General features: G+C 38.3%; 1 protein-coding gene across 1 annotated transcript; it reads right to left on the bottom strand.

Moving 5' to 3' along the window:
* Positions 1-1054: 1054 nt before the first annotated feature.
* AGPS (alkylglycerone phosphate synthase) lies at positions 1055-60383 on the bottom strand. The gene is made up of 20 exons (XM_075710028.1): positions 60149-60383; positions 46362-46451; positions 42273-42363; positions 37607-37727; positions 37455-37529; positions 35678-35749; positions 33760-33839; positions 32239-32319; positions 28779-28904; positions 26545-26653; positions 25991-26118; positions 23117-23168; positions 20691-20767; positions 16873-16985; positions 15210-15279; positions 14190-14251; positions 11926-12015; positions 11376-11475; positions 9517-9574; positions 1055-1352 (listed from the first exon to the last, which is right to left on the bottom strand). The coding sequence occupies exons 1-20, from the start codon at positions 60343-60345 to the stop codon at positions 1231-1233; spliced, it is 1914 nt and encodes a 637-aa protein (XP_075566143.1). The 5' UTR covers positions 60346-60383; the 3' UTR covers positions 1055-1230.
* Between the last annotated feature and the right edge of the window lie 565 nt (positions 60384-60948).

Below are 60948 nucleotides of genomic sequence, written 5' to 3'. Positions count from 1 at the left end.
GTATTTTCTCTATCCTATGCAATCATATACATTAATTATCAAAAAGTTGGATAATTTAAGAAAAGAACCCACCTTAAAAATGGATCATGAGTATTGACAAATACTTTTAGTTTTCATGATTAAGATTCAAGTTTCGATGTAAAAATGCTTACTCTCATCCGATAGTGATCAAGAAAATATTTAATTTTCTTAAAGTTAAATGGATAATTAAAATTGTGGCTACTAGTGAAGTAAATAAATGATTCATAAAGGCCATAGGAAACTGTACAAAACTAAATGGGAAATCTCACTTTCAGGATGTCCACTTAAGTGTTTTATTAAACTGTTGAGACTGTTTCAAAAGACAGTGCTGGGCAGTTTCATTTGAATAGCCAAAACATTTTTTTTTTTTACTGAAAAAGGTATTTCGCATCTTTGCAAAATAAACAAAACAGGAGCAAAACCCATACACACTAGGACTGAAGTACAGATGAAGGCAAAGTTTTGTTACAAACTTGTTTTCAACATACAGTGAGAAATGTCCATTGTACAAAACTTATAGTGACTGACCTATGATTAATTTAAGATTATCCCAGCAATGCAAATACAACTCAGAACAGCCCAATTGTGTAAGATTTTTCCAATAGTACCGTGGTGGGAGAATACTGAGTTTTTAGAAGTAGCTTGACATACATTGTCTCTTTTGGTCAAAGCCTGCATTTGTACTTAAAGTATTCGCTGGTTACAAGTGTGTTACATACTTAATCCATCAGCACAGTGAAGTACTCCTTGGTGTTCTCTCATCTGTCTCCTAGCAGCTTTCCTTTAGCAAGGGGCTGGGTTGAGCAGCCGCTTCTGTAGGAAACACTGTTGTCAGTCTTTGTTTTCCTTGCAGGGGATGCCTTAGTAAGAAACATCTGGCAGTATCCAGCATTGAAAATACTATCAGCTGTGTTGCCTAACCAAACTTGGAAAACCAAATCTGCATTTCCTGGTTGGTAATAAACAACCCACTGGGCACAAAGTGTAAGAGTTTAAAAGCATTGTAAGTAAAAATCCATAAACATTAAAAGTTATGTTTACACTTTATTGGGGGGGAGGTGGAAGGGGGTGGCAAAAACCAATGTAAGTTACTAGTTTTTAAAGTTTAGTCTATGTTATATTTGATTACTGGGATATCAATACAATGAAAGTGGAGGAATTTCAACAGTAATTTTGAAGAAGTTTTAGTACATCATGTTGTGCAGGGCTTTATAAAAGATTTTTGTTTCCAAAGATGTTATTGGGGTCCACATATTCTTTAACAGATCTCAGCATTCCCAGGCCAACATCAGAGATGCTCTCCTTCATCCAGTGCTTCCGCAATTTGCCTACTGGAAAAACAAAAACAAAGTGTTTCAATATAAGGCAGGATTCTAGGAGCCAATCAATCTTGTGACCATGAATGAATAAACACTGTGTGATAAATGCTTTTATTCAAAAATGAGAAGTGTTTTGCTTTATTTGATTTATTGAGCCCACCAGACTATCAAGCTCATTAAGCTCAGCATACTCCCAGAGGAAGACTGTGTTCCACACTGTCTAGTTTCTTTAGAAACTATGAAATTTAGATGAAGCTTAGGCTGAAATCACATGTTCTATTAAAATAGGGAATCGGTAGTAAGTTTTAAAAAGCCACCAAACTCATTTTAAGTAGGAAACTGAAAGAGATTACTAAAAAGCAGAACCCTACACCCATTGATTGCTTTAAAGTGAAAACATAATTCAATCAAACTTAAAATAGCATTGGTTTAAATAGCTAAAAATTATTTTCTAAGAAGAAGGCTTAAAGCCTAGTTTTAAATCAACAAAATACTTTCTTTCATTCAAGAACTTTTACATGGGCTGGTAATTGCTCATTCCATTACACAAGAGCTTAGTTTCCCATGTAAAAATGGATATTCACAACATATACCAAATACAAAGCAGAGCTAAGACACCACCCATTTAAGAACTCATTCCACTAGTCTCACAATAGTCCTGTTAAATGGCCGAGTGTTCACATACTAATTAACCAAGTCATCGACTCTGATTTAACACATCATTCAAAATAAAGAACATTTTTTCATTAAATACACTATAGCATTTAACTTGTCAGCCTGAAACAGAATCCATTTGTCAGTATGATACGATATAGTAAAGGTTTGAGAGACAGATGCTTTAAGAGTATCTGAAGCTAAAATCAAGCCATCTTTTGTGCCCTGTTCTCAAGGTAACCATCAAACTGTCATCAGAATAATAAATTACAGGGACACCTCTGGAGAACAGAGTTATTTGTTTATACCTTAAGGAATATGAGCTTGTCACAATGCCAACTGAAAAAGCAAATGTGAGAAAGAATGAAATTTGCAGTTTGCTAGAAAACAACTATTAGCAGCATGCATGTCAAGAGCAAAGATTGTAACTGAAGGACAAAAGAATTTGTCATGTGGTAGGAACTGTGGTGGTATTTTGCAGTCCAGCTCAAGAAAAAAAATCCCCATCTGTAAATATACCACCACTACAATTTGACTGTCTGAGCAAGTTGATGTAGTTGAATTTTATCTGGGGATACTTTAATACTACTACTACAAAAAAAAGAATCATGGATGTGGCTTGACCATCACCTCAAGTCACTCACACTGGCTCTTACACAAGCAGCTGAAGAACAGTCATTACCATTCTCAACTGTTATCTGTAATATAGTTTCAGTGAATGTGTCCTGTGGTTATGGATGTAATTGTCCTGAAAAGACTGCAAACAACTGCTCCAACAAGATGGAGCACATTAGAATCACAGCAGGATGCCCAACAGCTAGCATGCCTGCCTCTTTTACACCTCCAGTAATAATGCAATTCCACAAGGAACTGAACTACTGTCTGAGCAGCACCAAACAGTCGTTGCATATTTAATGAAGTCGCTCACCAAGTGCTGGAAAACAGAAGGTGCTTGGAGTGCATCATTAGTTCTGTCAAAGTGATAATTTACACATCTATCTTGTCAAATTTTCTATGGTTTATACTTCTGCAATAATAAATCTAACATACATTTGATTAGTGAACTGGAAAGAAAAAAGCTGCACTACAGTTACCAGCAGTCCTTCACAAACATGTTCAATGAAAAGATTTTAACCCCTTGATAACAGTAGGTTGAGCCCCTACTCCTACTGTTCATGTCAATAAGATATACATGGATTTTTCAGCTACTCAAGTTTTCATATTAGAGTTAAAAAGCATTGAAGCAATCTCGCTCTTGGAATTCTAAGCTGGTCCATCTGATTAAATGGAAAACAGACCAAGTGAAGGAAAGGCTCTGTGTAGATGAGAGCACCACTTAGAAAGCAATGTTGTATTTGTTTCACTTCAGGTTAGCACTGCCCTGTTAAGTATTCTGTTCCTCCTCCATAGGATGATCCAATTAGCTTCAAGGATGAGAAGGGAAAAGGAGGAAGAAAATGCCATAATAGTAAAAGATGTTACCACAAACGTAAAAATAATTCCAAGTGGCAAAGTTGTTAAACTCCACTCTAAGCCTAGCCTTTGGGCTCAAGGAAGCCTTAACTTCCCCAACTGTAAGAGGTCTCAGTTAAGCCTGATCTTACTACGGACTAGAGAAAACCACCTTTCTGTTTCTAGCCTAGAGAAAGTAGACCTTTTAGATTTAGGCCTAGATGATGCCATTTACATAGAACAATCAATTTGTAGCAGCTTAACAAGTCACCACTAGTCAGCTTAGCTATACACACCATTACAAACACAATCCTTATTGCCCCAACTGGAAACAAATGCAGCTCTTCCTTCTTGCATCTTCTTCCTCTGAAGACACCTAATCTTGTATCTTAGTTATCCAAGATGAAGCACAACCAAATTAGTTTGAGTTTTACAAGTGGCAAATGCCCTGTTCCTGAGGTGTGCTGAGCAGTCTAATACCTTAAAACATCCACTGCTAGGAAGCCAGAAGTCTTCCATCTGAAGCCCAGCCTATTACATAGAGTACAAACACCCTAGCATGACAGAGAGTCTACTTCACACAAAGTACTTCAAACCAGAAAGTCAAGAATCTTGTTCAGTAACAACTCTCAAAGACAGTCCAACACCAATTTTATTTCTGCAGTATTTTAAAGTTTTATCATCATTATAGTCCATGTATGAAAGAAAAACATGTGAGGTGGATAAGTAACTTCTTCCCAGTTCTGATACATGCTGGTCCAGACCTTAGCTGGTTTCATCAGAAAATTTATTCATGCTTCCAGTGTCCTTTTAAGCTATTGGGGAATAAAATACACTTTGGTGAAGTGCAACCATATGCTGCTCCTGTAGAACCCACCTTTTGAAAAAAACCAAGCAACCATGCACTGACATTACATTCGCTGCCAAAAGTGACAACAGTTTCCCATGTGCATGGTTTTTCAAAGAGAAGTGCATTAGATGGATAGCACATACCTGCTGGCCACAGAGAAGATAAAATGGGAGTACAGCTCTCCTGGGTCATAAAAGCTACAATTGCTCATCTTTGAAAATGCATCCGGATGGCTGCAAAAGATCTGGCTGCTAAGGCAGCAATTGGTTTTCTCGCTTTTGGAATATGAAGTACTTGGGCAAAGATGAACAAACAGTCTTGTATTGAAAATTTTAGTGTAGCTGATTGATCCCAGGAATAACTCTACACCCACACAGAACAGATTTATAGCAGTGTGTGGTCCCGGTGGAAATAGGCTCTAGTGGCACTGCACATGGCCCTAGCCTTCCCCTGCTCTAGGCCTTTCAACTTAGAGAGGCAGTTATTGCAGAACAATAGCTCTATAAAAGGAGAAGCAGTAACAGGTCATAAGAAGGATGGGGCTCTTCTAGCTGTTGCATGCTGTTCCTGAAGCTGGTTGTCTCTCCTGAAAGCATCTCTGCTCTTAGAAATCGCTTAACAGGTTATTACTCTTCCAGAGAGAACTCTGGAATATGGAGAAAGGTCAGTGCATTAATCTAATACTGCAGTAGTGCTGGAGTGTATTGGACCAGTGTACCTGAAGTCTACTACATAATTAACAGTTACAATCACCATAACATCTTTCACATTTTCACTTGCTATCTAAACAACTTAAGTACTTTCAAGTTCTGTGTTGAGGAATCAGAAAGTCCTTTGTATTTATTTGGTATTTTATATATATATATTGGGAAAAGGCACTGAAGATGACTACTCTATTACGACTTTCAACAGACCAAAGAGGAAAATACAACTGCGTTGTTATATTATTTGACATAAGGTTACTCCATGTCTGACAAATGTCACAGTTTAAACTCATTCTAATCAGTAAAGCAAGCCGTAGTTTTAAGATGAAAGTATGATCAATCGCCAGTGCTTAAGGATAACACTTTTCCTGTGTCGAAAAGAGTGTGTTCAACTCCCCTGATAAGGGAATTTTATAATTCCAGATTTTATAGTTTGTGTGGGTTAATTACTGCAGTGTATAGCTTAAGCCACAGCCTCTTAATGATGCCAAAGAATTGCAATGAATTACATGTCAAACATACAGCTGAATGCAAATAAGGTGTGGGGTTTTTTGGGGGTTTGGTTTTGGTTTTTTGGGGTGGGTTTTTTTTTTTAGGGTTAGTTTTTGGTAATTTGGGGGGAGGGGTTGGTTTGGGGGTTTTTTGGTGTGTGTGGGGTTTTTGGTTGTTGTTTGGTTTGTGGGGTTTTGGGGTTTGTTTTGTTTTTTGTTTTTTTTTTTTTTTAGTTTTCCTACATAAACTGCCAGGAAATTGATACTCTGCCTAAACCTGTGGAGTCTGGGCTACATTAACCTTTATTCTAATCAATCTGTCGAGAAAGTAGAAGAAAATTAGTTTAGTTCAGTGGCTAAATGGGGGTATTTTCCTCAAACCCACAAGCTGATAATTGTTTCCGTAAGTAACCAGGTTTAGTTAGAACATTCCCTGCAAGGGAAAAAAAATCTATCATTAATTTTTACACTGTTCCTTAGTTTTACATGGGTACCTAGCTTGGTTAAGACAGAAGGCATCAGGCCGAAATCCAGCCAGCTCCCTTCTGATGCTGTACCCCAAAAGGGTTCGTTATAGTTGTATTTATAGACCAGTCATACCTACCTCAGCACATGTTATTTCATGTATACAAAAAAAAAGCATGTCATATGGGTGGTTTTAGGGCTTGCCCTAAATGATTAGAAGAATCATTTACCTAAACTTAAACTTGTATCTACATGAAATTGTCATTTCTGATGCTGCTTTTTAATTTCTAAGTTTCTAGAAGCTAACTGTGGCTCTAGCAACCCTCACCTACATGACTCAAATCTCAAGATACTCCCTGGCCAGAAAAGCAGAAGGATCAAAGCTATGTTTGAAAATGTGCACTATCCCTTTCTAAGTGTAGGCCATAGTCAAGGCAAGGTGAGAACTATAAGCAAGACTCTAAAATCTCATGTAGGAAATGAAAACAATGAATGCTACAACTAAGATAGCTAATTCCTGAATACCTTTCAAAAACTTTTACTGTCACAAATTATGTCATAGCATTAGTTAAAAGAGACAAAGAAGGCATAAGAAACCACTTCAAAGTCACACATTAAAAACTACTTTAAAACCACTACGAAGTTTTTCAGCAGTTTGTTCACAACAAATTTAGCAAGAAACAGACCTACGACATTTAGACCAGACTGTCAGGATCATAAAAAAATCTGATAACCTCCTCTATAAGGATCAACTTCTGATGCACTAGAGAATGGCTGAATTCCCCCTGTGTAAGTGCCTATCTGATCAGCTATGTATTTTGAGTGTAGTTTTATAGCAACACATATGCCTCAGATCCTTCCTAAATGTAAATTCTGTTCATTACATAATCCAGAAACATTACCAAGTATTAAATACTAACAGTAAAGTAAAAAAACCATTCCCGACACTTAACAATTAGATTTAAATATTTGAAAGTCAAGAGTGAGAAAGACTTCAAAAATAAAAGACCATTTGATTAAAAGGACCAAGTCATTTAAGTTGCAGTACCATAGAAGTAATATCCAGATTTATAAAAACAAGAAATCCAGATATTCTACCCCAAAATACATGTTACATTGAAAGGATAAAGTCATTATACAGATGTATATGTCTGGCTTTGCTACAGCTTCTTATGTCCACAAGATGCTTGCTGTACCAGGCTGGTATTGATACACTTCTGTAATTTCTTTGCTGGAATGTTGTTGTTCTTGCATATTGCAAGGTGTGATCTTTAGTGTAATCCATTGACAAATAAAAGGTATGCTTCTTACAATTTTAGTCTCAAAAGTCATCAGGGGGGATCTTCTCACAGCATTGCTACCTTTAGTGAGTCTTGCCTAAAAGTTACAATATTTTTTGTTAGCCTGGATGGAGGGGAGAAGAGATATCGAGATTAAAAGAGAATCCAAACTAAAGACTTTCTGAAGTTAGTCTTCATAAAATTAAAAGGATCGTGACTTCAGTTCTCACTGTAGATTGTAGTTATGTGTCTACCTGTAGTTAGTACTTCCCCAGATGTAATTTAGAGCTTTACACATCTCAAACTGTCATATATGACCACATCTTCACTTGAGTATATGAAGATTGACTTAAGCAGGCTGTGTATTTCCTATAGCCTCAAGTCCCAGACTACATCTGTTTTCTTTGATACACAAAACCAGAGTTAAAATAGCTCCATTTATCACAGTGTGATTGTAGGCAGACAAACCAGCCTGTCTGTTTCCAGATAGTGAAAACAACTGTTATTAATCACAATTACAAGACAAATAATAAAGTAAGTTGCACCAGTATTTTCTTTTACCCCACACAATAGACCAGTCTTAGCAGTGCTAAGAGCAACAAGGCCTGAAGGTCAGTAAATAGAACTGATACTGTTAGGCTAATTCTCAGCAGCACAGCTACTAAGCACTGGAAAAAGTGGATCTTGAATATCACACACAATGAACTGCCAGACAAAAACACTCAAAGCAGAAAGTATTTATCAGTATAAGGGACAGTCATGCATACAACAGGAGTATACGAAGTCTAACAGAAACCAAGTTTTCCATATCTGTGGAGTCAGAAGGTTCAAGTGTGTAAGGGTTTGAAAATGCTACATAACATTTTTTTTTTCCTTGTTCAACATATGCTGTGAGCAAGGTTTCATATGGTGAGGGCAAATACATCCAAACATGTGACAAGCTCCAGCTGCATGCAAGTTAATGGATGAAATGCTAGTCACAGTAAAATACAGCTGCCACAGCAGGGGAGAGCACAATAGGACATCGAGGGGGTAATTCCACATCCCATGTGTGAGAATTGACCAGTCCGCTATACCACCATATTAAAGATTTAATCAGAGGACAATAACAGCATATTTAACAAAAAAATACTGAAACTGTTTTCAGTCATGTTATCATCACCTACACATCTTTCAATATCCTGATATTGCTAAAGCAGAGTCCATTTCAGTTTCTATCACAAAGGTAGATGCCTGAAAACAGCCCTAGCTAAAAGTTTCAAGTCCAGGAAGTTACCAACACGTTTTAAAGCACAGTTTCTGCCCTTCAGCTTTTCCCCACACAGAGCTTTTTTGAATTACAAAATTTTTATCTAGTTTCAAACCACCGGACTTCCTCCTCTTTGCTCTTACTTCTGTGGCCAGACAAGGACCCAAGAGAACAGAGAGAAGAAATGCATTAACCAGTTTAAAGAAGCTGGCTACACAAATCAAACTGACTTCACAACAAGTCTTCCTGACATCCAAGTTTACAGCATTATATAGGACACATGCAATCAAATTAGGCTACCTGAATATGTGGGAAAAGCGTATATAAAGCACCAGGTATATGAAGTATCGCATATTATCACACTGGTTCTTAAACTTAATATTAAAGCACAAAATAGCTTGCGAAGAGGCTAGGCTAGAGGAAAAGTAATTCCCAAATTCCAAGAGAGGAAACTGAATAATCAGAAGTTAGCAGACAGCAAGCCAGTAATATCAATACTTACATAACATCAATTACACAACAAATGGTAGATTGCAACATAGCCCAGTTTAAAGTCACTAGCTCTTTTATGCAGATACTTTCACTAAGTGGTCTGGAATTAGGGCTAACAGCATTCACCTAGCCACAAGGAACACTAAACTGTCTTAGAACTGTGAAACTCATCTGAGGTCTTTGTAACCAAATATACCTCTGCACAAGGTTCAGTAAAAGTTGCTTAAGACAAACTGATCAATTACATTTTCAGGTTCGCAGACAGCCTGGAGACTTCCTGTCAAAGGTTTGAAGCTGGTGCTCATACATACACCACATTGTGTGACTTGACATCAAGCAAACTAGGTCTAGAGACACTTCCCCTGAAAGTCTGGAAAACAGGTGAGAAGATTCTAGAAAGAATGCCAGGAGATTCCCACCCCCCAATAATTTCAGTTAATGCCTGTGAAATATTTTTCAAAGTTCTACTACAAACTATTTTATGTACTCATGAATATCTAGCAGCAGCAAAGAGACTAATATTAGACTGCAAACATTACCTCCATGGTGATGTGACAGACTTCCTCCATTGGCAAGTATTTCTTCTCTAGCAGCCCTCTAAACAGGAAAGATAAGTATTTATTCAACAGCAAATGCACAAGATGTTTGTTTTTACTGAGATGCTTGCCATCATACTCATTTACACAGGTGTATGAAAAGTTTCAGAAGTAATTAGGGTACACAATACAGGTGGACATCTTCCTTCAAGTCTGCAGATAAATATAAGTGGGGATTTTCCAAATAAACATTATTGAAGTCAAGACATTTAAAATTGCATCTGTTACAACAGATCTATTATTCCAGAATGGAATATTCTGGATCACTTCCCCCTTGCTGAAACTAAAATAGTCTTGTGGCTGGGATGCTCATCTGGAAGATGGTTAAATGCCTACTGAAAAGGAAATCGCAATAAAGAAGTTTGAAAACAGGCTCCCCAGAGTGACTCAAGATCCTTATTCAGACCAGAGTTTAGACCCAGATCTCCAAGATTCTGGTCAAGGAAGTGAGGTAGTTTACAACTAACAACTCTTTCACAGGTGAAGTTTGTGGCAGAAAACAAAATTTAGATTTTTATGTTAAGAAATATTTGAACACTTTCAAGCTCTAGAATCTTCTTTCCCATACAGCTCTGATTATGAGTAGTTCAACAGTTTAGAAGGTTGTAACAAAGAAAGTTTTCCTAAGCACAAGCACTAAATGTTTTTTCAAAGTGTGCTTTTTGTGGGAATAATGTATATAACCATGCCTATGCAGTCACAGATTTTTTCAGTCTGCCACAGAGTGCACATACTTGGTTGGCAAACTCACTTTTTTAGGTTAAATTTAGTCACAATGGAACCCATGCATCCAGGTGCATCCATTGCTAACTAACACCAATAAATGGTAATATCCAAGTATTAATAAAGTTTCATTAAATAAGCACTCAAGTATTACATTCTCCAGTGCCCTATATTCAATAGCACAGAAGCCTCAGAACTTGTAGACAAAACTTTACATGTGCTTGCCAAGTTCAAGAGAAATTTCTAAAAGATAAGCATGAAAAGAATGATATCCTAGTTATATAGACAATTTTTCCACAGTCCTATTAGCAATTCTCTGGTGCTGAAGCTTTAGTATATGAACCAAAAAGTAGGATGAAAAGCAGTTTGGCCATAGTCCTGTGTCTAAGTATTACATCTTCAAGGTAACAAGTATGTTAGTTTCCCCTAACTAGGTAAGTATAGTGTTTCAAAGCAGAGAGTTATTCCAGAGCTTTTTGGTAAATGTTGAAACAGCTTACAACTGGTCTAACACAGCAGACTTAGACCAGCACTTATCTAGGTCTAAACAGAAATAACCACAGCAGTTAATTCTCTGAAATAGCATGAGAAAGGCTGTCACATTCATTATTCTCTACATGCAGCAGTATTAAAAAAGTATGGTCTTGACACTTTTACCATTTATTTTAAAGACTAATTGAGTATTAAGTGAAAGAAATAGCTCTGTAAATAATGGAACTAAGGAAGTCTTGTTTCCCATGGATTTGGGTTTTGTGGTTGATAGTTTCTGCCATCCAAGGACAAACTCCAGCTCAACTGCACTCTTGTACTTCAGTCATATGCGTTCATTTGCTGATGTCTAAAATAGTCACCTTGCAGTCTTTCCTCTATTTGGCACACTATATTAGTGTGCACCTCCTTGGTGCACTATTAATTAGTGTGCACCTCCTTCCCTAGCTGCTAATAATCAAAGCTTTATGAACAGACTTCCAGATCTTTCCTGCAAAATTCAGTCAGCTTCGCCAATGGGTTCACTATGTATTATTATAGAACATCAGCTTCTCCCCCTTCCCCTTAACTATTGTTCTTATATACATTACCTCAATTTGTTCATAAACGTGAATAGGATCACTAATTCCTCTGTAGTTAAAGGCAAAGTAGAAGTAGACACATGCACCTGCATCATAAGTCTGTGTCACCCTGTTGAAGAGAACTGCATTACAAACAAAGCTTTATGGTATTAAGCCAGCCACTATGTGACATCACACAATTCATAAGGTTACTTATCTTAAAGGGTAGCATCTTTTTTTTTTTTTTAAATAGTTTTGTATCCATTTTGCTCATACTTCATGAGTGACTTAATACTATGCCTGAGAGTTGAAGCTCTTAAATAAGTCATTACACTTGACTCTTGTCAATATAAGGCAAGAGTGTCAAGACTAATCAAGTGTTAATAATCCCTTCAATTACTCAGTCTTATATGTAATCCACTTCCAGGCTAAAGAGGAAGGTCAAGAGTACTAGTGTTTGTAATATCATTACTAGATGCACTTTACCTACTAGCTAGCAAGTTTGATGACCTCATCCTTAGTTCTCTTAATAATCAAAGATTAAAAGAAACATGATTATTTAAGTTGTTGCATGGCTTACCTGCAGGTAGAAAGAGGAGCAAACTGAACACCCTTTTCTTTGCATTCTCTTACTATCCTTTCCTTTACATTCCTACAAAGGTCCAAAACCCTGTAACAGAAAACACATTAAAATATAAAATCTTAGTATATGTTTTTATACAACTTCATAAAAAACAGAACTTCAGCTTTGGTAACCTTTTTTAAAAAGTATGATCTCATAAACCAGAAGATTTTCTTCTAGAACCAGTTTTAAGTAGCTTAGATTTTGTTCTAAGAATCAAATAGTCCTCATCAAGACTAGCATTGCTTTTTCCGTACTTCTCCTGAATAGCAAGTTTACTCTGAAGCAGAGTATGTAATGAAGGCTCTTCCCATAAGGACTAGGAGTCAAAAGTCTTCAACAGAAAATGGAGGTTACCCACTTATATATGTCTTTACTTACTTTCTCAGCAAAACAGCCCAGAGAGGTGGTGGAGTCACCATCCCTGGAGGTGTTCAAAAAACGGGTAGACGTGGCACTCTGGGACATGGTTTAGTGGGCATGGTGCTGTTGGGTTGATGATTTGACTCATGATCTTAGAGGTCCTTTCCAATCTTAATGACTCCTAGTTTTTACTTTCATTATAAATAATCCAGCCACCAAGCCAGGAAACATGAAATTGCTACTATACCCTTAACTGGTTTAGTGGTGGACTTGGTAATGTTAGGTTAATGGTTGGACTGGATGATCTTAAAGGTCTTTTCCAACCTAAATGATTCTATGATTCTATATAATTTTTGGCAAAGTAGTTGACAAATACAGCTCACAGTAGAAAGCCTCCGAGTTCTCCAGCCTTATATGCTCTGCTAATACCATACATTTGGTATGCTGCAAGGCCAAAACAGGAGATACTCCAGCTGTGCACTAGTTTGCCAGCTTGAAATGTTTAGTTCTAATACGGCAATGAGCTATTAAACTTTGTCATAAGCCATACTTGTTTTGCTTTTATTATTGTTTCTTTCCTTGCAGGGAAGACCTAGGTGCATCCCAAAGTGCTAGAACAATTGAAATAAATCAGTTTTTCAAATGACCATTTCTTTAGTTATATGTTCGCCCACAAAGGTCTGCACTGCTATACTATACAATTCAGATTTTTAGGACATTTTACACAGATTTAAAACTACTTTGCAGATTGACACAATTAATACACAAAAGAAATTTATCCATTTAGTGAATAAGCAAATAAAGCTAAATTTTATCCAACTACCTTGTTCCTGAATGGTTGAAGATAACTGATTGATTTATGGAAAATTACATAGTTCTTGTGAGTCAAAGTAGAAAAAGTTTTTGAAAGCATTTGCTTTGGTGAAGACAATTTCAAATATTTTCTTAAGTTCTTAGATAAAAAGTCATTCTCTCCTGAAGTGAAGGAGAGGCAAAACAAACTGGTGACTAAGCAGTTAGCATACTTCAAGATCTATAAAGCTAAAGTAAAATGAAGAGCAATTTTGTTTTAAAATTGTCCTCAAATTTCTGCCACCCATTTAAGATACTATGCCAGTCTTCAAAGCAGAGGCTGAAACTTACCACTGCCACTAAATTCAATAGCAAGAATACAGGCTTGCCAGCTTAAGTCATCACACTTTGTACGCTTTCCACTTTGCATTAAATACTATAAAGCTTTAATTCAAATCACTTTAGAACCTATGTAATAGGTTTCTGGCTTACCAAATGGACAGAAGCATCCAAATGATTTCATATATTAAACTCTGTTGTGGTCAAGTGTTTCTCAACCATAGCTAACACAAAATAAGCTTAGGAAAAAGATTTATCTTGGGCAAATGTTATCTTTTCAGTTCTTTCATTTCTCTGCATTACTAGGGAAAGAAAAAACTTATTTAAATATATTTAATGTTTTTTGATCTTCACTACAAACTTTTCCATTTGAAATACACTGCTGATCCTACACATGTGGATGCTCATCAACACAATACAGTTATTGTCACCATTGTCCAGCTTCTAAACTGGACAATTTCAAGTCCTGAATTTGTTACAGTAAGCTAACCTAAGTAGAAATATTACTGAAGGCTTGTCTACATTGCTTTTACAAAATCTGATATGTAATTTACTAGCAACTTTAGCAAGAACACACAGGTGCAAGACTTGAGGCACATGAGGGAGCCTCCAATACACACAAGGCCTAAATTAAATTAAGTTTCCCCATAAGCAAGCATGACTTAGGAATAATTTGAATGAAATCAAGTACAAGTTTTAAGCAATTCTAGAGAATAAGCACATTTTACCTATCCCAAGGAACAGATGTCTCAAATGATTCTCCTATTACATAGTAATCCAGGCCCAGGTCCTAATAAATAGAGAAAGGAAATTATCACTAACGTTCAACATCAACATCTGGGATTCCAGTGTATGCTACACGGCTAACTGTTGAGCAACTTTAGTTACTTTGTATGAGAAAAACAGAAAAGTCTATTTAGCAAAAACACCCATCTGTCCCAGTGACATTAGTTTATAATTATGGAAATAGGATAGCTCTTCGAAGACACAGATGACAAACATTTTGATGTCATGGCTATAGTGAGACAACTTGTCACGACTGTCAGTATGTCTACACTAATCAAATATTTGTATCACTATAGCATCAAGCCAAAAGCTCCACTGTATTTAATTCCTATCTAGGTAGAATAAAGACAAATATTTTACTCATTTTGCATACAGCCTGCTGAAATAAAGGGAAATTGAGTGGTTTGCCCCTGACTATAAAAGCCAAATAAAATCCAGCACTCAGGATGTACCTATTATTCTGAAAAAAAAAAAAAATCTCTCTTAAACAGCAAGACTAAAATTCATAAGAACAGCTGCAGCAGTTCAGACTAAAGGTGCATTTGTCCTGGAATTCTGATTCAAGCCACAGCCATAAGCAGATGTCCAAACAAGAGTAAGAGCCGAGTGAGCACATGAGTATTTCAAGTACTCTCCCAGCCTCCAATTACATTCAATGTGTAGATTTAAGTCTAGTCTGGTTTATTTAGCAACTGCTAGTGGATTCTTCAATTTTTTCTACCCTTTATTAGAAACTATTTTCTTAACAAGCACATAAATTAATGTTTTTATGGTGTTTTTCAGATGAAGTTCCATGAGCAAACACTAGACAGAAATGGAAGAGATACAACCTCTAAGAGAAGTTTGAGATACCATCCAAGGCAACCTGCATTTACATTTCAAGAAAGCATCTTCAAAAAGACATCTCTGTTTTGTTATATTAATTAACAGAAGTTTCAGCAGGCAGACAAAAGGTGACCTACCCGAATGTAAGCAATGACAAATGTCAGCATATACCCTCTCTGTCCATTATCTTCTCCTGCTGCCAAGCCACTGCAATTAACAAGAATTCAATTAACTTTCCAGCAAAGTAGTCAGTGGTTTCCAAAAAGAATTAAAAAAAAAATACTTTGATTATCAAACATTATGTGCAAGTTTAGCTGTCTAAGCTGTGTTACAATAGTTGCAAATAATAGGGTCTTTTCTTCACTAGAAATGAGAAGTTACTTCAGACCAGACCTTTAATTCTTTGCATTTCTCTTTTCATTGCATAATCTGAAGAGATATGAACAGTAACAAAACATTTGATGTGATCTTAAAATAACAGTCTTCAAACATCACAAAAGAGCAGGGGAACAGAACTAGACATAGTATATCCTTGATGTTCATTTACAGGAATATGTGTAACTACATTTCTAAGCACGTTGGATTTTTGCACTTGTATGCTCACAGGTTATGAGAGCAAGACTACTGACTTAAGATCCTAAAAGTGTAAGTGATACAAATGGATAAAAAAAAGACACAGCACTAAAGAAAAAAGGAAGCCTTGCCTTCACTAATCTATCAAGTTAGGAGCATTATGAAAGTCTTTCTTGTTCTCAGAAACCCATAGTTAAAAACTAAGTGCTATATATCTGTAATCAGTCTTCCTAGAAGCTCCTATAAATCCAAGAAAGGGGTGTGTGGGGGGGAGATCAGACATCCCGAAGAAGGACAGAATTAAAGCATTTTTAGATTATTAAACGGTTTAGCATTTTAGACCAGGTTAAACTACTAAACACTTAACTAATAGCCTTAACTGAGCAGCACACACAGCACCTTCTAACAGACAAGTTGCCCCCCCTTGTCAATACACCATCTTGAAATACCAAAATACAAAAGGATTCACAGTTGAAGCCTTTTCTTGCATACAACATTAAAATAACTAAAATGCTCTTTAAGATCAAGAGCTATGTTACTCTTACCACTGAATATTAGCAAGCTGCTCAGGTGAAATCCCACTTTTATAAACTATTTTAAGTGGTAGAATGAAAGCACAATGAAAACACAAATTTCAGAAAGGATAGCCTTGAAATGGATAAAACAATACTTAGGAATATTTGAATAGTTGAGACTAATACTAGCAATAACTTTCTCAAAAAGAAAAAAGTATATTCTTGACAAATCATGCTTTTAATGGTTGTTTTCATTAATCATTCTTAATCAAAGCACAAGGACAGAAGCTACCTGATCATTACTCAGCCTGCCACTCCAATAAATGTTTTCTGTTGCTTTGTAACAATAAAACACAGTCTGTGGGACAGTTAAAATATAGTCTAGTATCGCAAAACAAGCAGCTTCCATGCCTATAAGCAATTACAAGGGCTAGTTTCCATTTTAATAACATCAATTCTGTATTTAGTCAAATACTTATTTTTCTGCAATACACAGATAGCTGAAGTTTTTCAGTAAAGTTACCTATTAAGACTTAGCACAAGCCATATTTATCAAAGGGAACATTCACTATCTAATTGATTATTGCCACTTCGAACTAGTAAACTGAGAACATATCTATACAGTAATCACTATAAAAATATGATAATCCTATTTTTTCCCCTGGACAGTTAACTCACAGCTTCATATGAAGAAGTTCTTTGAAAAGCATACCCAAACTTGGTGGCAATATCGTAGACTTGCTTTTCATGCTGAAGAACCTTCTCTCTGTCACCCTCAAAGAGCAAGGTAGCTACACACAGTACGTTGGGATCAAATCCCTTAAACTGCAAAGAGAGAAAACTTTGCATTATGTCATAGCCTATGTGGTAGAATACAAGCAACAAGTTTTTACTTTTCAAATACACAGCATATGTGCTGGTTAATAAGTGTTGTTGCAACTAAGAGGAAAGATTAGGAAAAAGACCCATCTTTTAAAAGTTTATTCCCAAAACAATCAAGTTTCTCCTTGACAGGACAAACATTCACAAGCCCACTGAAATAACAGATTACCTGTCACCTTTTTCCTCCTGTTAAAAAGCAGGATAAACATAACAGCTGTCTACCTATGCTGCTGAAGTAAGAACAGGTCTTAAATGCTTTGAGCAACAGGGAGACATTTATATTCTATCCACTATTTCTGTATTAAAGCAGGAAGATGACTATGATGACCAAAAATGTCACTGCTCTCAAAATAGCTGGATCAGCAGTGCACCACAGAAAATCTCTGTGCTGGGAAAAGCACTATGGAAAGAAAATAACTTTAGCAGGGAGTATATCCCAGTGGAAATGAGGAGAAAACTAAATGTCATGGTTTAACTCCAGCTGGCAACCAAGCACCACACAGCCGCTTGCTCACCCTCCCCTCCCCAGAGGAAGGGCGAATCTGAAGAGCAAAAGTAAGAAGACTCATAGGTTGAGATAAGAACAGTTTCATAATTGAAATAAAGGAATAATTATTATAATAAAGATAAAGAAATTGTAATGAAAAGGAAAACAAGAAAAAGAGGAACAAAAGCCTGGGGGGGGGCGGAGAGGGCAGGAACAAACAAGTGGTGCAACTGCTCACCACCTGCCAACCACACCCAGCCAGCCCCTGAGCAGCAATCACTGCCCCCCAGCCAACCCCCCCAGTTTATATACTGAGCATGATGCCATATGGTATGGAATAGCCCTTTGGCCAGTTTGGGTCAGCTGTCCTGGCTGTGCACCCTCCCAGCCTCTTGTGCACCTGGCACAGCATGGGAAGCTGAAAAGTCCTTGACTAGCATAAGCAGTACTCAGCAACAACTAAACCATCAGTGTGTTATCAACATTCTTCTCCTACTAAATCCAAAACACAGCACTATGCCAGCTACTAGGAAGAAAATTAACTCTATCCCAGCTGAAACCAGGACAACTATTGAAGGTTTAATAGTAATGCAGTGAGGCTGTCTGTATGGCTTTGTTTCAGGAGTAACAGTCCAGAGCCGTATTTTTGCAACTGGTTCAAAAACTTAAAACCTTACTTATTTTCTACATACTTTTATTATTATTAATTAGCTCCAGTAAACTGTCACTACCAAGCAGGTTTCAGAAGTAATGGAGATGAATATAAAGTTGCAAGAAAGTTTAACAACTTTTTCCACAGTTGAAAAGGGTAAAAATTTATTATTTAGAACAATGTATTCTTAATGTGTATACTGACCAGCAATTATTTTTTTTAAAGCCTCTCCCTTTCCAGTGGCATTCATCTCTTCCATTCTCTACTCTGCTTGTGGTAACTTGTTACTTAAGCACCAAGCAAGGTTATATGAAGTTACATTAATAGTCAAGAGATTCAAATTCATCCTTTATACGCAACAGCTATGCTGAGAAATATCCCAGTTAGTTGCTGTTCCTTTTATTATTCCCTTAACTGAATACATTAGCTGTATGGAAGCTAAGTGAAGGTACCATGAGGGTCCAAAAAACCAGCAAGAAGGCAAAAATGTCTTGGGGTGGCTAAGTCCACCAGCCAATGAGCTCAAATCTCTCTGGTGAGCCCCGGTCAGAGACATCCAAGTTAGTATTTCTGAAAAGGATATTGCATCCTACTGCCCCAACAAACCACCACCATGAAAACCACTGCAAAACAGAATAAAGCTCCCTGGGGAAAAGGATCTATCTTATCCACAAGTCCTACAAAAAGAGCATAGCTAACAAACGGAAAGAAATATTGTTACTACAATGATAAACTCAAAGGATGGAAACAAAGGTCTATTAAGATGTTATTTATGGCCCCTTCTTGTTCTAGAACCACTTGTATTTCATCTAGTATGAACCTTTTCATCCATTCTGCTGTATTTTAGCTGTAATGTTCAGGTAACACTTACAGTTATCTTTAAGAGGCATTGGAGGAGCTAGCTACAGTGTGAACTGGTAGACAAACAATACCTAGAGCATTCATGTATCAGTGAACAGTCCCAAACTACATGGAGGAGTAAACCAGAAAGACTTTGTTCCTATTGTCTTAAGTGGTATCAATTAAGCACCTACTCCATTCAATAAAAGAACAAAGTGTTAGTCTGATGTATTCTGATGGTTTGGGTTTGGTTTTTTTTTTGGTTGGTTGTGGGTTTTTTTCTTCCTGTTGTTTTGGTGGGGTTTTTTTTGGTTTTTTTGTTTTGTTTTTGGTTTGTTTTTTTTTTTTTTTACAGGGAGCAATTCACAGATGAAGTAAGCATAAGATGGATTTGAGTATCTTGGTCCCAGCAACACCTACAGTATCAGTCTCAGGGTCATTAAACTTGCTCCTTTCCCTACTCCTACCTCCCATCCCAGCTGGGAGTTTCTCTGAAGTAGCAGTTGCTACACCAGGGGACTGAGCCCTGACATAAGAGCTCCAGATGGGTCACCAACATGGAATCTCTGCATCAGTATTACATAGCATTTGTCTCATTTATCCACACGTTCTTTTTGTCCTGCAGAGCTGGAAGAATTGGAATTGGCATACAACATCCCTTGATGATACAACATCCCAGGAAGCTGTGATGCTTGTTGCTGACTACAGAAGCAGTAGATATTACCAACTAGGATTGTTTCAAATGGACAGCAATCTTGTTGCCAAAGCCTTTACTACTTTAGATATTCCTGCACTACAGCAGATCAGGGAGGAAAGCCCAAAAATTATTCTGCCTATCTCTAAAACTAATAGGTATTCCCTAGCAAAAGAAGTCCCAAGACACATGGCATTTTCTACTTCAGTAGAACAAGAAAAAGCAGTAGAATCAACACTAGCCACTCACTCTGAAGTAAGCCCACTCCTTGAAGACACTCAATATTATCAGATCAAAATGGAATGTTTACCTCCTCCTATTTAACCGTTATCTAAATCCAGGATGATGCAATTTTCCACATTTAAATACCCATATTTGCAGGAACCCTCCAATTTGCTAATCTGGAGGAAAAATATCAGTAACAAGACCAATCATTTAATACAAAAGCTTAGGTGAAATTATTTTAGCATCAGCTAATTCTGGATTTAAAAGGGTATTCATTGGGATGAATTCCAGAAGGACAAAAAAAATCAATTTACATGGGCAATTCAAGACAAGTATCTTGAGGTTCTCCCGAAATTCTAATTCACTGTAATAAAAAGTTAGATCACGCCTTGACAAAATCTGGGGAGAGGAAAAGATAGTAGTGTTAGCCCCGCTCCATCAGTATTACTTGATGATCAGTGGTAAGCTAGATAAATTGGTTCCAGTCTTGCTCTGTCACCGACTCACTGTTGGGCAAGGCATATCAATCTCATCTACAGATATGACTAGGGAGAACAGCTCTCATGGAATAGCTCCTCAAACATAAAATCTCATTTTGGATTAAACCACCTTGAGAATCCCAAGTTAACTGATACTACAGTGTAGGCTCTGTTACACTCAAACTCAGCTGCATTAGAGACAGTATACCAAACAATCTTGAATTTCATGAATAGCATGCAACTTCTGAACAGTAGTAAACCCCAAAGTTACCTTTGTGATGTAGAACTTTTTCAGTCCATCCAAAAATGATGTAAAAATGGAAGCAACTTGTGGTTTAAGAGCATGACCTTCGGCAAAAAGTGGAAAAAGGTGTGTTAAGGCAAACAGTGCTCTTAAAATTTCTACTTCAACGGGCAAATAAAAAACAGCTTGGTAGTCAAAGTTGTACGAATCACTTTGAGCACTTTGATTATCATAATTAAAGAGACTTCTCTAATCATTTAGAAGATTATTTAAGAAAAGGTTCTTTTAATTTTTTTAAGAGGCATACATACAACTGTGCACAAATATTTCATTTGACACTTTAATTAAGGCTGTCCTAGTTTATATCTTCACAAGAATATGGCACATGAAAAATTTTAAGAGAGCACTTCATTAGTTTCTATACTACAAAACTAAGCAAAATCAGTGACCTTTTTTAAAGTTATGCCAAAACCACTGAAACCAATAACCAAAAATGGTGCAAGTTGGGAGTTAAGCAATTTTTTTCCTTAACGGTTATGTCATTTGTGCAAAATTTTCTACATAAAGCTAGTAATTGCTTCCTTAATCACGTACAGGGAACTAAAATTACCAGGATGTATAAATGGTGTCTTGGAGTCTTTTAAATTAACATCTCTGCCTCAGGACTGGGTTTAATTGAGATCAAAGTCTTTTACTGTTTGTTCCATTGTTTTCAGTCACAAGCAACTCCTGAACTCCCATTACTGCTTCACTTTAACAGTCTTGCATCTGGCCTACATGCTGTGAGCCCAATTCATAAAAAAAGTTATGCACCATTTACATGATACTTCCTTCTAAAATACTTCCAAGTATTTCCTCCTGAATAAAGCATGAACTTCAGTAATTGATTAGTCTCCTTCCCTCTTCAGTAAAGAGGGACTCTCCCTGAAGATACAAACAAGCCTCAAGGAGTACACCTCCAACCACACTTAAGTAAGCACACAAAAAAGCACAAGAGGACATCAATTTATTAAACCACAATCTGTAAAAACTATTGATTTAAGCCTACTTAATAATGACTACAAGAAAAATCTATATTGACACACCTGAAACTATGTTTTGCAGGTGACCGTACAAGCTGCAACCTCAGATCAAAGCTAAAAAGTAGAAGAACGATTTATTTAGTGTTGGGTTTAAAGCTCGTAATTGGTCAAACTTCTTCCCAATTAAAAAGAAAGCAAAACGCATCTGCCTTCTGTTGTACATGTCGGAGAAATAGTATAACACAAAAGAGTGACCAAAGCAAGCAGCAAGGCTTGCTGGGCTCTCAGGTCTTACAGATCCCTACTTCCTTGGTTTGAAAAACAAAGTTAAACTTTCTCAACACCATCATACTAATGCCATTTGAAGTACAGATTCATCACTGAGGCTTCTGTCCAAAAGAAATTTCAGAAATTGACTTGTTCAAGTGGTATTAAAACAGAGATTTTCAGGGTCAGTCACACTTCACGTTTCCATCTTCTGAGTACAATCAAAATAGCATGGTCTCAGCAAGACTTCAAGCTCTGTAAGCCATTAGCTTTTGAGTAGTGGAACTTCAGGTTCTCCTCAAGAATATCTTAAGCCACAACACATTTTTTTGCCAAGTTCCTTACAGTTTAAAATGACAGCTTTCCCTAAGAAGTGCTCAAAAATGATTGTTCCGCATGTCTGATGCTGTCCTATTTTGGTGAACTAGATGAAGTTGCACAAAACCTTTGTGTTCAGTAATCTTCTAGTAGCTTCACTGACTTTCTGTACTTGAAGCCTACAGCTTAGTTCTATTTGCATACAGTTATGGTATTTACTACATCTGAACTTCTTTTAAAAATAGACAGCTCACTTTGGACAAGTATGTCATTGCCCCTCTCCCACCCAAACAATCATTGCCACATCAGAATATTTTCAAAAAACCCTGCTACTTCGAAGGAATCTGTACACCACTTGTGATGCTTTTATGAAAATTAAAGGAATCAACCGGCTTACCTTCAAAGTAAGGTGCCTGCATCCTGATTATTTTTTTCATACCCGACTTCTCATTACTACTCTTAGCAAGAAAACGTTTCAAGTACTATATTACAAAGCTATCATCTTTGCTCCTTTACAGCAAAATAGAGGAAGTGCCTCCAGATTTCAAACTCTCCAGTAGGCTATATGCCAAGAATGGAAAGGTAGCAAGAAAATCCTTATGTATTCATATGCAGAGCATGGCTCTCTACTGACTGTTGTAGTTGATACTGTTCTCCCAGAGACAAAGACAGCTTTCTGTTTCTGAAAGTACACACCATGGCACTATCTGGAGTTTGAACTTCAGGTTCATTGCTGTCTTTGTCTAGTTTTGAGCAAAAGAATTACTGCCTAAAACAGACTTAAGCTACGAAAAAAATCAAAACCCTTGGAAACAGATATTTGTCTAAGAAGATCTATATACTTACCAAATTGAAACTGTGCATTGTCAACAAGACGAATTGATGCAGGAGCACATCTCTTGGGGGCAAAGTTAGGGGAATGAGAGAGGAATAATAAAAAGATTAGGTACACAGTTTTGCTGAAATTCACAACAATCAAATTTTCCTTTAAAAATAGCATACAGGAAAGCACACTGATAGCAGAGACCATCGTCATCATCAAAAAGGGGTAACTATAAAGCTTGTTTTCACTTGAATAGCAACATCTATTAGGTATGTCTAGATATAACACATTGAGAATTTTCAGTTTAACCTCAAGCCAACACAGGAACAGTCCAAAGATCTTTGGCCTTCAAGTATTGAATGTTTTTCTAAATTGCCATATACACTAAAAGATACCATACTTGATTAGAATACCGAGCTTATGTTGTTATGTAATCTAAGATACACATACACTACAAATCCACTGAAAAGTCTAATTGCTGCGGGTTAACCCTGGCAGGCAGCTAAGCACTACACAGCTGCTCACTCACTCCCCCACAGTGAGACACAAGAGAAAATCAGAAGGGCAAAAGCAGGAAAACTCATGGGTTGAGATGAAGACAACTTGATAAGCAAAATGGGAAAAAAAACCAACAAGAAGTGATGCAAAAGCAATCAGCTACCACCAGCTGACCACTATCCAGCCAGTCCTCAAACAATGGCAACACCTGGAAAACTCCCCCCTCCAGTTCTATTTCTGACCATGATGTTATATGGTAATGAAATATCCCTTTGGTCAATTTAGGTCAGCTGTCCCAACTGCACTCCCTCCCAGCATCTTGTCCACTGACAACCTACTTGCTGGTGGAAGGACAGCGAGAAACAGAGCAAGCCTTGAAACTGTGTAGACACTCTTCAGTAATACCTAAAACATTGTTTTGGTCACAAGTACAAAACACAGCTCCACATGGGCTGCTATGAAGAAAATTAACTCCATCCCAGCCATACCCAGTACACTAATGCTCTACCATCAGACTGCAATTAAAATCTGTATCTGGGTCCAATCTAGATTCTGCACTGTACAGAAATCTGAAAACTAGTAAGAATAGCAGCCTGCAATTAGGCAAGCTTCTGGTCATACATATGCCTACACAGTGTAACCTGTGATGGCATGTCCAGTCATACTGAAATGTATGGCCAGAGGAATACGGCAAAGCTCGAATTTTAGGCTAGTCTTCATCTAATCACATGGATATGGAAGTAGTCCTCTATCACTTGATTTGACATGTTCACCCTCCATTATATCATTAATACATATTTGGTCACACAATAGGAAGAAAGAACATAAAGAACTAAAATAGCTCACCAAGCAGGTTGACAGAAGAAGGCTGAATGAGTGGTTTTAAATGAGACCAACCCACCCATAACCTGCAGGTTGGTTATTGTTACATTCAAGTAGACTAATACAGACAAGTAACAGCTTTTCAGATAGTGATCATTGTAATTGCTACCAAGATTGATGCAAGGGGCAACACAAGGACAGGCTGAGAGTGTTGGGGTTGTTCAACCTGGAGAAGAGAAGGCTGCAGGGAGACCTTACTGCAGCCTTTCAGTACTTAAAGGGGGCCTATGGGAGAGATGGGTATAATGTTTTTAGCAAAGCCTGTTGTGAAAGGACAAGGAGTAATGGTTTTAAACTAAAGGAGGGCAGATTTAGACTGGATATGAGGAAGAAATTTTTTACAATGAGGGTGGTGAGGCACTGGAATGGGTTGCCCAGAGAGGTAGTGGAGGCCCCATCCTTAGAAACATTCAAGAAGAGAAGAATAAGTAGTTCAGGCTCAAGTAAGCAGTGAAACAGCAGCAGCAGCAGCAGCTTAGAAATGGAGCAACACTAAGCAGCTAATAGTGCCTTTTTTTCCTCTTCCCTAGTTAAGGGCTTAGTTAGAAAAGACACTGGTTCCTTAATTGCCTTAAAACATTGATCAGTCATATGATTAAGCATTCCCAAACAGCCTGCTTAGGTACCTTTAACAAGAACAAGAAGCACTAGCAGTAGGAGCACAACAGAAGAACTGGCAAGTGCTGCTGACTAGCATGTATGTGTCATTCACATAACCAGTCTGAACATATGGCTTGGAACATTAAGTCATTAATTCAGACCAAACACTGGAAAAAGTGTAAAGCTATGTTTAGTTTGGCATTAATTAAAACATTTGTGAAACTAATTCCTCAATTCAGGGTATATTCCACCATTCATAGAAATTATTTGGTATGTTTTGCACAGAGCAAAGAAGAGTTAGTCTAAGATCGTGAAGAAAGAGGCTAGCCAGCATAAGATTTGCTTGGAAGCATAGACATGAGGAAAAGCATTACACAATTTGGACACCCATGTCTGAGTTTTGCTACCTGAAACCATCTGACTATGCTATTCAGAAGGCTCTATTTAAATACTACAGTGTAAGCACAATTCCACCTCACATGAACATGTCACTGTGCTTCAGGAAGTGTCTTCTAAACACAGGGCATATCCTTCCACTGCATAACTTTTACTTGTATGCTGCAACTTAATTCCTTTAAATAATGGTTCCTTTTACATAGTCCTAAAATAATCCAAGGATAAAGCTCTCTGTTGAAGGAGATGCAAAGCCAAATTTTCTGTGCTGAGATATGCAAATAACTCCCACTGAAAAAAAGCCATCAAAAGGCACATCCACAATTTGGCTCAGAATATTGAGCAAGTTCAGAACATGCTCATTCCTTAATTGCATGATTTCCAAAAGCCTCATGGACTATATACACTTACAAGGTTCTTATCTCAAATACCTGATTATCAATTGCCAGAAATACTAGAGCATCAGCACACCCCTAGTGCTAGAATCTGTTCTTGAGTGAAGTCAACATCCAGCTTTTCTTTACCTGCTTTGCCACTTCCCTTAAGCAGGCCACCCCTCGTTCAAAGTTGGGGAAGACCACAGAGCCATACTTCTGGTATTCAGGGACTGGGCGAATCTTTATCGTAACTTCAGTAATCACTCCAAGAGTTCCTTCAGGAAAAAAGAAAAACTGAGTAAAGTGTCACAAGATGTACTTCTTGCAAGTTACTCAGCGTAACAACTGTTTACCAGGATGTTGTAGGTTAAATCAGAAATCTCAAAAACTCAGTACTGCAGTAATAGGTGATTTATTCCTGACTATTTACATGATGCGTTCTTAAAAGATATCATCTAAATCATTGTGTTTGTTACTAGGCTTGTAGGCTAACTCCACAGATCTGTTTCAAGCACAGTTCAGAGTTGCTTAACTTCAGGCCTAATTAAGGTCTCAATGTATTATCCTAACACAAGAAATTCATGCCTGCATAATGCCACCCATAGACACACTAGAAGCCACAGCATTAAAGACGCTCAAATCATCAAGCCATTACAGAAGCTGAATTAAGATGCAGTTATGTGAAATTACTGTGTTTATACCTTCAGATCCCATAATGAAGTGATGGATATCAGGTCCTGTTGACATGCGAGGTACTTGACAGTTTTTTTCTACTATTCCTCTAGGAGTTACCATTTTTATATGAATCACCTGTTTAAACAATATGCAATGACTATAAATACTAGCATTAAGCACAGGGTTTTTTTGTATGATATTTACTTTCTACAAAACGTATATTAAGCTTGATACAGTTCAGCTTTGTAGACTTTGGACATTCTGTAGGCAGCCCCAAGAACCTTTGGGATAACCTGAAGACTGTTACCAACAATTACTTCTAACACAGCATGATTTGCCCACACAACAGATTGTTTCCAGTTCTATGCCAAACCAAATCAGCTGTTGGCTACATGCAGATAGTACCAGTTAAAACTGTTTTGTTTCTCAGCGTAGACAGTACTTTGAGTACTAGGATTTTAATCCAGAATATACATAGTACTTCAGAGGGAAAAAGTCAGTGTTTAAATTTTGCTTAAATTTTTGCTTTGGAACTGTTGCTTGACAAAGTTCATGTAATTCAGTCATTAGTTGCTACAGAAATATTTCTATTAGGAAGACAGACAGAAATAAGCTTTATGAAATAGATTATCAATATTAAACCTGCCATAAAACTGATACATACATAAGGCTAGAATGTCATTTTTTAAAAATATTTTTCAATATTATTGCTTCCAACTTTATTAATGCACATGCAATGCAGGGCCCAGATTTTTTTTTAGTTCTTTATTCAGTTATTTTATACCAAGGAAAGGTGGGGTTTGGTTTTTTTTGGGGGGGTGGGGGGTGGTTTGGGTTTTTTTTTTTGTGAAGGCCTTAAATGAAGCAGAATTACTGAATTTCAATTAATGGCTTTAAAACTTTCAAGCACAGGTAGCTATGTAATTTTTATCCTGCTTTGAGTGGTTCAAGAATTTCATTATATGATTTTATGAACTGTTGATTCTGCAATAAGTAGATTTTAGGCAGCTTATGTAACACACCATTTCTAGGTATAAAGTTTCCTCAGATGGTAAACACTTCCCTGAAACTTTCTCAATGTGGCATTTTGAAAGTCATGAACTGTTCTGAACAAATTTTCAATCCTATTTCCTCCTAATGAAAATTTCAGAAGCTGTTTTGGCTGAAGTTATCCTTCCATGACAGAAAAGCCTTCTGCTTCACACCTCCCAGTACAAGCAAAACTATACCTTTCAGGAACACTTCAGGCAGTAGGGGATAGATGACACTTTGTAAGTGCTAGTAGTGTTAGTTCAGTCAGGCCTACCAAATGAAAACTGTAGTTCCTGCCAAGCTCAGTCATTGATAGCATCACATCTGTGCACAGAACATGCCTGAACTATGAGCTGATGAAAAAGCCTGAGGTAATGGGGATACATTACCTAGAGTGTGCTGCAGGAAAGAAGGAAAAAGCCTGCATGTGTGGAAGGGCTATTGTACAAACTACAAGAGAAAGTTGGAAGTTTGAAGCAAAAAGGCAGGCAAAGTCTGAGCAGTGATGATTTAACATCAATATATTCAATATATTTGTTATAACAGAAAAGGTAGATTTTTTAAATCAAAAAGTATGCTTTAAAAAACAAAATTACCTGGGTTTATATAAAGATGAACGATTTTAATGCTTAAAACAGATTCAAGAGTAGAATACTGCCATTCCCAGTCCATTGCTTCCTTCCTCAGGGTTCCTACAGGCATTAGATTTCACCATTGTGCATCCACATGGGCAATTATATCAGCCTACTGATTTGAAAAAAGCTACTAGACTAGGGGGAGGTAGGAAAGTGGAAAGAGCTAGCTTGCTGTCAGAGTTAGATGATCCAACTAGACAACTTCAGGAACATACAACAGGTAGGACAGAATATGGGCCTTTTGGAATCACCCTAAAAGTTTGACAGGATTATTACACTGGATTAATAGAGAGCACAAAATGGTGAAAGAAGGCACCAGAATTAGGACAGGCACCAGAGTTAGGACAGGGCAACAATTCCTTAAGGTAGCCAGTGCGTACCAAAATAAAATTGACTTTTAGATCAGTGATAAGGACTATTAGTACTAACACCAAAAGCAAGCGAACAAGCATTTCAGTCAAGATTTGACACCAAAACTGTATCACCTAAGAGAACCGCAATTTACTACCCCTTTTCCCTCTCATTGTGAGTCATTATAAAAGCTAAACGTCCAAACAGAATAATTAATTAGAAAAAGCATTAGAACTATTTACCAGATCTTCAATGTTTCCATAGATGTTTTTTTTCATGCCTGATGCTCGTGTTGCTACCCATCCTCCTAGTGAGCTGAACTCCATGGAGTCTGGTTCATGGCCTGTACAGAAGCCACTTTCAGCAAGCTAAAGAAAGGAAAACACACACTCTCCAGAGCCTGCATTTACTTAGTACTCCAAATCTCAATGTTCTAGGTTTTGGGTTGGGGTTTTGGGTTGGTTTGGTTTTTTTTCCCCTAAAGTATCCTGACCACACAGCCATTTTTTCAGGCGTAAGTTCTGTCTTTGATACATGAATGAAATGCAAATTGATTCTGCTTCTACTGTGCATATGCTGTGCTACATATCAACCAATAATACTCCTCCCCCATATTTTAAAACTAAGACCTCTATTGTTCATAAGAAGGTATGAATTCAAATGCATATGGAAAAAAGTTGTAACTAAGTAACTGCCAACTTTGCACAAATGCTGCCAATAAGGCACTTAATCTCTTGTTCTTTCTATCCTAATATGATATGCAGCAGGTCTGCAGAAAATGTGAGCAAATTGCCTGTACTTAATTCTCTCAAGGAGTGATGTGTTTTAATACACAGCCATCTGGTTGGGCTTCCTGTATGCAATGCTGTCAACTATTTGTGATGCAGATCATGCATTCCTGTACATTAAGTAGTCACTTGTTTCTCATTTTTCTGTATTAGCTTGGCTTTGCCATCTGCACAGCACCTGAGGTTGATTGGATGCCCTCAGAGTCACAACACCAAAGCTGTCAGACAGGAAGAATTAAAGACCCAACAGCCCCGCATTAAGTGATAACTGTGTTAGTGCATTTGAGATGATCAATTTGCACTGACCAACTGATAGCAATCCAGTTGGACATAGGTATTTAAGTATACCACATCATGTGGATCATTAACTATGTTCTGTTGTAAAAAGTGGTTCTAGCCTAAATGATTGAAAGTCACTTCTATGTAATGTCTATGGCGATTCATCTAGTTCATGGACCTCTGTCATACCAGAGGAGCATGTGGCTTTATATGCTTACTGGTCATGTATTAAGGAAGGGTTGGAGCCTGCACCCTCCTGATTCCCCAAGATGACAAGAAATTTGCTTCAGTCGCAACTTACCAATTTCTAAAAGTTGTATAAACACAAGCACAGCAGAAGACCATGCTTTTGAAAACTTGTAACTGACTGCGCACATACAAAGCACTTGGTCTAAACTCCTTGAATCCTGTTGTATGAACAGGATGTGCTAAGAGCACTTACAGGACAGGACAGAGTATGCTACGTGCTTTGCAGATGCCAAGAGACAGCCTCATCCAGAAAATATGAGCATGTACTAGCTTTTCCGATAGAATCACAATCTGATTGATAATGCTTATTACAAAAAAATCAATACAAATTATTGTTCTATCTTCATTATCCTTTTGTCACCTTTAGTCCTCATCTATCAGCTATTATTCCATATTCTGTTTTGACAAAAAAAAAGTAACTTGAGGCTTCTCTATAGAGCCCACTAATATCTGGCGTTCTCATCCCACAGAAAATAGTGTCTTAGCGAGTGACTCTAGTGTGACTAAGATAGACAAATGTGTGAAGTGTACATTGATTTTGAATGCTCCATTATAACACAGCCTAACTTTTGTCAAATATCAGGTTTTCCAAATCTGTTGTTTAGAAATCAGCTCTTGATTTTAGTTACTGTTATAAGGATCATGATATCTGTAAATGAGATACCCTAAGTAACTTCAGCACCCAAAAAATGAGGAACACAGTAAGAGGTACCAACCTCTTCACTGCAACATAATTCCTAGATAATGCTGGTGAAGTCTCTTAAGGCAACAAAAGTTGGATTAGCCTCCAATCCAAAGTCTACGTAATACTAGCAAGCTGCAAACCAAACCAAAAAAACCTTTCAAACAGCTTCCTCTTTGCACAGTCCAAATGTGTATCTGCACTCTACCTGTACTTCAGTTGAAGTCTGCATTGGCATTAACTATAGTATTAAGTCACAGTTATGCTCAGATTGTACTACACAAAACAAGCACAGCTTGGAGTCCTAACTTTAAATCACATCCCATTTGCTAGTAATATTGGAATTCCAGTATAAGCAACAAGAGTTTTTAAAATATATATACACACACACTGTAAGTAGATTATCTGATTTTGTATTCTTTGCACATTGAAGGAATTGCACAGAAGTTCTCACATGCTCAGAGTCACTCCATATATTAAAACCTTTGTACAAATACTAGTTTATATTCAATATTGAACAAATTGACAAGTACTCTTTTCATAGTCAAAAACCTGACTGAAAAAGGGGTTTCTGTTCAAAAATATCCAAAAAGAATAACTGCAATGGTAGTATTTCAGCTCATAAGAGCTATAAGCAGCAAGGGAATACTGTCCCTTACTTTAAGTGGAAGGGAAAGTAGTGGCATTTTAAGGAGAGATAGTAGTGAAATATCAAACTACTACCTTAGAAAAATGTCATTTAAATGCAGAGAATATTCTCTTTGCATTTTAATTCCAAGCTTGAAAGAAAGGTTCAAATATTACCTCAAATGACAAAAGGGAAATTAAAAACAGAGGCAGGAAAGGCTATCTTTCTCATCATAAATAGCTCTGTTAATCAAGTATGACAAGTTTTCTTCTAAAAAGTGGTATGGAAAAAAACATTCAAAAACCCCTTCAAATTTCTGCATATTTGTAAAGTGCATTTAGGCACTAAGAAGAGTTTAGTCAACATTTAGCTATCAAACAAGTCAAGTCCTAGAATATTTTTTTTTAAATAAGCAGAACTGCACATCCTGAAGAATAGTAACAAACATCCACAACTTGCTTGATTATAGAGGAGCACTGAGAAAGACCCTGAGAAGGGTGCTGTGGCTCATCTGATAACCTTCATTTCTATTTGACATCTAGTGGCTTTTAACTGCAGTTTATCTAATCTTCCACTGGACTCTTGTTTTGGGCAACTCTGGAGAAAGAGTCTCCTTTCTGCTATTCTCCTGTGGCTGGCCTTAAGAAGCAGCAACAACAGTAAATCTGTTATATGCTCTAACCTTTCTGAGGAAACTACCTCTGGCCAAAATGACTAAAACATGCATCACAAAATGACAGTTTGAACTTTTTCTGGTAATTGATACCAAGTGTCATGCCTTGCAACCACAAGGGTGTATCTAAGGTCTGAAACAGAAAGCATAGCATTACATCCTATGAATTGTCAACTTATTACTGTAATCACATTTTGTACCTAAAGCTAAAAGGGGAAAATTTTAAAGCGTTCAAATACAGCATTCAATGTGATATGGTTCGTAGCCATGCATATAATGCTTACCATACCAGTCTGCATGAAAACACACAAGAATTAAGCTAGAATTCAATGATTTAGAAAAGGCATGAGGAACATCTAAGCAAAATATGGAGAAATACTAGATGCTTGACAAGCTAAAATACCTGTTTTTCCAGATCTTGTCCAACAATGCCAGCTTCCACACAAGCTGTTAAGTTTTTCTCATCTATCCAGAGAATCCGATTCTGTTGAAAAGCCAATCAAAACTAAGAATCAGTGTTAAAGACTTTTGTTTATTGCCTTCCCTAATGCTATAAGGTCAACATGCTTGGTCATACAGTTTACTATTAACACAGCTGCAGTTATTACAGCAGTGGAAGTTGAGCCCACTCACTCAAACAGCTACACGACAGGTTACAATTTATGAAGTCACCACTATAAGAGAGTAACATACTTACTAGTTTACAGAAACAATGCAGAAAAGCCAGGAAGAATCAAGTTAAAACTCTTACAGAAGTTAAGCAATACAGTGATTTTCACAGTTAACATGACTGAAGGTGCCTGAATCTGACTACCTGGATACTAAGTATACACCAAGTATTTTTTAAACATACTCCACAGGTTAAAAAGACTGCATTCAGTTATTCCAGTTCAGTTCTTGGATTTTGACACAGTAAGCTAGAAGCAAGATATACTACAAGATGTCAGAGTATGTACGTACTTCAGGAATTTAAGATACTTGGAAGCATTATACAATTTTATCTGATGAGACACTCATTGTCCCATCAGTATATTCTACTAAACAGGAAAAGTAGTGAACACTAAGTTACATGGTGCACTAAGCACGATTGTCAATGAGTACAATCCACATGAAGGAGAAACTTAACAAATATGGTTTTAGCTTTGTTTATAGCAAGGATGCCACAGAAGCTTCAGCTTCCTCTACTCATTCTTATTAAGTATGCTTCTGGTGTACTTCTATAATTTTGTGTATTAATATTGTATAGAAGGAGAACAGCTCTAACTTCCCTTTGCCTTGATTTTTTCAAACAACAAATGTGGATATCTTGTAGTCCAACTTAAAAGATGCTTTAAAGCAATTGTCTCCCCTCAACATCTGGGCTAAATAATTATTCAAAGCCAGCTACTTCAGCTCCTTTCAGACACCTTCAGTTTCAACTAAAACTGCTTAATTGATCTAAGATCCTTATGTAAAGCAGTTTTTATACTATATAGACCCTACATGTAAGACAAAGATACCCATTAAGTGTCTATTAAAATAGAAAAGTTTAGCCAATCTTAACCGCTCTGAGACACCCAGGTTTTAACTCTGACAATGCTTCTTTTCACGTAACTTCCTCCTAGCCTTTCATTTAACCTTAGATACAAGTTCTAATATAGAAGAATAGTAGCTTCCTCTGATTTTCACTTGAAGCTGCTATAAGAAAGTTTAAGAGTGATCTTTTTTCTATTAAATACATACAGGTCAATGAAGTAGTACAGGGCTAACATCAGCAAAATATCACTTAAACTGAAGGAGTACCAACTAATCATGCATGGTACAGACTAATACTTACATCCCTACTTTATCTTGCAAAGAAAGAAATGGTATTCTTTAGTGATCACCATTGAAAGTAACTGCAGGATAATTTAAAAAATAAAAATTAAAGAATTGAGAGACATACCATTTGGGACGTATCCAGTGAGACAATTGTTCTTTTTTCTTCTTCAGGACATTCAAGGGCACTAGAGACACTCGTTCCTCCTGCAAATATGGGAGTGACATTGTGATCATAAAATTCTCGGGTAGCTTTTTCTTCACATACCATCCCTCCCTCCCTCCTTTCTGATATTGAACTTAAAGTAGGATCACTGAAGTTAACCATTTGAGGCTAGTGATTAGCCTCAAGGCTGTCTCTTCTCCCAGACTGGGTTTCACAAAATCAAGGCAGCACTGGAGCTGATAATGCTTTAACAGCACTTGATAACAAACCATGAAATTCTGTGACCATCTCAGCTGCTTCTGTGAAGTCCCAAAGAGAGTTTTAAAACAAGGAAGGATAAGAAATAAAGCCATCCAAGAAACAGAGATAGCTATGGTTTCTACATATTCTTTTGAGATCACTATGGAAGCCACTACACTTCTACCTAGACAGCTGGCTTAAGAAGCCTACCTAATACAGGAATGCAATACTTATCTGAAAGCAAGAAAGAAACTGAAAGGGTGTAACTATAAAAAAATGGATAAACTTCTCTGGAGGTTTTTAATGTATCTTTATAGGTTGTCACAGAACAGCCTCCAAGAAGCCTTTGGCTTCTCAAAGACTACAAAAGCCATAGGAAAAGAGCTACTAGGATGCTGAAGAGATCCACAGCAAGCTACCAGAACACCACCAATGGCAAGTACAGAGACAGTGCCAACTAATAGAACACTTTCCAAGAGCAGTAAAGCCCATCACCTTTGCTTCCAATGACAGGAAAGGTGGCATTTTTCTTAAAAACCAACCCCTATAGTAACAACTCCGGAAGTTGACCATCGTTCAGTATAAATAGACTTGGAAAACAAACTAAAGATCTTTCTGTATCATGGTCAGTGAACAAGAGAGTCAACACGCTGCTTTCAGCTACACTAATTTTCTAGTACCTTGTAGCAGTCTTACAGCTCTCCAAATGTATCTGGCAAGGATGAGAGCATTTTAGGGAGAAACCAGCTCCATTAGTTTAGTATTATTGTCTTCAGGTGACATGCTCATCTTCTCAAATAGTAAACGTCCTTCCTACAGGGGCTATACTCCTACAGCATAAGCAAGTACCAAGTAAAACACGCAGATTTATCCCACAATTACCAGTTCTTGACAAAAAGCTTCTCACAGAATGAGCTCATGAAAGCCAGCATCCTGTGTTCCCTGAGCTCTAGGTCAAAACAAGGTACCTCACCACTCAATTTCAGCAGGCTTAGAGGAAAAAGCATCCACAATTAAAAACCTGAAGTTCTTTAAGCTGAGGAGGACACAGAACAATATGGGCCTTTACCTGTACGCTGTACCTGGAACATTTCCTGAAAAACCCTTGCCACAGAAGTCTCTACTATAACTTTCAAAATGAACAATGTCTAAAAGGAAATTAGAATTATTGTTAACGATTTTGCAGTATGGTGTCTGACCACAATCCTCCCTGGACCTACAAGCTTCAACAGTACAACAGAAAACCTAATTTTTACATGCTTGTGGGAACAGAGCACAAGTAATGCATCCAAAACCATGATACCTCTAACACAGATACTTGAATCTCTTGACCTATTCCCTAGAAGACTTCCAAGGCACAGAGGTAGATTTCAGCTTCATATAATCACTCCTCTTGCACATTCAATATTCAAAGTGTTGACATACTTTTAATTACTTCCACTAAATTGAATACAGCAGCTTTTAATACTTCAAGATCATAAAAGACCCCATAAGACCACACTTAATATACTACTAAAAAAAATCTAACTATTGAATTATTGGTACAATATATTACTAAGATCACATATTTAAATTGAATTCAAGTAGAATACATTTTCACTAGTAATGTTAAGCAGATTTGAGATTTCATAACACTTACCACCAAATGGTATTATGCAGAGATTGTGTTTGCAGGCTAATTCCACAATTTTAACTACATCTTCATGGCAAACTAAAAAAGTCCAAACAGTTAAAAAACCATGATTTGTGCTTAGTACTAAATATTACAGTCTGAATAAGCAGCAGCTCCCTTTCTGACACCAGCAAGGAAGACATTTCAAAGAATTAGGCACTAAATACATATCAGAAGTATCACTAAATAAGCTCAGAAGTATCAGAGTTCCAGAGTAAAGTTTAGACCTGAAACAATTTTACATTTGAAGAACTAAACTACAGCCTTAGTCTCCTGCTCTATTCATGGACTGAGATCTCCTGCAAATTCTCAGGACAAGATGGGCTACCAAACAGTTAACAAATAATCTAGGTATCTTAGAGAACAAATCAAGTTTAAAGCTTTTATTGAAAATAGGCTGTCTGATTTATTTTAAGTGAGAAATAAGTCTCTTCTGAAAGCTGAACACATCTTTTTCTTCCTGGCTGACATTCAGTTTCAAAAGTAGAGTTGCTGGTGAAATTTACTTTTTCAGAATGCATTCTGTATCTGGTCAAAGGGGAAAGCAGAAATGCTTATGCACATACAAGGAAAAGGATCAAAAAAAGAGATCAAATACAGTGCATACATGAGTTTCTGCAAACAGCAGAGAATGAGCAGGACTGAATAAACAGGCTTACAAACTCTCACTACTTTGCTCTTACCATACAGAGCAGCTTTAAACAAAGGTAGTCAATCATTTTATTGCAGTTGCTTTGGAGCTGCACAAAATAAAGCTGTGGCAACTGCTGTTCATAGTCACCAGTGCTGTCATGTCAGTACCTGTCCTCTAGTAATGAGATGCATCTTATATTGCCTCTTTTTATGCTTCCCATATGTGATTTTTTTCCCCCTAAATAAAGGAAGCAAAACTGAGCTAAGACTAAGTTCTTACCAGAAATTTAGGGGTTTCTAATGCAGTGCAGCTATCAAAGTATCAGAAAGAGTTATAAAAGGTAAGGAAAGACTTGGATTCATACAGCTGAACAGAAACTGACAGGTACTGAGATCAAATGACTTCTTGGTTAGCTATTGAAGAATGGCACATGGGAAGCAGTTCCTAGCAACCAGTACATGACAAGTAGAAAATTCGTAAGTGTGGAAATAAAGTCCTATCAGTTTAACTATTTGTGTCTTTCTACTAGATAGAAGCAAGCATATTTTCTGCTACCTTTTATCTACAACAGCATTAGTTATTACTCTAAAGTGGGCCTAGCCTGTACTTGGATTGCACTGCTCTTTCTTCAAGTCCTTTGTAAAGTGTTCTGATAGGAGTTACAGGTGTTATACTTTTTTTTATTAGAGTACAGCATGTCATAAAACAAAGTTCTTTAATACAAACATTTCATTACCCTTCCACCATCATATACTCCTTTAAAAAAACCCCAAGATTTAGACTGCCATTTAAACAACTACTCTTGGTGAACATACAAGTTCAAATTACACTGTGGTTACTTAAGTCATGAATTCAGCTGTCCACAGAAACTTCAGCTATGCTTAATAATAAATTTGACTTCCCCACAGAGTGATGGGATTTCACAGGCACAACCTGCAATCCAGATATTAAACAATCATGATTACCATTCATGAGAAAATTCCTGCATTTTCTGTAAAGACAAGTGAAGTCAGTGAACCAAGACACAGCTTCCCCATGACAAGAAACACAGGAATTTAGTAAACAATGGCCTCCCAGATCAGAAGGGAGAGTAAGACAATTAGAGCTTACCAGGCCATACAACTATATCAGGAATTCGCTTAAACATTCCTTCCCTGAGTACAAATATCTCATGTAGGCAGTGACCTGAAACACAAACAATAAGTTAAAGTTCAAACAAGGAAGCACTGAAAGCAACAGTTACCTAAATGAAGTTCTCTTACCATGAGCTCTGAATACCCTATCTTCTGCATCCTGCGAATATGAGATTTCAGTGGCTCTAAGATCCTGAAGAAATTCTTCATTTACAATGGATGGAGGTACATCATTAACATTTAAGGATGCCTACAACACAAGAAAATAAGTTCATTAAAGGCAGGTTCATTCTGCAGCATTTCTGCACAACAGAAATAATAAAATCAGGTTAACACTAACGGATACGTGCACACAACTATTTAAGATAAGAAATACAGAAGTTCTCTTCCTCATCTTCAACCTCTGATCCCACTTGTCCTTCCTGGTACTCGGCTGACTAGATGCACACAGGAAGTTTTATTTCAGTAGCACATTCTTACCCTTTTTCCTCCTGAGAACTTTGGACAAATGCACTAGCTCATGAGCACATACTGAACAAAATACCTTTTTAATGACTTCCCAAGATCCAAGAAAAACAGCTGCCTGAACAGAACTAGAGACTCTCCTGCTGATAAAGGGGTAGAGATTGAAGGTCAAAATTCCATTTTGAATATAAATTCCTCCTCCAGTACAGAGAAATACATACTAAAGCAACTACTCACTCTGCAAATTCCTCTATTTACAGTTCTGTTTCTACCAACCCACTTCCCCTCCTCCTGTCACATACTGGAAGTTAAATCCACCTCAGATCAAAGCCTAATGAAAAGTCCAGAGCAAGGCAAAACTAAGTTTGACTGATCTAACATAACCAGCGTACTTTAAGCAGACCTCACACATCAGAAAGACTTCAGAAAAATCCATGTTTAGTCACTAACATGCAGGTGTTTCCAGAAAGCCTCTAGCCAGAAGTCCTGATCCACACCTTGGGAAAAAAGTTTTCTTTCAAAGAAGCTACACAGGACATTTTTCAACAGGCCTTGAATCAGGGTTCTCTAAGTCCAGGCAGAGAACCCCTGTTTAAGGTTTTCTAACAACCCATCCTTCCAGGTCCTTACAACAGATGTCTTGTATGGTATTCTTGGGGCTTCTCAAAGTACAGACCTAGCCACTTAATTCTCTTTTCTAAGGCCTACTTTAGATATCAGGCACATAAAAATATAGTTCATGTGTTGACTTTTTAAACACACTTAGAGAATGAGGATTCTTTACAGGACCCAGTTCCAAAAAAATAAGATCTTCGTAGGCATTAAGTGTAATGCTTTTAATTGCTTTGAATGTTCCAAAAAACAACATGCTTTTTTCCCCTCCTTAAAAATGAAGCCAATAAATTAATTTATACTTTTCTATGGGTAACCTCTCTAAAGGAATGAGTCTTCTATTATAAATGGTCTCTAATTCAGGAGTTCTTTGATTTGATATAAAGCTTGTCTTATGACCAAAAACTAACTTCTGGAATTCAACTCCTATTTTGAAAGACAATATTGGTCAAAAATCTTATTTCTAGTTATCAAAGTCCCTCAAGTTCAAGCACAGGAGAACTGAAACTTTTTCACTACTCTACCTTTTAGTTTAAATACACTCTTAAAAACTAGGAGTTGCACAAAAATTAGTTAAAACATAGTGCAGTGCTTCCAAACTTCTGTCAAATTTGGCAAGTTAACTGACATCAAATGGCAAATTAACTGACATCACCTTCAACTCAAATAGAAGAACATTCTTGCAATTTTGTTATAAAGCCATCAGGAAAGACTATGGGCTACCAACGATGCCAGAGCGAGCTTGCTTACAGCCTTACCACCAAAAAGTATTTTGTATAAAATGCTCCACATAGTCAAAGAAACTTAGACATTTCTTTGATGAGCCTAAGCCCATGCTTCTTGACAAGTACAAAGAAGAAACAGCAAAACTGAATTAACTTTTCTTTCACCTTCTGAAGTTTCAGTCTTCTACAAAAAAATTATACCCACCCATCCAGGTTTTCTTTCCTGGAATAGTTTTGCTTATCTTTGCTTTCCATAACCTCCAGAACAGCTGATACTTTTTGCCAACATGTGTCTTAAGATAAAAAGCTTAGAGGATAGCACCAGTTACCAAGCTAACAGCAAGGAAAATAGAGATTAATAGTCTCCCATCTGCCACCACAGCAGCAGCCTATTCTGAATGAGTTGAGTCTCAATGCAGTAAGAACTGAAGGGAAGATTTAACCTTCAACAGGAAAGTTTTCAGGTAGTTAAAAGATCCATGGTGATGGAACTTGCCTACCAGTGTCCACGCTACAAGAAATTATGTAAGGTTATGCAGAAATTAAAAGTACTTAAAGGGATATTCAGAAAGCAATATCTGCATGAGATACATTCATGACTGATAGCTAACAACATTTAAAGGTTCAAAGGGATAGCCAAGTGTTTGTTTTAAAGTTTCCATATGGGACACATGACCTAATGAAAATATAGTGTTAACAATTATTTGACTTCTGGAAGAGGATACATGCTGTTCTGACTTGTTTTAAGGATAGTATTATACTTCTTGAAATAAGGTGTCAGACATCTGAGAAAAAAAGCTTTTCCCCTCCAACATATTCACTTTGTCACCTACAAACACAGAAGTTGAGATTAAGTGTTGCTTAGGTGAGAGGTACACCACTACTGAGAGATCATGATGTTAGGTGCCAGTCACAACACACACAAAGGAAGTCAGGTCTTGAATTGCTGCTCTTAGCTCTTACTATTCTGCTATTAATGCACATTCACACAGTGCTGTTTGCTAACCCAAAGAGCAGAGCTCTGACAGAAACTTGGGATAAGAAACAAACAAGTACGTAGCAAAGAAAGGTCTTTAAACCACTTTTTAAAAAAAAAAAATCCCTGCTAGCTATGCTTACATTTTCTATTTTAAACTTCGGTTTCTTCATGGATTTCAGTAGACAGAACTATTTCTTATCATTTCAAGTTGAACACCAAGCGCTTGAAGACCTTTGTTCTCCGTAACAGGGACACAGACTACTTAAAGCTATAACAATTCCTTGCAGATAGTTTTAAGTATCTTTATTTTTATCCCTTTTCCACAGGTATTTTAATCCTTTAGTTTTCATCTTCAAGATTGAAAAGTTAACATTCATCCATCTAAATTGCAAACACAATGCCAAACAAAAATACACCTTTATTCTTATGGGACTGAAATATTTTAAGATTTGTGCACTGAAAGGCTAGACAGGAAGACTTATGTGAAATAGGTCTCAAGTGCTGTCTGTGGTAAGTCTAGTCTGAAAGAAAAAAATGTCATCAGACCTTGAGCATCAGAAGCACGTACATTTGCTGCTGTTAATTATAACAGAAAAATTGTATGCAACAGGGAACCTTCCAGTCTTATAGACTAGAGGCAGGAAGAGATGAGATAGAAAGACAAATGGACCAAGAGATTCCTCTCCTACTGTTGTTCCTATACTCAAGTTCCCTTATGCTCTGATGATAGTAGAAGGTGAAAAACCAATATAGCATGATAAGCTGAAATATAAACTAGGAACCACGCAGAGACATGAAAATGGGGGACCTGCAGTAGTAGTTGAGAATAGCTATGAGAAGTCTAGATACATACTGCAGACTCCAGAGTCCTATTCTGCGTCCAGGTAGCCAGCCTGTTTCAGATTGTAACAAGAACATCAGAAACAGAGGGGCACAACATAACAGGGAAAGCATTCAACATTGCTGGCAGATATCCTGAAGAGCTGTTTTACAAGACATGTTGTAGAATCAAGATACTACTCAAGAGCCTGTCCTTGTCCTCCAAGTCTTTGTTCTATATTTTTTCCACATACAGAAAGGGAACAACATCTCTCAGGACCTCTGGTCACAGCAAATTAAAGCAGCTGCCAATTAAGACCAATCCTGGTCAAGGTAAACACATCAAGATGATTTTTTTCAAAATAAGATGGAGATCCTGTGAGTCATAGCAGATGAAAGAATATCTTGATTAACAGAAGACTGAAGAAATGTTCAAGTTTTCAGGCTCTGTGAGATTACCTACTTCAGAGAAAATGCAATCTTGAACTCCCTCAAGAAATGGGTAACTGTTACCCAAAGCAGGCTTGCTATAGTCATTGTACAAGCACTGCCTGCTTCCAACACTGCTCAAACAGCTATCTAGTCAGGAACCTGCAGCCTCAAAGGAATTCTTAGAAGGGAGTCACATCTCCTGACTCTGACATGAGTTACTCTTCTTGAAAAGCAAAACACAAAACCCAGAACATCCCAAATGTGTTGGTTTTCTGAAAACATTCAGTTGAATCTTGAGTATTCTGGTAGCCAGTTTTTAGCACCCAGGCATGTAAAAATAAAAATACTGTCAAATAAGAACTTGAATATCATTAAATACACTGAAAACACAGCACGATTTAACTTCGCTGTATCTTCTGTTTTTGTTATCATGAACACCATTGAAGCTGCATAAACAATTCCCTCTAGGCTAACAGTTTCTACAACCTTGAAAAGCAACCTATGAACACGGACAAAAAACCTCCCTGTGTTAGAGACTTTCATTTCAATAAAAGTACTACCAGTTAACCTGGAACCACAAGTCATGCTAAGTCATTGAACATTTCGTGTAGAACATTTTTTTCAAAAACTGAGATATTAATACACTATATTTAAATCATGTGCAAGGTGACCTTCAGGACAACAGCTGAATCATCTTTAACAATGTGGTCTTGATTATCACCAAGACTAACATTCAGAGGAACTGGTTCAGCTATTTACTTACTCTAGAGGTAGTTTTGTGCTCCAGACTTGCTCCAAAGGTTTTTTCTATCCATTCCTTAAAAGTTGGTAATACCATACCACCTAATCTGTACCTGAAAAGTCAACATTACATAGGGTCATTTTAAATTAAAGACTGTATGTCAGATATACTTCTTTTGATTCTATGTATGCACAAATAGTTAAGTTTTAAATCAAATTCTTTACCTACAAGCCTGCAAAGCTTCTGCCATTTAGTTTCCATGCAACTGCACATTTCATTGTATTTAACTGTTCTGTACTTCACACAAAGTCAAATCATGTTTTCTTTCATGATCTCTGGGAATTGTGGCATTAGGCTTTTCAGATATCCCACTCCCATCTTTACTTTCAAGAAAGGTCACTCCCTTTCAGCAGTGCAGAAAGCAGTGTCACAGTTTACATGCCAGTTACAGGTAGAGGCCACATGTCTATGGACACACTGCAATGTAAACAACAGCAGTCTCAGACACACAAACCCAGCTCAGTACACCTTACATGTTTTGAAGAAAAACAGTGTTAAAGATTCTTCCCTCATCATCAGAATGCATCAGAATCCATCAAGCAACGTGAATTTATTTCTATCACAAACTCTTTGGCAAGAGCCTAGCCATGTGACAGATGAAGACTCACAGACAAGGAACAGAGGAGGTGTTTGTGAACATGTATACCACATGTGAAAACAAACAGGGCTGGGGACACACTTAAACAGGTAAAAACTATTGCTATTAATTGTATACATATACACACCTTGTGCATGTTTATGTATGCACAAACATTCTCTGAGAAGAGAAAAAGGACCTTTCTTTGGTTTTAAGAGCTTTCATCAGCTGAGAATCCTTACTACAGTTTGCACCTGAGTCACTGCATTATGCATCATGGGTCTTCCTTCTAAGATTATTCAATCACTGTTAATCCAGTTATGACCCTGTCCTTCACAGCTGTTGCAACCAACTCCACCACTAAGTCACCTATTACACAGAAAGATCAATTCCTTTTGTTTCCTCATGTCAACTACCTCCCAGTTCTCCTATTGCCAAAAATCCTACTCTAGGAATACAGATAAAAGGCTACAACCATATCTCAAGCTAGACTCTTCAGCTTGAAAGACAGCATTCATTCATATTTCCTGTGACAGCTGTTGTTGTATCATTATACCAATATGAAACAGTTAAGTGAATTCTATGAAAAAGAGAGTGCAATAAGCAATGAAAGTTTAATGCATTTGCATCAGGAGTTTGCAACAAAGGTACAGAGAGACTCAAGTCAGCTTGGTGTGTTTTCTTCTCCAGGCATACTTTTTGGTATTGCTAACTTATTACTATAGCTAGCTTGCAAAGGTAACCTTAATCACATATTCAAAGGACAAACTAAACCTATCAGAAAACCAACAACTTTTAAGTCAAGACACAGAAGTCACAGCATAGAGGAAGTTAGTGAGTTCACTGCACAGAATGCAACACACAAGTGTTCAGGAAGCAAGCTCTGTATGTATGTTGATGGTCCAAGAAACGCCCCCAAAAGACCTCCTCCCCTCACACACACCCCAAAAAACAGGTTTACTTGCTAGTCTGAGCAACTATCATCTATCCCTGGTGAGATGATAGAGTCTATAATAAAAAGATCATTTGACACATGGAAAAGTATGGTTTGTTGGGAAAGTCAACTTGGCTTTCATAAAGGGAAATCCTGCTTCACTAACCCTTAGCGTTCTATCAGGACATGAAAACATGAATAAAGGTGATACAACAAACATTAAATTCCACACTCCTTTATACCTCCACAGGTGTTCATCCCAAAAGCTATTTAAGAAGATATATTGCTACAGTAGTGAAGGAAAGGTTCTTCTACATGCTGAATGATAAGATAAGGTTAAGATAAGAAGCAAAGGGCAGGGTTTATTGATCACTGTCCAAAATGGACTCGGGAGTGCAGCTTGCCACACACTGGTACTGGGACTAGTTTTACATAATGTCTTCATCAGTGGACTCTCCAGCCAGGTGAACAATACTAAGCTCTTTTGGGTAGAAAATACTACACTGATAGGAAGGAACTCAGGACCTTAAAAAAACCTGAGCAGACAAAGAAAGATGGAAGATAAGATGTAGATAACTTGCAAGAGCAAAAAAAAAAGCATTACTTGCATATTTTGCAGAATCTGACTGGCAGTCAGTATAGGAAAAATCACGGCATCTTCACTGACAACATACAACAACAGCCAACAGTGTTATGCATCAACCAGGCACGTGTAAGACGGACAGTTCATATTTCTGCTGCTCTGTAGAACCCTGGTGTATCCACACCTTGAGTGCTGCATACAGTCCCTGTATCTCAAAAAAGATGTAGTAGAGCTAGAGAGCGTTCAGAGAATGGCAACTGCTAAGACCAAGGGGCGTTACAAGCAAAGACTAAAGGGCCCAGGACTCCTCAGCATGGAGTGGAAGAGAGAATATGATTGAGTCTTACATAATCAACGAAGTAGTAGGTAGGTTGAAGAACTATCATTCACCTAATTCTGCAACACAGTAAGGGATACTTGATTTAAAACCCAAGTACTTTACACAACAGCAACCTGGGACTTGCTGCCAAAGGATGCTGTAGAGGCAGACAGTATCAGCAGAATTGAAAACTATTAGACAAATTTACCGGCAACAGATCTGTAAGCAGATACTAAAAGGACAAGGCATCTACAATATCTTTGCAGATGCCTATTCTCCTATTTTCACTTCAAACGCTCTCCTTTTGCCACTGTGACAAACTATTCTATAGAAACTACACTGGTGTGGTCAAACAGGGCATTTCTAATATTCTCTATCTGTTAGAGAGAGAGAGAATGCAGATGGGGGGAAAAGTGCCATTCTCCCCCCATTCTAGAACAGTGACTGGTACTCATCAGTCAAACAGCAGCCTCAGTGCTTCCTCCTGAAAAAAAAACAAGTCCAGCTCTTTACATTTTTTTTCCTTCAAAGGACACTGCCTAAGTTTGCTATGCAGTATAACCTACCCCCAGATAAACTAAAGATATCAGATGAAAGAGCGTCAAAGTGACAAGTCACAATCCTGGCAAGAGGAGAGAGACCACCAAGATCTCCCTAAATATTATATAGTGAACTCAAGTGCCTAAGACAAGGCATTTTAATCTGGGCCTGAAAATTAAGAAATTAAGGATTAAAGTGCTCAACATCCAAATTAGGTTTTTGCAGCTTTGACTCAAATTAGCTCATGGTAGTTTACACAAACTCACAAGATCAGGAAGGAATTTTTCTGAAGGATAATTACTATTTCAGACTTATTTCTCTTCCCCATTCTTTTTCTTTACCCTTACAAAAAGTTTGTTTTTTTTTTTTTTTTAAACCAGGGAAGAGACTGCAAGACCACTTTCCACTGAGACAGAAAAAAACCAGTTAGGATGTCAAGTGACAGCTTTAAATCGCACTGGAAGAAAGTTAAGAGATCCCCAAGTAGGCTTAATTTTAATGTAATTTCCTCAAAAAAAAAAATTCTCAGAAAAACAAGCTTATTGTACAAAGGGCTAGTAGATAATAAATCAGAAGTGTTGCCACTACAGAACATACAACTGAAGAGCAGTTTTTAATTTTAAGCTCAGAGGATAAAGTAGCTCCATGCACAACTGTTAAGAAACCTAAACCAAATTGGAAGTTTAATAGAGCAACTTGTTGATGCTCAAGAGATTCTCAGAACTGGCAAAACCACACTGACCTGCTGCATGTTATCTAAAGCCTTAGAACACAGTGCAGATTCTCAGTCTAGTTCCATTCTCCAAGGGAAGCTTAATGCACAGAGTATATCAAGTTACAGAGAAGACTCACATTAATTTGTCCTTATAATACTTTTAATAAACCTTCCAATAAGCCACACAGTCTATTTTATTACATTAGGCTACAGTGTATAGAATTCAGTTAACTTGTAAAATGCAGAACAACTAATAACCTATTCTATGAGATAAAGCAAGGGGTTTTTGCCTCCTTTAGATTAACTGAACAGTGCAGTTTTTAAACTCTTTTCAAAAAAGTCACCGACCAAGATACTTCAGTTATGTACATTTCCAACTTACCTTTTTCCTGTGAATTCTGCTTGACCCTTCTTATTGAATATGAATTTGGAGTCATTATATCCCCATCCATTCCACTTCAGAAGTTCTTGCCTTAAAGGAAGAAAAAAAAAAATATATGTGAGAATGTTAGCATATTGTAAGCCCAAAATTATTTGCAGTTATATGGCTTTGGAAAAAAAGTCTTATCAGACAGCAATTCAGGAAGTCAAGTACATATCAAGAGTGCATAGCTTAGTAGAGCAAAAAGTCATTCTGCAGCCATAACCATTATTCCTTCAGATTAGATCCTAAGACTTGAAAGACAAGATGCTTTATAAAAGCAACCAGCTTAAGTCAATGCACAACGTATGGCAATAGCCTCAAATTGGCAAGAGCAATAACTGAAAGATGCTTGTTTTTAAATCTATACATAAATACTAACACACAGATAGGTAATTGCTAAATATTTTCAGAATGAAAAAGACATTTAGCATTATTATTCTCTGTCAAGAGAATAATTTTAAATTTTAGTTGTTTGACTTCACTGCTGTAATCCCACTGCATTCTTAATAACATTCACTTGATGAGGCACTCTGAGACACATTTGGATCGAAAATGTATTTTGGAAAGTCAAAAAAACCCCCAAGAACTGCAGGAACAACATAGCAAATACAACCTCAATGTGACCTCAATGCATGCCACCAAAAGAAAGGAAATATAAAAAACCCACACAAATCCACAACTGCCAAAATACAACCACAAAATTGAAATACCTTAAGCACAACCATACCAAAACAGAGAATCTCTTAATTATGATAGTCATCAGAATTATATAAATGTAAACATTTAAGACTCATCAATACACAAAGAGTAATTATGCATTAATCTAACTTTGCTTAAAAAGTTTGCCATTTATTTACATTAGAAATGAAGTACTAACCTAAAAACCGAATTTTAGTTAACAAAAAGGCATCTTAAAATCTGAAAACAGATTATTATCTCACTCCACTATATACAGTATATACTCCACTATACAGCTCTTGCTCTTTGTATAACGTAAGAGTAAAATGATGATCAGGGTGTCCACTTCCAAAAGACCTCGCAATTTGGAGAAAGCACTGCCTCAAGTCAGTTGTAACTCCAGCATTACATACAAGATAACTGGGTGATGACTGATTACCAACGGCCTTCATTATAAAGATAATATTAACATAGGCTGCTGACATACTGTCAGTGTTATAATTAAATAGACTTCCCTTAATCAAAATTCATTTTCCTCAAACTACTTGTACACAAGGTTTTAATCAATCAAATGTAAAAAAATGGACATGTATTTCATTACAATTGTTTGAATCAGACATTTCAACAAGCCTTTGACAAATTTAGCACTTTAAGCAAACTTCATAGAGCAGTTTCAGTACTCACTAACTGACAGAGTTTTGTGAAATAGCCAGTCTATATTGGTCTTCCACGTTGAGGAACTGATTCTAAAGTTTCAACCAAAATTAAGCTATTTGAGCAGACAGCTGTCCAGATACAGAAGCCCCTCTGTTTGGCTGCCTCCTCTCTCAATAGACTTGATCTTTACACATGTAGTATTCACTCAGATAAGGGCAAGAATCCACTCATGTTTGATAGCACAGGAATGCCTTGTGCTATTGCACTGACATGACAGATTATGAAAAAGCATTCCTAATGCATGTTATGCAGTCTTGCCTATTTTTACACGTATTCCTATATTCTATATATGTATATTTAAAAATATCGTATATCTTTAAGAAATTCCACACAGACACTAAGACATACACAGTTGAGCTGTTCCCAGCTGTGAACAGGCTGACACAGAATTGGCCAACTCAAGTGGCATTTTATTTTTTTGAAACTAAATCTTTTCCTCAAATGCCCATCATTACAGTCTTCCTCAAGGCAAGATCTCTCCCTCTGCTGACTAAATGTTGTATTTCTATATACCCGATCTCTGTAATTTGTCAAATCCTGTAAAGTCAGAACAGACTTGATATCAAGAAGCGAAATTGGAGGAAGGCTAAAGCAGCTTCCCCCCTAATTTAGAGAGGTAAGTCCTCTTGCAAGGCAGTGCCAAAGTAAGTATGCCAAGTACAATGCATGAAACAGGCCAGAATGTCTCCAGCTTTGCAGCTAGTTCTATCAGACAGACCAAGACACAAAAGACCAGGCTCTAAAGGAACCCGTGACATGAGATACACTGATAAAGCACAGCTTTGAAACTATTTATCTGTACGGACATCAGGGCTAATGATAATTCCCACAAAATCCAGGGGAGGTACTATTAAGGCACTGAACAAAGACCCAGATACAAGGTCTTTGTGCTAAACTGACTGCATTCACAGTTGTCTGCCTTTCCTAGAGGCCTGCTTTCCCTAGGTTGGTGTTAAACTACCAGGTGGTTTCATCAGGCTTTAAAATACTAAACAGAGATTAAGAGTTTTAACTCTTAAGAGTTTATTTTCAGATTGAATTATTCCTGAATAAAACAAGTACACAAAGGTTTACTTTGCCAAACAACATAGCTCTTGTTATTGGTGTGATAAGAATAATTAAATCAAAACGTAATACAACAGTTTGCATGTTTGTAGAACAACTGGTTGTAAAACATGTCAGCTACTTCATAACACGACATCAGGAGATTTCCCCCCCTGCCCAAACATAATGGGCAGTATTGTATCTTGTGACAGGTAAACACCACAACAAAAATTTAAGCATTTAATTTTTATATTCAGAACTATACTGAGCAAGTCTGAGGTTTCTGTTTGAAGACGGGAAGGGCTGTTTTTGTAATGAGTCATCTTACATTTATTCTTTCTTTTGTTCCATCATACCAGAGTACTGCCAGTTTAAGAACTGCTGTTTGATTTACTTATTGTAGCTCCTAGCACTTCGTGCCTCCACACTAAGAACATGTTAGAAGAAATACTATATGCAGCTCCCTGCAAAAGAAGCCTAAAAAGACCAGATTTTAAAAGAAAGACTAATTAGTCAGCTCTTGTTTGTAATTGACATGGCCTACAGTGAAGACCAAGATCTTTAGATTTTCTCATATACCATTTGAAAGGTATGCTCTTCATGAGCAAGAGCTAGTGAACGTCAAGACTCAAGAGAATTACCTTCAGCACAGAGGAAAGCAGGAGACATCCAGAGGTGATCCACAAGCCTCCTTGACTACTGAGGCAATGTCAGTGTCATACTGATATAATTCAAAGACTGTAGCAGAACTTTTTGGAAGAGTGTTATATATCAGTTGATATATTATTCAGAAGAGGCGCAAGCAGCTCTGCAAGACAGAGGCCAGGGCAGCATGCTGTTCTTGCCCAGGTCTGTCTGCTTCCCTACCCCAGCTCCCTCATGTAAGGGAAACATGCTATAACACACACCTGTTCTGCATTTCCTTGTCTTTCCAGCTTAAATTTGGAAATTAATACTGTAATTTGACAGCATAAGAAACAGAAGGCAAACAAGGACAAGAAAGTCTTTTTCTAATTGTGTTATAACAGCATTCCTCTTTCATTTTCATACTGCCCTTTTGCAGCATTATATATACAGTCACCAATCCTTAGAAAAAGCTTTTCACACCCCAGCTCCCGTGCAGAACTCCCACTGCCCTCTGTAATGCCCTGGTGTAGCAATTAGAGCTCCCTGCCAGATCAGCATGATGCATCATGTTTACCTTGGCTCTCAAGAATGATCCAAGCTGTGACTGAACAATCAATATAGCCTTCTATATTTCCCAAGGTTTTCATTCCCAAAAACCTCATATTCCAGAAGAGTATAAAGGGCAGAAAGAATTGCTGAACATCTGCAGACCTAAGCACACAATAAAAGTTCCCTCCATGTATGGGTACTCAGTGTATCCATTCCCAGCCCTGAGACCAAGGGACTCAAACTACACAACGATCTACAACTAATATGTACCACCATTATATCTATATAGACTTTTACAAATTATGTATCCTCTAACTGTTCAATATTTTGTACCATCTAAAACAAAGTTTCCCTTGCAGTAATAGTTTCTATCCTAATTTTTCAAAAATTGAAGAATTTGATTGCTAAACGGTAAAACAACAATAAAAACCTGAATACCTTGTATAATACCTGAACATCTCAAAACATGTTAAAAAGTTTCATGCCCCAGCCTGAAAACAGAAAGATGCTCAGTTTGGCTTAGTCAACTGACATGTTCTATGAGTAGCAAGACATAATTTACATGCCCTTCTATTTTTCTTCCCAGTCCCCTTTCCAAGAATATACACAGCAAAGACAGACTCATCAACATTTGGTATTATTCTTGCTTTAAACTCTATGTTACTCAGCTCTGTACTGTACCTGAACTGTGTCATTTAAAGACAACACCTTTCTACTGAGTACATTGGCTTAAACAAAATATCAAGCTCACTAACCCTACTTTCATCTTTGACAGAAATACACAATATTTTAGCCAAAAATAGTAGGAAGCGACCAGTTCTTTCTTGCCTTCTAACTTAAAAGCCAGAAATTCACTACTGAAATATAGGAAGTACTACAAAGCAAAGCTCATTTAAGATTTTTTAAAATATATTATACACACACACAAAATTATATTGCCTGAAGGGAAAAAAGCTGAAAGAAAACAACTTACCATGGAAACAGTGGCAATAGGAACTGAAAACAGTGTGGCTAGGTTAAGTGAATTTAAACATTTCACTTCCATTACAATGCCCAATACTGAAGTACTAGTTTGACTCAATGCAATAACAATTTTTACAGCAAAATATCTGTTCAACAGTCAAACGTTTTCTGCATTCTTCTGGAAAACTGGCCATGGAATAATCAAGGAGACACTGGGCAGGATGCTGTTCAGGTCACAGCACAAGGCACTATATTAAGCCCACAAACAACCAGTAAAGTGCCTACAAATTGGGCAGAAGCTCACAAGGTGGCAGCATACCCCGTCCAGGGGGGCAGGAGGGTGGCCCCTGGCTGAACTAGTGCTCCGGAGGCATCTGGTCACTCAGCTGGGCAGGCGGAAGCCTTCGGACTCACGCTATTTCAACAAAACTGTACCTACCAGCACTGTCCAACTCTCATGTTTTAGTGAGAGGTACAGTTCTCGTCTCTCCCTAGGAAACTGAAGAACAAGCGCAGGGTCTCCCACAGGTATCCAAGCTCAGCATTCAAAGTTCAACCCACATGGAAATTATACCATGGATGCTGTTTTCCAGTAGTTTAAAATTCACATCACAAATGTATATCAGATATCTGCATACACATTACCTACAACTGCCAGTCAAGAAGAGTTTTATACTGCAAAAGAAAACTATCACCAACAATTATAGAGCCTTTTGTTTTCCAAGGTCTAAAGCACATTTATAACAACAGAGGTAAATACAAATTTTTTTCACTTATGATGAAGTTATGAGGTAGTTCAATGAAACATCAGAGACAAGATAAAGTAATGAATGAACTCCAAGCATTACCATCATGTGATTTAACAAAGAATGGAATTGCCTCATTACACAGACATACCATCTAAGCATGTAAATAACAAAACTTCCCCCTTCTCCAAAATAATCTGAAGATCTGGTACATTATACACAAAACTTAGATAAACAGGCTAATTTACTCAAAGGACAAACAACAGTTTCATGTATTTTCTTCAGAGAAGCAGGATGAAAGTGCAGTTCAACCCAGCTGAATCAATGTGACTCAGGGGGAGCAAAGCCAAGATGCTCACATCAATTTTCTCACAATAACCACTGGCATTTTCAATTCAATCACCAGCTGATGCTCTGCATTAAAACAACGCATACAGAAAATACTCACAGACACTCTTGTTCCATGATCCAAGAACTGGTACATTCTTAGAAATGAGCTTAAAGTGGCAGTTTTAAGGGCTACTGCACGGGCTAAAGCACCAATATTTGCCTAATGTAAAAATGCAAAAAAAAAGTCTTGCAGGTTGTAGAGTTCTTGCAAAACTCAGCACATGGGTGCAGTAAAACTGAGGCAGTATTATGGTGCTAAGTAGTCACAACAAGACAGTAACTCCTCAAAGCCCATCTCAGCTGGATTTTTGGTTACCAACTCAAGACCACCAGCTGGAAATTCAGAACCCTTTCCACAGGCGATACCAGAAGGTCACTCTCCCTCTCCTCTGGAGCAGTCTCTCTGGGCTATGTAGTCACACTTCTCAACCAAGTTAGCAAGCCACTCCAGAGTGGTTTTGAAGCCAGTAGTAAATTAGTATCGGGCACCTAGAAATTAGGAAAGGGAATGTAGCCCAAGGAATCCCATCAAGAACTGCTTTGTGAAAGCATCATTTATCTGGAGAAGAATGCCATGCTGCAGGCAGGGAGTATCTACTGTGTTTGTCATTCTTATATTTCTTCCCTCTTGGACAATCTTCCCTGCAGCAAACCAAATGTAATCACTCTCAAGTCTGAAGTCACATAACATCTGTTTTATAACCTTAGACACACTCAGGTTCTGTAGCGCACACTTTCAGCGAAACCCCTGCAGCTGCACATACACCTGATTCAGTTGCTATTCTGTTTGCTGAATATCTGATATGGCAACACAAACCTGGGTTCATACTTACAGTTTACATCTACAGTAAGCAGCTAATGCAGACACAAGATTTCAGGCATAAAATAAGACTTCAAGTGTTTCGGTACTCCAAAGCACTGCATGCTCTTTTTTTTTTCCCCCCCAAACACCTGTTCTGATAAAACAAACATTACTTTCCTTATACACGTTCCTAGCCTCAACTATTTCATTACTCTTCATTTCACCACATTGTAATAAACAAAGCCCCAAGGAATAAGGAAATTGGTGTTTCTCTAGTGTTCTTTTGTAGAAAGCTTAAGTCAATTAGGGTGAATTAAAGATTCAGGAAAGCCAAGACATTTTACCTATGCTTCTCAGTATACACCTAGCCAAATGATGATTCTTATGCAACATAATACTTTAGTAGAAATATATCTAGTCCACCTACTACTTCAGTTGACACCAGTTTAATTTTTACCTTTGAAGAGACTGCTCTATTACAAAAACACATGCAAACAGCTACCTCCAGGCAGTAAATGAGCAAGCACATGAAGATTTTTTTCACACACTAGAGATCAGTCCTTTGAGAAGTATTTTCTGAAAGCTTACAAAACCACAAAATCTGCTTCACTATCTAAAAAAACAAGTTAATGAAGGAATCAATTGTCTGCCATTTGTTTGCTCAAGCAAAATAAGCTTAGTTCCTGGACAACACTGTTTTACCTATTGCATAGGGAATTTTTAGCATGCTCTGTAGCAAATACATCAGGTAACTGCTGAACAACACTTTTTGGCCTATACTATCAACCCTGAAAACTTGCCCAGAACAGCCCAATTTTGGATATAACATTACAGAGGCATTACGCTTGTCCATCACATTTAGCCTACAGTTGGTTTTTAATATGTCACATTATTTGTTCTCTACTAAGAGGTATAGTTACATTCCAGGAAAGTCTAGTTGGCTGCAACCTGTTACACTACAGATGTCCTTACTTTACTCCAGCTCAAAGTAACTTCTAGGAAGTACAAGTAATTACTCTAGTCTACTGCATTAACAGACTATTCTATTCAGTTTAAATAAATAAATCAGGTTTAAATAAATAGCTATATATATACATTCATTTTCTTGTACATAACAGTTCAGATCTCAGTAGGTATCAAGGAATCGATCTACAAAATTCTTTCAATTTTTGCTGTAAACCGCTACTTGCTTTCACATAATAATCCATATTGTACTTCATATATTAAACCTATTTTACACTTCTATCTTGTATCTAGGCTTTTTTTCTAAAAATTTAACCAATTAATTTGGTTTACTTGGTATCAAATGATCTAACAATACATATTATATTACTTAAATTCTTTCAGATTTCTTACATGTCACCTGCCTGACATTCAGCTACTTGGAGTTAGATGACAGACAGGAATTGCTGTTGCACACAAAGTCACATTTGCCCTCAGAGTATGACATTTTCTTTCATCAGGCTATTGTTTCCATATGAGAATCTTATCTTATCTGTTCCTCTACTTCAAGCATTAGCCTCAACTAGCAATTAACTGCTTTGATGCAACCACAGAGCCTCCCACACCTTCCTCATTGCAACAGGCCCTTACTCTTCTGATTTGTTAAGACTCTCTAGTGGTACCAGCCCTTTCCTTCTTTACCCTAAGTTTCTAATACCTTAAGCTTAGAAGTCAGCTATACCAGAATTCAGTTTAGTGTCAAGTGTTACTTAAACACTGTTGTCTAGCGAGTTAAGTATTAATAATAAAGATTGCTCCGAATATTGGTGGTACGATATGAAGCCTCTTTGATGTTACTTGTTAAATTCAAGTAGTATTGACGCTCTTTAAGAGAGGTAATTCGTGTTGATGCTTAATATAGTCATAACCATTACCAGCAACTACAGCAAGAATTGCAAGAGTCTATATAGAGGTATGGCAATATTAACATGATACCCTGAGAAACGCGGGTGTTAACTTGATGCAGAGCAGGCAGCTGGCTATACACTATCCCTTAAGTTTACCCTGGATAACAGTATGCCTATAATAATTAAGAGAACCACAAGCCTCTCCATCCTCTTCATCCCACAGGAAAGAACCTTCTCCACAAAGAGATGGGGGGGTGGGAGAAGAAAAATCAGGAAATCCTGCCCTGCTTTCTCTTGCTCCGGGACAAAAAAATTTTAAACCTACAAGCTACCAAGCCAGCATTTACACTCAATCAATACTCCCTTTTAACAAGTGCCAAATTGTTTAAAGTTGGATTTGAATAAATTATAATATAAGCAAGATTACCGTCAGTACATGCTGCACCTCTGGGGCACTCTACTTTCTAGCATACATAACAGTTATTCTGGTACAACTGTGTTCTAAGGAATTGTAGCACCTTGCTGTCTTCACAGAATCATTTAGGTTGGAAATGACCTTTAAGATCATCAAGTCCAACCGTTAACCTAGCACTGCCAAGTCCACCACTAAACCATGTCCCTAAGCACCACATCTACATGTCTTTTAAATACCTCCAGGGATGGTGACTCACCCACTTCCCTGGGCAGCCTGTTCCAATGCTTGATAACCCTTCCGGTGAAGAAATTTTTCCTAACATCTAATCTAAACCTCTCCTGGCGCAACTTAAGGCTATTCCCCCTTGTCCTATTGCTTATTACTTGGGAGAAGAGACCAACACCCACCTCACTGCAACCTCCTTTCAGGTAGTTGTAGAGAGCCATAAGGTCCCTCAGTTTCCTTTTCTCCACACTAAACAAACCCAGTTCACTCAGCTGCTCCTCAAAACTTGTGCTCTAGACCCTTCACCACCTTCATTGCTGCTCTTTGGACATGCAGTGTCCAAAGCAGTACAAGCTGAACACTTCATGTACTTAATCTTCAAAATAACTGTAAGTTTTTAATTCAAAAAAGTTTTGCTGGTGAGACCAGCAAAGTCAGCTTGCTGGTAACCAGTCAACAAAAGTCAACAGCATAACATAGAAGTTCAGAAAAAGTAATTTCAAGGAAGAGGTGTTTTTTTCCCCCCAACTCAATTATTTTTAGGAAGTTTCTCAGTATGCCCATCATCCCATTAAGGCTTCAGCACACATTGTATAATCCCCATCTTCCACTGCAATGCCAAATTAAAATACAAAATTCAAGCCAGGAATGCCACCAAGAAATAACATCTCTCCACTCTCATAGTACCTAAGATTTCCCTCAAGAGAATACCCCACTAAGAATCGAGTTGCTTGTCTTTTTCGAAGGATTTTCCCATCTCGATAACCTTCCTTAAAAAGTAGGAAGCATACTGCAATCTTCAAACACATTAATTTGCAAACACATTGTTAAGCCTTCAGAGGCATTCTTATTTGGAAACAGGGACAGTTAGATGAGCACCCACAGACTCTCAGTCAATTCCACATACTCTCCCTCCTCCCCTCACTGGTGATGAAAAGTCTGCATAAGATCCTTAATAGTTTGGTCTTTGAACTATGTGCTGGTTTTTGGCTGGGATAGAGTTAATTTTCTTCATAGTAGCTAGTATGGGGCTATGTTTTGTGCTGGAAACAGTGTTGATAACACAGGGATCCATTTTAGTTACTGCTGAGCAGTGCTTACACAGAGTCAAGGCCTTTTCTGCTTCTCACACCACCCCAACAGCAAGAAGGCTGGTGGTCCACAAGAAGTTGGGAGGGGACACAGCCAGGACAGCTGGCCCCAACTAACCACAGGGATATTCCATACCATATGATGTCATGCTCAGCATGTAAAGCTGGGGGAAGAAGAAGGAAGAGGAGGGACATTTGGTGTGATGGCATTTGTCTTCCCAAGTAACCATTATGCACAATGGAGCCCTGCTTTCCTGGAGATGGCTGAACACCTGCCTGCCAATGGGAAGGAGTGAATGAATTCCTTGTTTTGCTTTGCTTGCATGTGTGCGTGGCTTTTGCTTTACCTACTAAACTGTCTTTATCTCAACCCACAATTTTTTTCCCTTTTACTCTTCGATTCTCTCCCCCATCCCACCAGGCAGGGGGAGCGAGAGAGCAGCTATGCGGTGCTTAGTTACTGGCTGGGGTTAAACCACAACAAATTACCAACATGAAAGCCATGTTTCTGCAGGTCACTGTCTAATGACTATTGGATAAGCACCCAGAAAAGGTTTCTGTGATCAGAGACATACACCTAAAGTACTACAAAGGGTTTTTTTTGTCATAGGAAGTCTACTTTGCAGAAGAAATGCATCATGAGGAGACTGCACCTAAATCTGGTACAATAACGTCTGTAGCTTTTGACAACATTTCAAACACTACAGGAAAGACACAACAGGCATCATGAATGAAAATTTTGCTTAAGGTACTTTTGGCTGCAGCTTTGCTAGGAAAAATTAAAGTAATAGTTCAAAAGAGGCAGAAAAGCTGAATCATCATACAGAAGACTGCAAGAAAAAAAAGCATCTGGGTTTGGATTGTCCTAATATTGCTGATAAAAGCCACATAGTATCACTGTACCCATCTACAGGTCAGTTATTTTTATCAAATTTTTCAATCAACCTTCTAGGTCTCACAAATAGATCAACCAGCTCCAGATTAGCTGGAAGTCACTAGAACAGGACTCATCACTTGCCGCCTCCAAATCAGTATAGGCAACAGAATTGTCTTTCTCCCCCATCACTCACTTCAAAACCTGGGCATTATCCTCAAATACAAATTCTACCTAGATCCTCATATCCAAGCTGTATTTACATATCAGAATTTTCATATGCAACATCTCAGACACGTTTCAAACACATCTCAGATGTTCAAAGGGCACCTTAAGACAGAGATGCAGCTCCCTTTAAAGTTCTTTTGTTTCTATATATAGAAAAAGGTTGGGCTGTAGCTACATCAAGACATGTGTACCTGTGGTGCAGACCAAGCTTTCCAGCAGCTCCCTTACACTCCCACAGCAAAGTATCCAGCAGTTGTATCATTTTGATCATAAACTCCTTGAAGCAACATAATTTTTATTCTTAATCCAGAACAAGTTATTTAGAGTAAAAATAGCAATCTATTATTGTATTGGTCTGGCTGAGATTGAGTTAATCTTCCCCATAACAGCCCGCATAATGCTGTGCTTTGTATTGGTAGCTAGAAAGGTGTTGATAACACACCAGTGTTTTGGCTACTGCTGAGCAGTGCTCACACAGCATCAAGGCTGTCTTGTCAACATTTTCCCCCCCTCATGAGTAGGCTGGGGGTAGGCAAGATCTTGGGATGGGACATAGCCAGGACAGCTGACCCAAACTGACCAAAGGCATATTCCATACCATATGGTGCCGGCTCAGCAATAAAAGCTAAGAGAAAGGAGGAGGAAGCAGGGGTATTCGTTATTTACATTTGAGTTCTGGAGCAACCACATGCGTACCGAAGCCCTGCTTCCCAGGAAATGGCTGGACGTTGCCAGCTGATGGGAAGTAGAGAATAAAGTCTTTGTTTTCTTTTCTTGCTTCCATGCGCAGCTTTTGCTTTTTTATTAAACTGCCTTTTCTCTTGACCCACAAGGGGTTTTTTTCCATCTCATTTTCTCCCCATCTGTCCTGCTGAGGAGGAGAGTGATAAATCAGCTTGGTGGTACCTGGCATCCAGCTAAGGTCAACCCCCGACAATTATGATCGTATAGCAAATCCTACTGGACATTGGAAAGCAATGTCAATAACTTGTAGAAGTAGAGGTGTTAAGTTCACTACCCCTGTGTTTCCGTGCAGAAAGAAGCTATCCTTCAGGTCACATGCATCTTCACAAAAGCCTATTTCTCATGCTCCTCAAGGTTGCAATAACTGGCTGTAGAGATTATGCAATAATCCATTTAAAATAAATCCCTGAAAACTAGCTAAACTGTTTGTTTTCTTTTTTTCAGAAACAGTGATTTCTTCCTAAATTCAAACCAAAGAAAAACTCAATATGGAAGACAACAATTTTGAAATGACTCATTTCTCCTAGTGACCAGTGCTGTTTGACACATCTCCTGCAAAAGCACCAAATCCCCCTCACTAAGGAGGATTTCAAAGTTGTTAACATTTGACTGCATGCCCATGACATCCCAATCCTCCCAAAACAGGCAAGCTCAGCCCTAATGCCCTATTAGAATAATTCAGACTGTCCTTTGCTCTCTTTTTTGAAAAAAGTTGAGAGCAAACCATGGGCTGAATGGATTTTCCTCAAAGGAGCAAGAACTCTCTTAACCTCTACTTGCCCTATCTACCTCTTTATTGCCTCCATACACTAACACAGTAGCCCCTCTATGTACAGCTGTACACAGCTCAATGGAGAACAGTAGGTGGTTTACAACCTAAACCTTAAAATGCTCTTACAGGATAGCAAGCCAACACACATATAGAAAATCCACATCCAAGAAAGACTAAGTCACAAAACAAATACAAGTCTGCCCCAGCAGAAAGATGGGCCTCATGATGATAAGTTACATGAAACTATATCATGGTATTATAATTGTAGCATTTAAAAGAATTTACTAGAAAAATAAATCCAAGAGCCAGTGAAAAGATTTTGAACTAGACAATTTGACTATTTGTCTTCCCTTGGTCTCATGTGACCTGAGATTCTTTACTACTAAATACTGTAAGAAACAGAACAGGCAGTTAACATGCTTAAAACTATTAATTTCTAAGAAACTCGAGTTAGAGCCTAATGTATGAGTACATTTTTGGCAGTATTCACAGAAGGTGAAGGTTTCACATGTCTGCGAACAGAGGGGGACTGAAAGCCCATACAAAAACCTTGCTCTTCACACGTGCCACTTTCTTCATTAAAGCGGCCTCAAAGTATTTTGCAAACAAGGAACCTCTGCTCCAGTCATTAAGGCGACTATGAATGACTTTCCATTTTAATACAACTCCACTTACTACAGAAGCAAGAAAGAGGCTGAACACCTTCCTTCCGTTTCCTCCAGCCCCTGCAGCAGTGAATCGCTTCAGCACTTCACCCACTTTTGGGCTTAGCCTCGTCCTCCTCCCCGCCGCTACCTCCTCGCCATCTCCCAGCTCTGCTCGCCCCGCCGCTCCCCGCGCAGGGCCTCCCCCGGGCCCCGGCAGCCCACGCCCGTTCCCAGGCGGGAGCGAGACCGCTCTGCGCGGCACACGCTGCCCTAGCGCCGACCCGCACCGGCAGCCGGCGGCTCCGGGAGCCCGCCCAGCCCGGCACGGACTCCCCGGCGCGGCCCGGGCCCGCTGCCCCGCGGGGACCCCCGCCCGCACCCACCGCTTCTTCGGGATGGAGCCGGAGGCCGGCGCGGCGGAGCCCCCCTGCGCCTTGCAGGGGCTCGGGGAGAGCGCGTCCCGCTCCGGAGCCCGCGGCGAGCCCCGCAGGTGCCCGGAGATGATGCGCAGCCGCCGCCGGGCGGAGGACGGGGAGCCGCCGCCGCCGCCTCCCGCCGCCTCCCCCGCCGCGGCCGCCATCGCACTTCCGTGTTGTGCCGCCGACCACCGCCGGGTGAGAGGTCGGGGGAGCGGAAGGCGCCTCCCGGCGCTCCCCTCATATGGGCCGTCCCGGCATGCACCGCCGCCCGCGCGCCTCCCGCCCCGCCCCGGGGCAGCGGTTGCGTGGGGCCGCGCTGGGCCCCCGCCGCCTCGGGCGCTGAGGCGGGACGGGGCGGCCCGCCCTGTGCCCTGGCCCGGCCCCGCTCGGCCCGGCCCGGCCCGGCCCGGCTCGGCTGTCCGCCCCGCTGTCCGCCCCTCAGGCGGCCGCGGAGGGCCCGCGTATTGCTCGAGCTGCGAAGCCCAGGCCTGCTTCCGCAGCCCGCCAGAATAGTTGCCTGCCTCAGCAGTTCAGGGCTTACGTGATGAAACAAGGGGTTGGGGGAGAGGCTTTATTGGAGATTGCTCACGTCTTGTGCTATAATTATCGCCCCTTTAGATCTCTCAACAGATTCGAGAGAACGTGAAGGTGCGTGTTTTTTGAAAGTGAGGATTGCCTAAGTTAATGATGAAAGGCTAATTAGTGGCAATAGCATAGGTGGGTTACTTAAGACACAGGTTGACAAGATGACAATCCTACAGGAG

The sequence above is a fragment of the Pelecanus crispus genome, chromosome 5, assembly GCF_030463565.1.
Source record: "Pelecanus crispus isolate bPelCri1 chromosome 5, bPelCri1.pri, whole genome shotgun sequence".
NCBI classification, from domain to species: domain Eukaryota; kingdom Metazoa; phylum Chordata; class Aves; order Pelecaniformes; family Pelecanidae; genus Pelecanus; species Pelecanus crispus.
This window is presented reverse-complemented; position numbering and strand designations above follow the sequence as displayed.

Coding starts and splice junctions, on each gene's coding strand:
- AGPS (XM_075710028.1), bottom strand. CDS start 60,345: ATGGCGGCCGCGGCGGGGGAGGCGGCGGGAGGCGGCGGCGGCGGCTCC. Junction 42,364..46,361: donor GCAGAATTCACAGGAAAAAG/GTAAGTTGGAAA, acceptor TTGACTTTTCAG/GTACAGATTAGGTGGTATGG. Junction 33,840..35,677: donor CTGCATAATACCATTTGGTG/GTAAGTGTTATG, acceptor CCATATTTGCAG/GAGGAACGAGTGTCTCTAGT.